The following is a 72,089-nucleotide window of genomic DNA, read 5'->3' as shown; positions in this document are numbered from 1 at the left end:
AAACTTACGGAATTGATTATGTGGAGACATTTGCACTAGTGGCCAAAATTAATACTGTTCGTATTTTGCTATCTCTAGCTGTAAATCTTGACTGGCCGCTGCACCAGTTTGATGTGAAAAATGCCTTTTTGCATGGAAATCTCCAAGAAGAAGTATACATGGAGTTGCCTCCTGGATGTAATCTGCAGATTGAAGGAAGCAAACATGTTTGCGAATTGAAGAAATCCTTGTATGGCTTGAAGCAATCCCCTAGAGCTTGGTTTGGAAGATTCACAAGTTCTATGAAAGCATTTGGATACAAGCAAAGTAACTCTGATCATACACTTTTCTTGAAGCATAATTAAGAGAAGATCACTACTCTCACTGTGTACGTTGATGATATGATAGTGACCGAAAATGATCTAGAAGAGAAGAAGACATTGCAGGATTATCTTGCCCGTGAATTTGAAATGAAGGATCTTGGTTCATTAAAGTACTTCCTAGGAATTGAAGTATTAAGATCCAAGAAAGGTATTTTTCTGTCTCGACGGAAATATGCCTTAGACCTGTTAAATGAAACTGGTATGTCAGCTTGCAGTCCGGTTAGCACTCGTATGGAAGAAAATCGAAAGCTAGGTATGTACACAAATCAAGTTCCTACTGATAGGGAACATTATCAGAGGCTAGTAGGGAGATTAATGTATCTTGCACATACTAGGCCTGATTTGGCTTATGCACTAAGTGTTGTCAGTCAATTCATGCACTCCCCGAGCGAGGAACATATGAATGCCGTCACTTGTATCCTGCACTAGTTGAAGTCGTCTCTTGGAAAAGGAATTATGTTTACAAAAGGCGACAACTTGGATATTGAAGGTTATACAGATGTCGATTGGGCTGGGTCAATCGATGATAGATGTTTGTGGGTGAAAATCTAGTCACTTGGCAAAGTAAGAAACAAGAGGTTGTAGCTCGATCCAGTGCTGAGGCTGAATACAAGGGAATGGCTAAGGGAGTATGCGAATTACTGTGGATCAGAAATCTTATGCAAGAGCTACATATTGAATAGACTAGTCCTATGAGATTACATTGTGATAACAAGGCAGCATGTGATATTGCCCATAATCTAGTTCAACACGATCGAACTAAACATGTTGAGGTGGATAGGCACTTTATCAAGGAAAAACTTGAAGCAAAGCTGATTGGAATATCACATGTTCGTTCTCAAGACCAACTTGCTGATATACTCACCAAGGCAGTATCAATTCACGCGTTCAATAGCTGTCTCGACAAGTTGGGCATGAGTAACATCTATGCACCAACTTGAGGGGGAGTGTTACAAAATCACATAGATTTGTGGCTATCAAGGCACCTGATTTCTCTCCCAATTTCTTTCCTTATTTCTCTCAATTGTATCAATTAGTGAATGTATAGAATCTAGTAAATATGCTTTCCTATATTAGCTCTTTTGTACATTGGCTATTTATGCCCATTGATCGAATGAGAAAAATAACCAGTACGTTAGAATCCTAAAACACATTCTCTGTAATTTCCTTTTGTTTGATACCTAGGACAAGGATTCTATATGAACCAATAGATTGAATCGCGCAGTTTCAAAACTAATGTGAAAATAAAAGAATAAGGGAAGGAGTGGCCACAAAAAATAGAAAGGAAACCAACAATAAAACTTGCCAACGTCAAACATTTTCAATAATGAAAATGACCATACAAAATAACATCCACTTCATAATAAATTTTCAACGTCAAAATTTAATTAGTGGAAAGTTAAGATAAAGATAGTATGGAGAATTAATTTCACATTCTCAAATTTATATATGAAATAACATCCACTTCATTTCTTTTTCATTTTCTTGACCATTTTGTTCGGTATTTCCAACATATTATTCTTTCAGACAAGTAAAGAAGCGATATAATAATTTGACAATAAAAATAGGATACTGATTCTCATAGTCTACTTCCTTATAAATGCTAAAAAAATATGTAATCTTTTAAAAATTAAATGCGATACAATTCTTAAAGCACAAAGTTTAAAAGCAGTTTCTGTTATCATAAAAGGAGTGAAAATTTTATTTTTGTACAAATGACAAATGTCTTGTTATTTACAACAATGGGATGCCAAAGTCAATCTCTCGAGAACACAACGCGATAGACTTTGCATCGCAAACTTGACAAGGAATCTAGCGAGGATAAAAAGCTTGTCAATCTCAAATTTTCTTTTCTTAGAAGTTTATAATTTCTTTCAATACATAATTAAACACATTCAATATGATAACAATACAAGATCGATTTGTCAAAATTAACATCACATTCCTTGGCATTTCTGTGCGTTTTATTGGTGATAGGACCACTCCCTCACGTATGGTGCACGTAATTCTACGTACGTCGTACCTAGGTACATAAACAGAAAAAGGTTCGTGTATATACATTCATATATATAGACGAATTTTGGCTTTACCGGTATTAATTTAATGCCGTTAAAAGACACTGTTTGTGGCATTAATAAGACCGCTGAGAATAATTACCCAAGAACGGTGGTTTTCTAAGACTGCCGTTTTTAGTGACTTTTACCGGCAGTTTTTTAAATTATCACCAGAAAAAGTAGAATGTGCGGTTGTTTTTAATACCGGCGGTTTATTACCGCCGTTTATAATAAAACTGACCCGTATAATATAAATAATATTACTTATCCTAGTTGAACCAAAATGAGGGTTAGCCCAGTTGGTCGCACGCGCGCGCAAAGATGCGGAGGTTCCGGGTTCGACTCACAGGGAAAGTAAAAAAATTAACTGCCCATTTCATTCCCGGCGGTTTTGTAATGCCGTTTTTAGTATTACCGCCGGTTTGTTACTGCCGTTTTTGTTTTCCAGATAATTGCTTTACCGACGGTCTATTACCGGCGGTTTTCTAATGCCGTTAAAGGTAAAATTTAGCGTAGTCCGTATGTATACATACATGTATTCACATATTGAAAGAAAAATTCATTTTAAAAAATGGGGGATTCCTAGGAACAAAACACAAGTTCTTAAGGCTTCAGGGAACAATTTGGCTTAAATTAATTAAATCGAGACAAAAAGGGTATTTCTGAGAATAAAATACAATTTCTTAATGCTTCAAGGGAATATAACACCACAAGGGTACAACCACCAGGATTTCAAAGCCTGGTAGTTTCGATAAATTTATCCTATATATAATATATAATATATATATATATATATATATATATATATATAAAATAAAACAGAGCTGTGTTTGAATCCAATAGACAACTAACGCTCTAGTTTTATCCCCTCCTTTTGCATAAATCTCTGCCCTCCATTCTATATTCCTTTTTTAGTCTCAAATGTTTCCCTGATATAGAATTAGATGAATCAGTAATGAGGTATGATTTTGATTTAATTTTATTTCCTTTTCCAAAACCTACTTTTGTTCCCTTCTCCTTTTGGTTCAAAATTTGGAACCCTCTCTCTCTCTCAACCGTGGTTCAAAAATTGAGAGGTCCTTTACCTCTTCAGTTTGGGTTTTTTGTTCACATTTTTGCAACATGAATTTGAGTTCATCCAACAACGTCGATGGCAACAAAGTTCTATTCTTCCGGTGCTCCTGTTTGGGTCTTTCTGTTCAGGTCTTTTTTTTTAATCGCATCAAAACTCGATTACGTAGGGATTATTTCTAAATGAATTTATGATGTTTAAGTTTGTTTTGCAGCAGGTTTACCTAACAAGTTTATCGGAAAATTGAGATACACTTAAAGTTTTTGTTTACATTTATCCATTCGCATGCGTATGAATTTTTACTATATTGAAGGTAGACGGTTAGTTTTGTGAGATTTTTTATTTCTTTTGAATCTGCTTTTTCATTTTTTGAATGTAGACAAAAAAAAAAAAACACATCTTTGATAAAAAGGCGTGATCGCTATGTGTGATAAAAAGCCTTGGTGAAGAACTCATATTGGCTGTCTAAACATTTAAGTTCTTGATTAGGTAGTATTAGCTCTATTTCCTTTCTAATTTTATCTTTCGCAATTTTAATTGGAGTGTAGCCGGTGGTCTTCTTCCGTAATTTTATATTTGTTAATATTAACCTTAACAAAGGGTTAGTTTGTTTGGTTATTTTATTAGAGACTTGATAAGTGTACTCGCACGTGATTTTTAATATAAAAGGCATCTTTGATGAATTTCTCATAATAAGAGTGTTTTGCAAAACGTAGTGATGTTGTTTAAAAAAGGAAGGGGAGGCTGATCTAATGAATATGGTTTTTTCCCTCTGTGGTAATTCCAATCAGCTACTTTCTTCCTTCTTTTTTTTCAAAATAGAAATGAGAGAGAGTAAAGGGTTTAAAGGGTCCGGCGAGGTCACAGGAGGCGGAATGGATGTGTATCCCAATTTTAACCAACCAAACAGGTAATTCAAGTAGACTAATAATTAATTTCGGGGTTTGGGCTAAAAGTATATGGAATTTGCTGTGATATCTGTGCTAAAAATGAAACCTTTTTTTTTTTGTGGGCATAAAAAAGTGTTTGTTAAAATCATGGAAAAAAGTAGCCGGACTGGATACTGAAAAGGGCAAGTCAAACGTCTAAAATCGAACTATGATTGGAACGAAGCCTCTCAAATCCAATTAGAAATCGGATGATTCATCGTCAAAGTAGGATATTTAGAGCAACAAGATCCATTTGTGCCTTAAAAATGTGTGAAATTATGTTGAATATTCAATGAAAGCATTAAACAACTATGAGTAAGCAATTAGGTGAGAATCAATTTGAAATTTCTGAAGTCAAACAAACAACGTGTTTTTGTTCTAAATACATATTACCTCTCTAGGTGCAATCCCACTTTATTTTTTGATTTATGTGTGTGAACTCTCACTGTGATGAATCACTAAATTTATGTTTGTTTTGGTATACAAGGTTCTAAAAAGAACGGAGTTGAAGTAAAGCTACAACTGAATGCTTTGTGTCTCTTGGAACCTCTCATTGGGAATGAAAGATGAAAAGAATTTTCATATGCCAATATTTCTTTATCATTTTATTCTGCTTCCTCTAATATTTCTTTCGTTTGGTAAGTTGTGGGGCGGACATTGTTAAATATAAGTTAGGTACTAAATGAACTTAGAAATAAGACATCTTTGGTTTCATTGGTTTTGTAAAATGTACTCCTTAATATTTTTAAAAAACTGCTGGTACCCCACCCCCGAAACCAACCCCCCCTTTTTGAAAATGAAGAGTTGGCCTTCGGAAAAGCATCCACAAATCCTCCGTAGGGTTTTATCCCCTTCAAGCCACGTTTAGGAACACTGCCTATTGCAACTCCAAGAGATCTCCAATTGTAACTCCAATTTTTTCATTAGCATTTGTCTTCAACAACCATTACCAGTGAAACCCAATCCAGATGTATATACCGAAAACTTATCTTTGAACAAGGTATGTGAGATATTTTTATGTTTATGTTATGTAATCACTATTATAGTGCACTGCATTTTATTGATATAGTTTCGCTTTGTCGCCAACTAATTAAACATTATGTTTTTTCATAGCAAGGCCCTGTATAATGGATGCCATATGTAAGACCATGAATTAATTAGTGTGCTGCAGTAGGAGGGTTATTTTATTGATCATGGCTTTGGTGAAATAAACAGATTTGGCAATCTAGCTCTAGAGGATTTGCCAGAGAAATGCTTCCTAATGTAGGTATTGAGACGACTCAGTTTGAAGTCATAGTTCGTATTAATTCGAAATTTAATTTTGTTTTGTGCCCACATCTTGCTAAGGATTTTGGAACTCTTTTAAATACAAAGTAATTGGAGTGTATATTAAGACTGAATTGTTTTGGTCTTGCGATTCTATATTTCCTTACATGGCTTTCAGCATTAATTTTATAGTTTGACCGAAGACTCCATTGTATTACGGTAAGTTAATTAGGTAGAGATGTTCCTTATTATATTACATTTACATTCAGTCATGACTTCAAAGTTTTAATATCATACATGAATTATTTACAAATGGTTTTTTTTGGTGTCAGAGAAATCATCTGACTGAGGTTTTGGTGGTCTAATAAGGATTAGCTTTTGGTGGTATGATACCGTTTAGAACCTTTTTGTTTTGAATTTCCTTGCCTTCATATTTTATACATTTAGTTGGAATATAATGACCAAAATGCTTTGCCAGCTGTGTTTTCCATTGCCACGCCATAGTACGCCAAAAGTGCCAAAACACCTTTTCATAGGCATCTATGTACATACTGGCTCAAATTTGCTTGGCCTAGCTTAGTCGATTGTATGTGAGACAAGTATATGAAGTGACGAGTTGTGGATGGAGTGAAACTCATTGCTTAAAACTAATACTATGGTAAACATAATTTTTTTCTCTCATTAGATTCATTACTGTCACGCCCTCAATTTTCAACATAAATAACAATACCATTTTGATTACAAATCCTCACAATAGTACATAAGATACCCCAAATTACAATACAGTTCCCGAATACCACAAATCTGTCAAATTGATGCAGTAATCCAAAAATAGAGAAAAATAGTACAATACAGTTTGATTTACGAAGGCAGACATGTACTTCAGAAAATAGCTTTATCCTTTGATGTCTACATGCATTTCCCATCCTTCAAGACGGTGTCCTTGTAGTGTACCTGAAAATGATAGGTTGAGCTACACTAGCCCAGTAGAGAAATCTATACTCAAGTTATATGAAAATGCGATGAACCATGCGTCCAAAATCAATGGGTACAACAAAGTGTCAGAAAGAAAGGTGAGTCTTTCGTCACTAACGAGCATACCACTACCTAGGGAATCAAGATTTCATAAGGATATTCCTAACAGTTCACACGTCTAACTAGGACCAAGTCCAACTCAAATCGTTCTAATTAAACCACAACTGGTCCTCAACCGTCACTTGTCCATCGCTACGCCAATTCAAAGTTTAGATTCTCATATGAACACTGCATTCTGCCTCGATTTAAATACATATGTGAAGATCACACACCAGCAATACCATGGATCATCAACAGATATGAACAACGAACTCCAAGATGCTAATGACAGTGAATATATCTCACAGCAAAACAATATAAACATATCACAGAATATTCCTTTGGAACGTAATCAATTTGCCTTGTATTTCTCATGTGTTAGTCAATTTCCTTTTTAATAATATTCCGGGCATTTGGGACCCCGTGCGTCCACTAGAGACCTTTCATTTTTGTCCGGGCATTTGGGACCCCGTGCATCCACTAGGAATCTTTCATTCAAGTCCGGGCATTTGGGACCCCGTGCATCCACTAGAAACCTTTCGTTTTTGTCCGGGCATTTGGGACCCCGTGCATCCACTAGGAATCTTTCATTCAAGTCCGGGCATTTGGGACCCCGTGCATCCACTAGAAACCTTTCGTTTTTGTCCGGGCATTTGGGACCCCGTGCATCCACTAGGAATCTTTCATTCAAGTCCGGGCATTTGGGACCCCGTGCATCCACTAGAAACCTTTCGTTTTTGTCCCGGCATTTGGGACCCCATGCGTCCCATGTTCATTCCGGCATCGTACCATTCGATGGATCCGTGGCTTTCTTCATGTTTATGGTATCGTTCTACTTCTTGTTTCCCATTTCACAATCCTTAATGACCTCATGCTCAATATATATCTAATCTATACCATTCATACAACATGTCATACGACCTCATTATATCCACATACCGATTGAGCAATAACGTTCCAAAGCATTCCGAAACAATCAATCATGGCATAACATCAACAAGTAGATAAGTATACACCATTTCCTCATGTACATCACACTACCCTACGTATTGTACCAACCTATCACAACTCAACGGCATGCTGCCCACTAGTGTCAGTACTTACATCTCATGGAACGAGTGCCAAAGGAGTTTGAAAGATACGTGAGTCATGCGGACACGCATTACTATGCTACCACTCGGATTACTAGAAAAGCCCACATCTACCAATTATACTTTCCTCAACGTCTCACATAGCCTACGTTACACCCAAACAACCTTACGGTACATTTTCCATTTACAACGATACTAAGATTACATTTAATGAGTATCGAAGGGATTGGAACGATCAACGAATCATTGGAACCCGAGTAATGAAGTTTAGGGATGATTGGAATGTGATTGGAGAGTGTTGGAAATGATCGGGGGTTAATACAATCGACGAATGATCAATAAAGTTCAAAACAGTTTTCTTGGTCATTGGTACCAATACCTCAAAAAGTAGGTATTGGTACCAAACCAATCCAGAGAGCAATCCAAGATCAAGGTATTGATACCTAAAAAAGTAGGTATTGATACCTAAAAAAAATGGTATTGGTACCAAACCAATCCAGAGAGCAATCCGAGATCAAGGTATTGATACCTCAAAAAGTAGGTATTGGTACCACTGCTTGACAGTGGACGATTTGCAGAAAACGAAGAATATGTATAACTTCGATTTCAACCAACTAAAGCACAAATTTGGCACACAAACAACTCATAAACATATAAAGAGAGTAAGAAATTCCTACCTCATGTCAAGGATCGAAACCTATGTGATTTGAGCAAGCCCTAGCTCTCCAAACTCGACTTCGAGAGCAATACACCTCCGCCGAGCGCTAGCCAACGATGTACGAGCTCCAGTTACGTGCGTAGATGATGGATTTGGAGGTTGATTGTCTTGGGTTTTGAGTTTTGGGTGGAGTTTTTGAGTTATGGAGTGAGAGAGGGAGAGGAGCCGAGAGAGGGAGGGAGATCGGGAGATGAGAGAGAGAATGGGTTTGGGATTTTAATCCCCTACACCCCCCCCACACACATATATATACTAAGACACACACACAAATCACACTTGCACTCCCTCCATTTTCAATCCTTATCACTTAAGCCCCAATTCAAATAAATCCAATAAATTTCACATTTAGTCAAGATTTTTAACATTATAAATTCTTTAAAAGATTTTCAAAAATACGGGCCTCTACAATTACCAACATGATCTCTATTCCAGTTAATTTCTTATGGGAATTCCAATTCTAATTGAAGATTGTGTTTTTGTTGCTTTTTTGATGTTGCGTCAAATTAATATGCGGTAGGACAAATAAAATATTTATTTTGATAATATTCTTAGTTTTGTTAATTTCTTTTTATTAGGTTATGAAGCAGGGGTTGGTGTTGCAAATGGGAGAAACTGCATGAGAAAGCTATGGAGGTTGGCAGGTGCATAAGGATCACATGCAATGGGTTTTAGTTTTCATGCAGAAATATTGCAAGATGTGAGGTCCTCCTGCTATTACTAGAGGAAGATGAGAATAGAGGATTTGATTATGGTAAGAAGTGGAAAGAGATACGAATGGGTTGAAGTGGCGTAGAACGGGTGAGAATCTAAAGGAGGATTCGAATGTAAGTCATGATAAATTGGGGTTTGAAATTTATTACGGTTGATTGTGTTTTAATAGGTCAAAGGACGAAGATGGGTCTCTCACTGGTGTTGGGTTTGGTTTTGTAATTGCTATTGTATACGATTTGTTGAACATGCAATCACATTACGTTTAGGCTAAGATGACATTGTTTGTAGTTAATTTCACTTCAAGCATGAGCGTGACTGATTCTCGATGGAGCTGTTGAATTTTAGATTAGTCGAAGCGGTCCCTAATAATTAAAAATCGATTTGTGTTGGGGTCAAGTTATGTGGGTGTGTGTCCATAGGCACGATCTTGCTGAAGAGTAACGACACTAAAAGCCAATTCCCATGCCGCATTCTTTGAGTCGTGCCTTCAGGCATGGGTATGCGCTAGTCTCTCTCTCTCTCTCTCTCTCTCTCTCTCTCTCTCTCTCTCTCTCTCTCTCTCTCTCTCTCTCTCTCTCTCTATATATATATATATATATATATATATATATATATATACGGGGCGGTTCCGGGGACACCTAAAAAAACACCTCATAGTTTCCGATCAAATTTTGATGATCCGAGCCGCTCAATGTGATCACAACGTGATTTTAAAGGTATCCGCGAGAAATCAGCAAAAAAAAATGACCGGGAATGGCTTGATCTGAACAGTTTTGAACAATTTTTTACTAAACGGTTTAAATAAAAACTGCTCAAATCAAGCCTTTTCCGGTCATTTTTTTTGTTAATTTCCTGAGGGCACCTTTAAAATCACATTCTGCACACATTGAGCGGTTCAGATCATAAAAATTTGATTGGGAACTATGAGATTGATATATATATATATATATATATATATATATATATATATATATATACAGTTATTTTCAAATAAGGAGGTCCTTATTTTAGTTAAAATAAGGACCTCCCCATTTCTCCCATTTTCTGATTGAATTTCGATGATCCGAGCCGCTCAATGTGTTCAGAACGTGATTTTAAGGGTACCCGCGAGAAATCGGCAAAAAAAATGACCGGGAAGGGCTTGATTTGAGCAGTTTTTATTTGAACCGTTTGATAAAAACATAAACAAAAACTGCTTGGATGAAGCCCTTCCCGGTTTTTTTTTTTTGCTGATTTCTCGCGGGTACCCTTAAAATCACGTTCTGAATACATTGAGCGGCTCGGATCATCAAAATTTGATCGGAAAAGGGAGGTCCTTATTTTATTAAAATAAGGTGGTCCTTAGGAGAAGGGGACTCTATATATATATATACATACACAAATTATCAAGTGAGGGATCCCTCACTTTGTTAAAATGCGGGACTTTCATTTTCCGATCAAATTTTGAAAATCCGAACCGTTCAATGTGTGCAGAACGTGATTTTAAGGGTCCCCGCGAGAAATCAGCAAAAAAAATGACCGGGAAGGGCTTCATCCGAGCAGTTTTTTTTGAACCGTTCAATGAAAACTGCTCGGATGAAGCCCTTCCCGGTCATTTTTTTTGCTGATTTCTCGCAAGGACCCTTAAAATTACGTTCTGATCACTTTGAGCGGCTCGGATCATCGAAATTCAATCGGGAAGGGGAGTCCCGCATTTTTTTTAAAATGCGGGATCCCTCATTGGAACCCGACTGACATACACAAATATATATTCAATAATCAGCAAATTCTCCATTAGGTGCTTCTACTTCTTCCTGTCTATGAGGTGTGATCTATCCGAATAGCTAGAAGCATACCGATAAGACGAACGAGGGAAAAGGCTCGAAAACGTGTTTGCCAGAATGCCTCCTAGGTTTGGATCTCCATACATTTGGTGCCAAATCATTGCATGTTTCCTGATTTCTTTGGGCATAATGGAACTGTGCTCGAGTCGATCCATTGGTTCATATAGAATTCTTGTCTTAAGTTTCGTTCGGGGGACCTTCGACGCTTTAAACTCTCTCATATGAATTTCATTTCACAACAATGTTATTTCCTAAGTCCCAAATATTTTCTTTTATTGAGTCGAGCTCATGACTCGCTCCGTTTCATTTTTCTCTCCATAGTAAACTGATGGGCGATGCCAGGAAAGCACAGTGTGCGTGCGCCTAGTGCAAGTGGCTTTTTTTCCTTTCCCTTTTTTTTTTTTTTCATGATATACCAATCTCTGAATCTTAATTAATCACCTTTTAAAAATTGTGGCTTATATTTTCCTTTAATCATCCATAAGGATGTGTTAACTTTTAGGGGTCGATTGGATGTAGCTTTGGGTGGGTGTATTGTGGAATACACCCGGTTTAGGGGGGATGAGACAGTTTTAGCTGGGTTGGCAAGCTTATTTCCACCTGTATTCAACTCTCCCCCTTCTACGTGTATACACCCCAATCTGGTGGAAGAGGTACTAAATTATTGCTACCCCCTGAGCCCTGCAATAGCTTCTCTGACCTAACACATCCGAATTTGGATTGTTTTACCCCTCATTATCCCCCTCCCCTAACCGCTCTCTCTCTCTCTCTCTCTCTCTCTCTCTCTCTCTCTCTCTCTCTCTCTCAACTACAACGAATCAAGAAGAAGAAGAAGAAAAAACAGCGAATCAAGAAGAACAACAACAGATCACCACCATCACCACCACCAAACACACAAAATATGTATGTATATGTAGAGAGAGAGAGAGAGAGAGAGAGAGAGAGAGAGAGAGAGAGAGAGATACCTTTTTTTCTTGTGGGACGAACCAATTTTTTGACTGTTTGTGGGAGAGTTGGGAGGTACAATCGGATTTGTTGGAGAGAGGGATGGACGATCGTCGTCGTGTGACCTGCATCTTCTGGTCTTCGTGTGAAAAATTGAAAGTCGCCTCCGTCGTCCATGGGAGAAGGCGAGAAGGTGGGTGGGCTGGTGGGTTATAAACAGAGAGAAAGAGTGATGAGGCGCAGTAAATATATGCTGGGTGATCGATCGGTGCTAAACAAAGGAAAAATATATAAAAACAAAAAACCAAACCTAATATTTTTATATTTAGAAAAACATAAATGGATAAAAAAACAGAAATGTCTAACGTTTTTTTAATATTTTAAATTAAATAATTAATTATTATATTAGTTAACTACAGTAATTTACTTTTGATTTTTTGTGAAAAAGATTAATAAAAGTTTGATTTTGTAATTAAATATTTCATTTAATCAATAATCTAATTTTACACTACAAAAGGACAAAAGAGTTAATAAACAACTTTTTACATCATACATCCTTCCTTATACCTCCAATTTATCATTCATCCAAACAAAGTATTATTTTATCCCCATTCTCTAATACATCATCTAAACCATCTACTTTTTAATATACCTTTTATAAAATGTCACATCAATGTGGGCTTTCCATTCTTAACTAATACCTCTTACTATCATATCTCCTATCATAAATAATACACCTAAAACACTCATACGTCATCCAATCGGGCCCTAAGGGTTGGCCTAGTGATCTAGGCTTGAAACTTTGGGATTTGATCCCTTTTAAGATTTGAGGTTTGAAACATCTCATATGTTATCAACTCATTTGGGTTTAGTATATACATATCTTTGTTTTGCCATGAATAAGGACCCAGCAAGTGCGTAGTGAGATTGATCTCCCAGGATCAGTACTTGTAGTGTGCACAGATTGGCCTGGACACCTAAATTAAAAAAAAAAACCCGCCACAAAGATGTTTTTAATTAGGTAGAAGGATTTGTGCAATCAAGGTGTGTTCCACAAACTAAAATAAGGCACCGTTCCAGAAATCTTCTTAAAAAATAAGCAGTTTATTTCATATTTTCAAACTCAAAAATAATGTAAATGAAAAATAATTTTTCAATTTTTTTTGGTATCGTATAAAAGATCTTATCGAAATCTTTCAAACAAGATCTATATTGCATATTTTAAGATTTCAATAAGCCAATAATTTTTTTGCTTGAAATTGCCTTCTTAAAAAATAAAGATTTTTTTAGGGTTCTAGAACGGGGCCTAAGTACTTTATTTTGGAGTCTAGAACATATTTTTTCAATAGAAAAAAAAAAATAGGGGCAGGGGTACTCATACATTACCTGCTTGAGCTAATTTTTAAAGGGCTACTCAAATTTTTGTGTGTGTTTAACACACAATTTGGATGTTTGTGGAGACCCTAAAGTGGACCCCATAAGTCTTCGATGTGCAATCTCTGTGTGCTTAGTTTTTCACTAAACAAAGTTCATTAGAAAAAAATTCAAAATGACACCTGAATTTTTATCCAAATGTCCCATAGAAACACCTGAACTTTAATTTATTTTAATTAAACATCAATACTTACAAAAACCCCTAATTTAGACACATGTCGTCATATTTTGTCACAAAATGTGCTAACGTGGCATTTTATCATATTAAGTGCCCCAATTCCGCAGGATAGGAAGTCCAAAAGATACACACAATCAGATCCCTCCCTTTACTCTCCACAATCTCCTATGGCTGCTAAGCTCACACTTACTTCTCGCCATCGCCGTCGAGACCACCACCTGATGCCTCTTCTCCACCGCTATCCCCTCCTCTTGGTGGAGCCTCCATCTCCGTTCGCTAGCTCTCAAGCGACCAAATGTTGTCATGCCATCTGACTTGCGCAAAAGAAGAATCGAAGAATAGAATTTTCATGAGAAGAAGAGCTGGAACGAGAAGAAGTGCGAGGCTCAGCGTGTCGTCAGTTGGGGAATGGATCTCGCTTCCTTCTTCACTACTCAAATGCATTCTCTGGTATTTACACTGAATTCCCCTTTCTCCTGTGAATTTCTAGTTAGGAAAGTATGGAATCATGAGAAGAAGAAGAAGAGAGGTGAACTGTAGATAGAACAAATGGAAATTTTAATGAATACGGTTTATGATTGAACAAATGATGGCAGTAATATGTACCCCATTATTAGGAGTTCACCTCTCTAACTGATCTATGAGCGTCAAAAGTCGGGGAAAGAGAAGTGGTCGGTGTCGTCGGTGATTGATGATGGTGGTAGCGGCGAATATGCAATGGTTGATAAGTTTGAGGGAGAAGAGGGTTTTGATTTGGGGAAGGGCTTTGATTCTCTACAACTTTTAGGGCTACCATTGTGTGCCAAGGGGCACTTAACTGGATAAAGACGCCATGTCAGCATATTGTTTGACAAAATGGACGGAATATAATGGCATGTGTCTAAATTAGGGTTTTTTTTGTAAGTACATGTGTTTAATCAAAATAAACTAAAGTCCAGGTATTTATGAATATTTTAGTGAAAGTTAAGGCACCATTTTGAAAATTTTCCAAATTTGTTGCTTTACTCGCTTATGGGTTGAGCAATTTAACATCAGTATGGGCCAATTTCAGCTCACAGCCCAATTCAACATCTCTCCATCTTCGTCCTCTTCCCTCTAACCTTGATTTCAATTCCAGGGTTTAGACCCAATTCTCTCTCTCTTCGTGGACCTCTTCCCTACCTCTCAACACCTTTACTCTCATGGTGTGGTTGCCACCACCAAAGCTCCCACTGCCACTCCCACCATCAAAACCTCCATCGCTCTAAACAAACAAACAAACGAAACCCAAAAATCCAAATCCCTTCTTTGTACTCACAAATGAAATTGAGGAGGCTCTCAATCACCAATCCCTACCCGAACTTCTCTCTCCTCACTCGTCCCATAACTCGCGTGACTTACACCTCCCACCATAACCAACAACAAGAAGATCATTCACCACCACAATCACATCAACAGAATCAGCCAAAGGCTTCATTAGATAAGAGCTTTCTCAGCTTGGTAACTTCAGTTCTTTCAAACCCATCACTAGATACCTCTAAATGTAAATACATTCTAACCCATTTGTCTCCGCACCAATTCGATCAGCTTTTCATTGACATTGGGTCCTCTTTTCACCCCAAAACCTTGTTGAATTTCTTTCATTTTGCGTCTGAATCACACGGGTATAGGTTCACTTTGAGATCTTATTGTCTTTTGATTCGTTTGCTTATTTTTTTCGAACTTTGTGCACCCACTCGGTTGCTTTTGATCTGGTTGATCGATCTTCAGCTACCCGTTTCATTTGACAACCACGAGAATAGGCATATTGAGATAGCTAATGCAATGGTTAATGTGAAATCAGCGTCAGAGTTGGCTTTTAATAATAGGATATCGGATTGGTTAATTCATGTTTACTGTACCCAATTCAAAAATGTGGGTCTAGACACTGCTTTGGATGTGTTTCGGTTGTTAGCGGGTAAGGCAATGTATCCATCGTTGAAGACTTGTAACTTTTTATTAAGTTCTCTTGTAAAGGCTAATGAGCTTTAGAAGAGCTATGAGGTGTTTGAAATTGTTTGCCGAGGTGTTCAACCGGATGTTTACTTGTTTAGTACTGCAATAATTGCATTATGTGTAGAGACCCGTATTTTTGAAAATTGTTTAAAAGTTTTATTAATGTTAGAATATCGAATAAATGTGAAATTTGTGTAATTTATTTGATTTGGGGTCAATGTGATAGGATTGAAAGTGGAGGGAGTGCAAGTGTGGTTGGTTTGTGCCCTAATATATATATGTGTGTGAGGGCGTAGAGGATCAAAGATTCTCAATCCTCTCTCTCTCATCTCCCGATCTCTCTCTCTCTCTCTCGGCTCCTCTCGCTCTCTCTCTCTCTCAAATCCAACATCCCAAAATACTTTGAACCCACCTCGATCCGTCACAAGGTTGTCACATTCAAGTGTTCTAGAGCTTGGAAATTCGTGGGTTTAGGCTCGAAGAGGAGTATTCGGTTAATTCAAGATTTTTTGGAGCTAGGACTTGCTTGATTGAGTTTGGGTTTCATTCTTCGACTTTGAGGTAGGAATTTCTCACTTTTATTATGTGTTAATGTATTAATTTGGTGTTTGAATCGTGCCTTAAATCGTTGATTTTATAGTTGGACTTGTTCTTGCGAAATTTGAAAATCGTGCACTGAAAACCCAGGTCCTACTAGTAGAAACGCTGTCTAGTAGTGTCTTTTGGTGAAATTCTGGTCTCCTATCGGTAGGAGATTTTGTCCTACCGGTAGGAAATGAAAAATTTGTATTTTTTAAAAAACTTCGGAAGGGCATAATTTTTTCATCCGAACTCCATTTTGGACAAATTTTATATCGAAATTGATGTACCGATGATCTACTTTCTAACGGTGGTGGTCTCATAGCCTAATTCTAAGCCGATAAGATTTGGTAGCCAAAATAAGATAGATGTGGTTATATACTTTGGGTAATCCTTTTCCTTATAATCGTTTGGGTGAGACACATATGTTCTTAGGTTCGCCTGATTACTTAATTGAATGATTTGACGAGACTAGTGGTATACTTAAGGCTTTGTAGTGGTCGTTGGGTTCCGTATGAGTCTTTTGACACCGAAATGGGGGTTTAGAGAACATAAGGAATATTGGTGAGCGAAAGTTGTATGTGTTGACATGCGATGTGAATAACGAACGCTTAGAACACTCCTTTAAGTTAAACAATGCTAGGCGTGAATACATGATACATTTTCCCTATGTTTGATATGTGCTATATCTCTTGCGTAACTTGTACAGTTGCATGAGTTGTTAGGTGGAAATTTATGAATCGTTGTGAGAGAATATCCGTTGATATGTGAGTGCTTGTATAGTGATGAGAAACTAATAACGTAATGATAGCGAGTTGATTGAGGTGAAATTATCCGTACTACTTCTATGTGAATAAGTCTTCATTGTGATTTCATTATATTTGATTGAGATGAATGATTGAGTTGTCAAGTGTATTGGAGGAATTATGGTACGGTGACCTATATACTATGTGGTTTGATTCAGTTCCTTTAGTAAGGGAGGTACTTGTAGGGAGTAGCGGGACTCTATAAACGGCCCGGGAAGAGCACTCGCTTATGATTTGCAATGGTGATTGATATAAGTAAATGTAAGGGTTTGTTTGATACCAAACCAGACCAAACCAAACCGAGCCTTACGTCCCAATCATTTGGGGTCGGTTACATGAATCCGTTTCCTCTATTGGACTCTGTCAAGTGCCACTTGTTCACACAGACCCATTTTACTCATATCTTTGCGCACTACAGCATCTAATGTCAATTTAGGAATTTTCTTTTAAGCTAACCATTTGCTGTGGTCACTGAATGAAGTTCTTATGATTGCTCTGGTGATTCTTGCTATATAGTCATTGTTATGGATGTCTGACAATTTCAATGCTATGGATTTTACAGGTTAGCTTTAGAAGCACCATCCTGCATATGCTTATTTCTCTGGGAACATGTCTCCACATGTGGTGTTACCATTGTAGTCTCTTGGCTTACTATAACTCTCTTTTAACCTCGAATGTTTCTATGCCCAGTCACTTACCTTATAGAGGCGAAAATTGAACCTGCAGCGAAAATTCCCTGTTATTGTTTCCACAACAAAGCATACAAGCTCTCTTTTTCAGAAGATGAAAAAGACTCCCGGTAATTCATTATGGCACGCACTCTTGCTCGAAGTCGTTTGCGCCAGTATAATATATGGTTTACTTGACTAACTTTTCTTTTGTTCTTGTTTGTTTTTTCGTAAAAGGAATGCCAAGAAGAAGAAATTAATTCCGGTCCGCCCATTTGTTTCTTTGTCTATCAAAGAGCAACGTACTTCATCAAAATGACTTGTGTCAAGTGATTGCCTGTGATCATTCTTACCATTGAGTATTATTAGTGTATAGGCTAAGGTATATAACACCTGGTTTTGGTGGGATTAGGTCGTTTATATTGATAAAAGAAGAATAGTAGAGGGCATACACGTAAAAAAGTTTTTACCTATCTGCTGCTTTCAAAGTATGATTTTCGATTGGGGCCGCGTGATTACAGTTTTTCTTTCTTTTTTGGTTCGACGAATCGATGGTCAGCTTACTTGCATATCGACTAATCCCTTTTTTGGTCTAGTCAAAGGTAGGCCATCGTCGATTAAAAAAACCAAAGGCAGCCATACACGCTCGAATTAGGGGATTCTGAAGAAATTACTTTCTTGTGTTGTGATCCCAAGAATCAAACCATCATCAATTGTGTGGGGAGCAAATCCACCGACTAACTGGACTAACCCTTGGGGCTAAGCAACAGCTTTTTCCCACTTCAAGCTTCAGCTATTACTAAGAACTGAAGGGCTTCCAAAGGCACCGTAACATTCGAAAAATTGTTCAGATCATTATTCCTCCTCCCGTAATTAGAGTATAATGGCTCCATTTTCTAGTGTGCAGACGGCAAATACCATTGCTAGAGGCCTTTGGCCCAATGGCATTTGAGGGTGTGCTTAGATTCTAAGAGTGAGGAGATCAAGAGTTCAACTCTTCTAAGATCTAAATTAACAACATTAACTAAAATAACTAAAATGAATAGTTATATATATACATTCCGGTTTCTATCAGGGCACCCTAACCGGAGCTTAGGTCAGAACCACCACTCAACTGTGGATCGTGTTTTAATGAAACTTTTTCGGAGAAAAGTTAATTGTGATCAGTCATAAACCTTCCGCAGATTCGGACAATTAAAAACACAATTCAACAGCTGAGATTAAAAGTTTGGCCCAAACACTAAATCAGGGCGTCCTGATCTGATCCTCAGTGTGTGTGTGTGTATGTGTATATATTGGTATTGTGGACGGTAACGAAAGATATCAACGATCAGTGCCGGCCCCGACATTTGGGCTGTCCAAGCCCAACTTCATGTTGTGTTGCCGACTTAATATTATGTCATACAAAATTAAAAAAATCATACAAGTACCAAAAAAAAAAAACCCATCAAAGTTACACTGTTCATTTAGCTTGAATAACATAAAATAAAAAAATAAAAAAAATTCAACATCAAAATGTAATCCCGGTTATAGTGCTTTATGATTAACACAATCCGATTCAAAGAAAATGACTTCTCCTTGCATTTTTTTGCAATTAAGTCATTGTACTTTACTTATCTAAAAACTCGGGTTCATACTGCTAAGGTGCTAACTTTTGATTATTTGGTTTTTTGGGCTTTTTAGTTGATATATGTGACAATAATGCCTATCTCGAAAAGCATAAAAAGCTTAAAAAGTCCCAAATGCCCAAAAATGCTCTTAGAGGAATGGTGCCTCATTTTCAACTGAGTTCATAGTCAATCTATTTGATCTCTCTTGCGAAATGGTCTTTCGGAAGTAGAAACAATAACCATATAACTAGCTCGCTTGATTTATTTTAACTATGACTTTTCTTTTAATCAAATGTAACAACATATTACTTATACATTGCTCAACTATTTTGTTTGTTAAATCACAAATTTCCAACAAAGTAATTTAGTAATTTAATTTTTGTAATATTGTGGACTAGGAGGAAAAGAAAAAGAGGTAGAAAAAAATGAGTAATATAGAAAAGATGAGGTTGGGATTTGCATGGGAATTGAATTTAGGTAGAACAAAAATTGAGTAACAAATAAAAGATCAGGCAGCTGAGGGGCGTGGGAATTGAACTTGGGTCGCCCAAAACATGGCGTGGGAAATGAACTTGGGTCGCCCAAAACACTAACAGCATGAGCATCCAGTGGCCAGAGCACCAAGCAAATGCTTTGTAACGCCCCGAATTTTGGGAACGTTAAAAGGATAATTTCATTGAAAATTTAATGGAGTCTGGCTTAATATTATAGCATAATTCTCAAAAGAGTACTTTTATTCAACAAAAAGAGGGGTAAACTAGGGTTTCTATCTACTGCTCCGCTTCTTCTTCCATTCTGGCCAGCTCCTCGGCTCCAAAAGCTTCCAAGGTGTAGAGTTTACCCTGTTCGTCTATAAGATTTGACACATTATACCGGTGTCGCCACCAATATATAATATGTCAGGATCACCAAAGCTAACACCGTGAGCTACAAAAGCTCAATAGAATATCCCATACCCTCTAACCCTTAACTTACAAACAATCGATCACAACTTCAATGATTTTCACATAGTACATACTTATCTAACAAAACAGTTAACAATAACACATCCTTGTTTATTATCCAAACTAACGTTTGTGTCTTTGATTTTCCAAGTTTCTCCTACGTGACTTCTCGTAGACCGTGTCACCATTTCCCTCATTTCATAAACCATATTAACATTTCCAAAATTGTTTTAACACACCCAACCTTGGTTCCGCCGTTCCGGTCTCCCGAGTATCCTCACAATGGTTCCGCCGCACCGGGTTTCCATTAATTGGCACACAAAACACATACCACACAATGGGCTACCACGTCCGGCCACATTACGGTTTCCAAAATATTTCACCTTTCCAAAACACACCTTTTCATTAACCACACCCTAGGTGTCATGTTTTTACTTTCTCAATTTTTGTGTCTCGTTTTCATGCAACGACTCCGCGGTAGGACTTTTCACATATGTAATAATAAATCATTCATTGTAATCTTGAAACTAAACTAGCAAGATCATCCAACTCTATATTATTCTATCATGCTCATATCAAAATTTAAAGCATAACACCACATGTACGGACCATAGTTATGGATACCGTTTCGTACCGGCCGGTACGTACCGTTTTGACGAAGAACCGGTACCTTAACCCCCCAATTTCGTTCCGGTCTCAATACCGGCCGGTACCGGACTTTTCGGGAAATACCGGCCGGTATCGGGATACCGGCCTTTCCGGCCGAAATTTTGCAGAGTTTTTTTTTTTTTTTTTTTATACTTTTTCTGGTCCCAAAAAAACCAAAAAAAAAAAAAAAAAACATTTCAGGCCAAAAAAAATAAAGAAACGTTTTTAAAATTAAAAAAAAAACGTTTCAGGCCAAAAAAAAATAAAGAAACGTTTTTAAAAATTTTAGCAAAACACGGGCTTAACCATAGTACGTGCGCGAGGCTTAGATCCCGGATTTGCACCCCCCCTACGCACGAATAACCCGTGACGCGCACCCGGTTAATTGGTTTCCGAATCAGTTTTTCCAAATTGCCTTCGGCCACGGCACATTTTCCCGAGCGCGCGAGACCTTTTATTGGGTTCTCATTCACAAGTTCACTAGTGTGCAAAGTCATTTAAAGTGGAAAATAATTTTGTAACTAAGCAATGTGGGACTAGAGAATCTCTAGTTGAGATATTTCATGATGAATTGTATGATATGGGGGATTTTTTTGAATTATAATTACATATAATTATTATATATATTGTAGTTGCGGTAAATCTGAAACGGTACCCGGTACCTGACCGGTACCGGTACGTACCGTACCAGTAGGAAAATCGGTACCCTGTCCGAAACGGTATTCATAACTATGGTACGGACGCCTTTGAAGTGAAAATCACTTATGCTTTACAACAAGACAAGTAATACAAGCAATTCATGTATACATGCTCATAACCATCTAAAGATCAAAATACGAATACTTCTATCAACGATAAGTCTTATCTTTGAAAAACCGTTTTTTCTTCCTTTGTGGGAAATTCAAAACAACACTTGTTTACTAGAGTAAAAGTTGATTATTTCAACATGTTCATACTTCCATTAGCGAAAGTATGAGCATGTTGGATAACCTTATATACTTAAAGATAGGATATAAGAAGATTCTACGTTATACTTTTCAATATACGGTTCTATGTTATACGTAGAGTTTAGTGGACAAAGAGACTCTGCCTTTCTTCTTAGCGGTAGTGACGACTACGGAAGTAAGTTGGCGATCGGGCGGAGTAACTTTCTACGGTGAACTTTGGGTAGCTTCGAAAGAGAAAGGTTTCTCTTGAAACTAAATCTTGACTAAACTTTCTTAACTTTTGGATCGAGAGGGTGGTTGAACGGTGGTTTAGTGGCGGCTTAGGATGAGTTTCTTGAATAACTCAAGAAGAAACTCAAGAACAAGGAAGAACTAAGCAAGAACAAGTACGAACACAAGCTTCCTTAGAGAGAGAAGTTGGAGGATGAAGGTGTGAGTTGAATGCTTGGACAAGGGTCCTATTTATAGCCAAATTTGGCCCTCTCTCCCTCCCTCATGGTCGGCCTCCCTCCCTCTCTCTCTCTCTCTATCTCCCATGGATTTGCTTCATGGTCATGTCAAATCATGCTTGAAAGCCTTCCATGACTTGTCTTGTCCAATCCTTTTAGGCTTAAGGCTATAAACTAACTAGGATCTTAGGCTTTCTAGGTGAATCTAGGTGATTATAGCCTAGGTCTTACAAGTCTAGGGTAGGGTTTGATTAGGCTAAGGTATAGCCTTCCATGTATGGTCAATCCTAGTCTAGGTTTTGTAGTCAAAATCTAGGTTATTAAGAGCTAGGTCTAGGATGATTAAAGGCTAGAATTCTATGCTAAAATTTGGCTAGAAATTGGTTGTCAAGTCATAAATAGGCTAAAGATAGCTTGTGGAAGTGAACAAAACACATGCACACACCCCACCTCTCCCTCTCTCTCTCTCTCTCTCTCTCTCTCTCTCGTACTATGTACACACACACACACACACACATATATATATATATATATGTAAGTATATATGTATATATAAGTATCTAGGAAAGTAACCCTAGAATAATTAGGCTTAAGGCTATATCTCTAGGTTTGCATGCATGGCATGGCTAAGGTTGCTTCTTTTGGAAGCTAAATGATGATTACCCTCTTGGTATGACTTGTCTTGTCAAGTCAATACATTCATTGGCAATTTCTAATGTCTATTGTCCAATGGATAAAAATTTCCCTAATATTTGTTATCCAATGGTTAAAAAGGTAAGTAAGGTTGATATGACTAGGTTTACTTCTTTTAGAAGCCAAGTAATGGCTTCCTATGGTCCAAGATTTTTATATGACTTGTCTTGTCAAATCTAGGCTTTCATTGGCAAGACTAACTTCTATTACCCAGGGGATAAAAATTTCTCTAACAATTATTATATAATGGGTAAAAGAATAATGACGAGAAATAAGGTCTTGATGTGACCAGACATGATTAGGTCTAAGCAGGCTTATAAGGCTAAGGTAGGTCATGATTAAATGTTAAGCTTCCAAAAGTAATCATATGGACCAATGGTTAATAGTTTCCTAGAAAGTAAGTCTAAGGTCAAGTAGTCATGATTAAAGTAAGTTATGAGTGCTACTTTGGTAGTATCATGATTACTGTCTTTGTCCAATGGTTCTTAAATGCTAGGGAAAGGTAACTAAGTTAATTGATACTTAGGTTTGCTTAACTAAATGATTGGAAACAAAACCTATTACCAAAGGGTAAGAGTTTTCCTAACAACTATCGTTCAATGGGTAAAGAGAAAAGATACACTAGGAAAATGTAATGATGAGGAATAAAGTCAAGAATTGACTAGTCATGAAAGTGCAATGATTACATCCTTTGGTCCAAAAGGTTCAATTAGGGTTTGGATGGGTTCACAAGGCTTAAAGATGGTCAAAAAGGTCCATCTAGGGTTAGGAGATTGCAACTAGGTAATTTGGTAGTTCGGTTCCTCTAACTAATCGGTTGGAAACTAACTCTACTTGCCATATAGGACTTCTAGTCAATCAATAAAATTTAAAGGGCTTAAATCTAATTATGATGGATTATAGGGATTAAAAAAGAATTTTTAAAAGCAAATCCAAGTAATTAAAATAAAATTTAAATATTAAACGAAATTTTTATTTACCGAAAAATCAAGGTCGTTGCATGCTTTGTGCTAGAAATGGAAAACTTTTTTATATTTATACCTAACTTACAATTTTTTTGTTGGTTGCCCCAACCTGGGGGTTGCCGAAGCTTGAAGACTTGCGGGGCTTACCTCGGGATCTATCCTGTCAACGATACCTTTAAAAAGCGACTATAGTTCAACATATTTAATAAATACACAAAATGATTTTAATTAAGACATTGGAGGGAAAGTTGTTTTGAACAAGGAATGAAGGTGTATTTGAAAAATGACGATAGAATATATACAATACTGACATTCTCTAAATACACAAAATTATTGTAGTAATAATTTTTGGAGAGTGAACGCCACACTTAGTGTGGTTGGTTTGTTACTCTCTCTTCTTAGGGAGGGGTCCTGAATTCAAATCCTCATCCTCATGGAGGAGAGCTCGATTCCTGTTATAACTACTGAGAACTAACTCCTAACATCGTATTGTGTAAAAAAAAAAAGAAGATAGTAGAGTGTGCATGAATAACATGCTCTAAATACACTTTTTGGATAAGATATAAAACTTTTTATAAAATTTTGGGTCTCCAATATAGAGAAATGGAGAGAGTTGGGTTGGAGATGCTAATATGTGCTAAAAATGATGGAGTACATCAAAGTTTGAGAGTGGCTCCACCCGACACTTTTGTTCTGCTTCTGAATAAAGTCTGAGCAGTGTTGTCAATCCTCTAACGTATCGGACTGAGAGATTTTACAGTGCTGCTTGCCTGTAAAGCGGCGATCGGATTGTCCATTTCGATAATAGATAGCTCAGATAGATCAATCGGAGCTCGAAATAAATTCAAGCTGTCAGTATCAAAATGGATGGCCGAATCGGCTGCCCTACAACCCCTACAGTGCGGGCTACATAGCTGGATTTCCCATTACCAGTGGTAAAACAGAGCACATAGCTTGGTGATTCGTTTTGGCCAAAATATTGGCATTCGCAGTTAATATCAAGGTGTACAACCTGTACTAGGCCTATTCTCGAATCTCGGCCAATATAAAAATATTAGGAGTAGTATATTTATTTCGCTTGAACAAAAAAAAATGGATGATAATGCTAATTTGACGTTGGAACTAATTTTATGGAATGTCGAAGTGTTGGAATTTGTTTTAGTTTCTCTACTTCAAGTTCTGCAATTATACATAAATATATGATAGATATATAAAATGTTCATTGCTGTAATTCAAACGGGAACGAGATAAACATCGATACCAATTATACATACCGTCTAAGTAAAGAAAATGGTTCACTCTTCAGTTAGGAGATTTACATATTGATTCCTAAGCCCCTTATCGATGGCCAAACTTCTGAGTAATATTTTTCATTTGATCACTTCGAAATCTTGATTTTTACTTTGGTCCCCTTAAATTTGAATATATTTCCCCATCATCCGTCCAATGTCAAAATAATTTTATATTTGTCCCTCTCTTTGATAAATTCTTGCTTGTCCCACTGCTTGAATGGTCCTAACCTTTGATTGCCACATATTTTTTTGCTTGTAACAACCTTCATTTAATTCTTTACACACGATAACAACACACCAATTCATTTGGCTTTGGCAAAAAGTCAACTTGGTTTTTTAGTTTGTCATTATTTAATTTTTTTCACAAGTACCAATTTTGCATCAAATTTTTGTGGATTATTGGTTCATCTTAAAAAAGTAAAAAATTATGATTTTTATCCTAATATTTTTTGAAATATCCAAAGAAACCCAAAAGCCCAACTTTTAGGGCTTCTTCTTAGATATTTACAAAAATAAATTGGGTAAAAGTCAAAATTTTTAACTTTTCCGATTTTCCTTGTCGAGACGAACCATAACGAAAAAATAAAAAATAAAAATGCAAGTTGGTTTTTTAAGAGAAAGTACCCACAGCGGTTAATAGGAGTAAAAATCACATGTTTTTTTTATCATCAAAAAATTAAAAACTCATGTTTGATACGCGAAAAATAGATGGCTATATTTGACCTCACTAAATTACTGTACAGTCTCATTTTATGATTGAGAGTGAGAACATTTCTGGAATTGACATAGACGTGTTGCCTGTTGCTGGTAGCTAGAATCGAATGATTGTTCAAGTAAACATCTGAAAACTATGCGAATATGGTAAATTTCGGTAGTGTGATTACCATCTACCTTGGTAGAAAAAAGAGAAAAAAAAGAAAGTGATGGACTACCAAAACCATGTCATTTTCATCTTTTTAATGGTGAACTGGTGAGCAATAATTGGATTTGAGAGCAACATCTATGGCCTTCAGTCTTCAATGCATCAATCAAAGCCAACATCATGGAGCAAAAAAGAAAGACTAGTTTTGTGCTTTGTTTGGTTTGCTTTTTGAAAAAAGAGAGAGAGAGATTAGTTTTGGCTATTTGAGTGGTAATGATCAACACATTATCCACCCTATTGGATGGACTGGGAGTGGACAGAACATCCTTGAGCATAGGACACTAATCTTAGTGGTTTTTTTTAATTTATTTATCCAAATGCACTCTTTTTTGTTTTTGTTTTGTAGTAATGTGAAATTACATGACTACCCTTTTCATGTGTGAAGGAAAAAATGTAAGAAGGGTAGTTTTGTAATTCTACATGAATGACGACAAAAAATGAAGTGCACTTGAACAAAAGAGGAGTGTGAAAATAAATTTCCTTTTTTTTTTTTACCTAAGTAAAATGGTGGGTTACTCACAGATGCAAAACCCAATGAAATCGATTACGTGGGCCAAGGCCCCTTTGGATTATAGTTTTCTCTCAATTGTATTAGATTTGGGTCAAATCTCTTGATTAATCATTCGTATCGACTAGAAGAATTAAAAAAGTATGAAAATATATACAAAAGTTGAAAAAAATCACTAAAGGCAAAAGAAAGTTCAGAAAAGACGAAAAAAATAGTATTTTAGAGTTGTCTACGCCGTTTTATGCGATTTTTTTCAACTTTAGTCTACATTTTTATATTCTTCTAATTAATTCTCTCGTTGAGACGAACGATGTGATATGAAATTTATCCCAAAAACTAAACGGAACAAAATGCAACTGAAAATTAAATAATACAGTCTGTATTTCACAAGAGTCTGATATCTTCGTAACGCTCTAGACACGGTCCTAAAGTGTTGTAGTAGGAACTTGAACCTTCCCTCGATCATGTGGACAAATGACCTAAGAGCGGCCTTCATTTTGGTACTGTGTTTTTTGAAGGTCGAATTTAATTGTTAATATTTGTATCGATGACAATTTCGCCATTTTAGCCTACTTTCGTTTTATTAATTAATTTGTATCATATAATATTAAGAATAGAAGTCTTAATAAGTATTTGTTAGCAAATGCAATGTGTCAATTGTTGTTGTGATGTTGATGATAAATATTATTCACAAGAAGTAAATTTTAACTAATGTGTGTATACCTTGTTTTTTTCTTCCTAATAATACTGTTTTATTGAAAATTTATAAAAAGTAAATGAATAATTACCAATTTTCTATAACAATAAGAAAAATATTTTATGAAAGTTATCACTTTTTTACGTAATTATTGTCATAAGAGGTCATCTGAAAATTAGAAATCATACTCTAAATTTTAGGTTCTCTACTACACAATGTCTCACGAAAAGAAAAAAAATGCATAGTAAACATAGTTTAAAATGGTGTAATTCACGATTTTTTACTTGTCCATTTGTGTGTAAAGGATGATTTTAATAAATGTAAATGGTTCTTTTAGCTGTAAATTGTCATAAGTTTTGTCAAATGGTATATAAAGTTAATTTTAATGGTACGTAAAATGATGAATTTAGAGAAGAAAAAACCCACCTGTTCATGCAACACAACCTCCCTATAGAGACCCGTAAATTATTATAATTTTGGTAATCTTTAATATGTGAAAGAAACGTATTATTAATAAAGCTGTACGTTTGTTTGTAGGGGTGTACGGGTATACGTCTACTATTATGTGTCGAACACTTGGAGAATAGTAAAATGTGAGTTTTGATGTTGAAATAATGTTTGAAAGTGTTGGTAACAATTGGGGTTTGATTTGTTGACCGTTGAAAAATTTTCATTTTTCTGCCCAGCCAGTATAGGTATTGCATTTTTTCAGTATAGGTACCCAGTGTCCAGAGCTGGAGAAATTTGACTTTTGAAGGTTACAGTACAGGTACTGAATTTTTAAGTACCGGTACCCGCTGTCGTTTTTCAGAAAATTTAGGACGCTTTTTGGACCACTATAAATACACCCATTTACCATTTTTCACACCCAAACCCACGAATTAATCCTAGAAACACCCCTTCTCACCCACCCCACTCCAATCTCACTCAAAACTCTTGATTTCAACTTTAAATCTTCAAGATCCAAGAGATTCCTATCTCAAACTAGCTTGAATCTTACATTTGGTGGTCAATGGGTAAGTTTTGTGTTCTTGTTCTCACTCCTTGACCCTCTATCATGTTTTTCCCTCTCTCCTCTTAATTACTTGTTGATCATTGCTTGTTTATCTTGTTTTTGGGTTGTATCGTCTCTAGATCTTGTAGAAAAGCTTGGGTGAAGTTTATTTTTGGTGGATTCAAGCTCATAGCATTTGGTGTACTTAGTGTTTTGCTCAAAATCCGTTGTGGTAGGGATTTCTTACTCTTGTTATATGTTTATGTGATGTTTATGTACCTAGATCATGCTTTATTTCGTACTTGAGGTTGAGTTTTATATTTTGGTCGAATCTAGAAATTCTGCCCGTTTTTGAGTTTCAGCCCAACTTTAAACAGTCATAACTTCTTCGTCCGATGTCCGTTTCAAGCAAATTTTATATCGATTCGAAGGTCTTGAAGTCAGCTTTCATTTGCTGCTAAAATCACCTAAAAACTCTTAGTATACAGAAAGTTATGACCATCTGAGTAGAGGTGTGTCGGTCAGTCAATGTCGGTTGGTTATTCCTAAGATTGTTTCATTCCGTGTTATGACTCCCTATATGATTAGAACATGTTTAAGTCACTATCGAGTATGATTTCTTGTGTCCTAATGGCTCGTTATTCGATCTTGTCTCTTGGCACTCGTTAAAGTATAATATTAGTGTCGTTGGGTAGGGAATGTACCATAAGGTTGATAGGAGTACCGTGGATGATAAGGGGTAATGTGGTGAGTGTTATGGGTGGACATGAGCTTGTCTAGTGATCCAATGAGTAGTATTGTGACTCGTATCCTCGTGCCTCGTCTTGTTGAGCTCCCTAGATTCCTTTGGCACTCATTCTATAAGATTTTCATTTAGAACCTAGTTATGTGTCGTGCAGTCGTTGTGGGTTCGGTACGTGACGTAGGGCGTCGTGATAGACTTAGAGGAATGACGCGGACTTAAAGTATTTATCAATGTATAATGGAGTATGCTTATGAGTTTGTAATACATTGTGGATGATGTATGATCGAATGTGAACTTGGAAAATGATGTTTGCTTATATACGGATTGATAATGCTTTTATGTTTACGTGAGTTGTAAATTCTGAATTAAGGGGCCTGCAACGCAAGGTGTGGTAATGCGGAAACCTAGGTGGATAGAATTCAATGTGACGCAAGGGGTGGTAATACAGTTGAATGTCTCGCATGATGAAGAGAATTTTGATTGACTTCAGAAGTCTATGTTGATGTTTGGATTGTTTGTTGCTTGGGATTGAGGTTGTCGAAAAAGTGAATGAAAGATTGGTTTTATCAAGGTTTTATTAAAGAAAGAAATTTGGATTTTGAAAAGAGGATTTTTATCAAAAATCCTCTAGTATTCTTGAGCGAATCAACGGATCCGGTATTTGGGCACAAATCAATGGACTCCGGTATTCAAGCTCGAATCAACGGAGTTTGACCTGTAATGGTCTTGAGTTTTCTCTAAATTGTTTTGGAAATCAAAAAGTAAAGTTTTATGAAATGAGGTTCTATGGTAAATGGTATGAGTTTAAATGTTACTTCTAGTTGACATATGAATGGTTAGGGACATCTGTAGGATGTCCAGGATTCTCCAGTCTTAGTCCATTTGTTCGTAGTGGTAGTTCTTGTATTTCACGTTCATTTGTTGGAATTCATTCACTCTGGTTGCATGCTTTATTGCATTTTCATATAACTTGAGTATAGATTTCTCTACTGGGCTAGTGAACTCAACCTATTATCAATTTCAGGTACATCTCAAGAATCTTGACGTAGAGTGCATAGTGTGCATGCTTGGCCTCATATCTTTTCGAAAGCCGTCATTGAGAAGTGCTTCAATTATCTTTTGTTTGATCTCTTGAAAAGATAGAATTGTAAATTTATTTGGACCATTTTTGGGTACTATCTATATTATGCGAAATTCTTTTATTGAAAAGAATTATTTATTTATGTTGAAAATCAAGGGTGTGACACTCCCTTTTCAATAACATGGTCCATATTTCATGGGACATCAATACCCAAAACCACCTTTGAGTGTCATATAAAAATCCTTCATTGGGGTTGAAATAAGTGCATTAGCATCTTGGTTCCTACAAAACAGAAAAACTTCTTTACAGCTGTTACCGTAAATAGGCGTTTAATCGCGCATGTCCAAAAGTATTTTAGACGGTCCGGATTGAAAATACATCTCAACCATTGATTGAGCGAATGAATGGGTGAGATTGCACAGAACTGCGACGAGATTAAGTTTCGCTCCTACAAAAACCTAACTACTTTACTTTTCCATTTCAAAATCCAAATAATCGAATGAGGTACGTACTTGTGTGCCCTAGTTTTTTCCTTAGGGAGGTGCATGCTTGGAACTTTGTCCTTAAAATTGTTGTACGGAAAAGGCGGCAGATCACTAGAATTCGATTACGGAAAGTCTATGGTTACATACATTCATGTGTACACTACATACATACACACTTTAATTAGATCTATCTTGGGTTTTAAAAAAAAAAATGATCCGAACCGCTCATTTTGTTCAAAATGAAGTAGTTGGTTTACAGTCCTTGTAAAAAATTAACTCAACTCGATATCGGTAAAGACGTTTATGAAACATCCAATTTTGCTTTAGAATTCAGGCATGGGTTCTGTAGCAAAAGTGTATGTTTCATAAACGCCTTTACCGATATCGGATTGAGTTAATTTTTTACAAAGATCGTGAACAAACTATTTTGAACAAAATGAGCGGCTCGAATCTTTTTTGTAGAACTCGAGACGGGTTTAAAATGCGTACGTACACGGTGTATGTACATAAGTGTATGTACCTATAGCAGCACTATAGGTACATTCTCCCTGAGAAGGCTAAGTGTCTGTTTGGAAGTTGTGAAAAAAAAGAAGAAAGTTTACTGTTTGTTCTTCCCTATTTTTTCTTTTTTCTTCTCTTTTTCCATTGCCAACAAACAAGATCTTCTTTTCTTTTTTCTTTCCACAACTTCCATACACACCCTAAGAACCTATAAGACAATAGCGACAACTTTGGTCATTGCATCCGGCCAACCCCATAATTTCAGAAATTGGACCCACCAGTCTTCATGGATCGATGTGGTAGAATCGAATGGAAAACAATGGTTTTGCTGTGCTTATATATGTTCCCAATGAATATCTCCACCAATAAAGAAAGGCATTCGATCGATCGAGGGTTTTTTTTTTTGATCGATCGAGGTTGGTCTTTCAAAAATAGAGAAAGAAGGTACTAATTAAATATATATGCGCAGGTTTGAAAAGAACATTTAGATTATAGTATTTTCGTAAAAGCAAATCTCTGTGATTTTGCTTCTACATTGATGATGATCAGTAATTTTGAAACTATACGGCATGTAGTAGGTAACAAATTTTCACAAATAATATATACTATAACTAAGAGTTTCGTATATATATATATATATTTTCTTCTTCTTCTTCTTAAGAATCATTCTTTTTGCAAGAAAAGTTATAAATTACAGAATTCATATGTTGAGGACGGTGTGATCGAAACCCTTGTAGAATCGTTTCTAACTTCTTGTTTTGGTTTACTCTCTCTGTCCCAAATTTTTTGTCTCTCTGATTTCTTTAACCGGATAAAAAATTGATTATATTTTCCAGTTGATGATACTTTTTATATGATATATGGATTTTTTTTTAATACGGAAGGAGGATGATAGATTTTGTTTGATAGATCTCAATTAGTTATTTAAAACATTATTTTTAAAATCACCTAAAAGGTTGTAGATAATTATAAGATATAATTAATTGAAAAATTGTACGAACTCTAAAAAAGAACTAATAAATTAGGACGGAGAGAATATTTGCTGATGTTTTTTTTTTTGGTATATTGGGACCATAATTGTAAATTGTGGCAACATGAAAGTTGATACTTGATACTACTTGATTAGTACATAACAATCTTTAGTTTATAGGTATTCAATATATTAACATTTCTGACCTACATATAAAAACTAAAAAATCATAACTGTCAAAATGCTTCAAAGACTCGTAAAGGAGCATAACAAAATTCGGTCTCGTTTGATTAGCGGATTAACTGCCTGGGATAAGACAAATTGTATCTAATCTAAAGTTATTCCACATTTGGTTTCCGAAATGACTATCAAGATTATTAATCTCAGTATTAATTTTATTCTTATATGAGGGGTACTATATTAATCCCAAGACTGTTAATTCCATTTTTTTCAGTTCGCGAGTGAATTGCTTCGACGAACCACCTAAGGTACCCCTCGTGATACTCTAGCCCGGCCCTTTCACCAAACACTGCGGTAGATACTGGAGCATCAGGCCGCGGCCGTGAATAATTAACTTCCGGTTGATGGGAGGGTGCCATGCAAACGGAAACGGTGAACAGTTACCCCCGCAACACATTCAATGGGATTTCCACTCTCCATTTAAACAAATCACCGACGTACGTCCTTGTTTTCTTCAGATTTGGGACCACCCAAAACGTTGCGTATGACCCTACTACCCCTTCAAGCATTCGCCCTTTCCATTTGAATTTTTTGATTTTTTTAACCGTTCAAAAGATCTCTTTGAAAAACTATCAAATAAGGTTTATATTGTACAAAAAAATTATTTCGATAACTACATTATTTTTAAGCTTAAAAATTATACGTGATTTCGTAGGAGACTAACTTTACAGAACAGAGAAATGCTCTTAAAAAAGATGTTACGTTCCATTTTAGGCCTCCACCACTAAACATTCATGAACGCGGAGCCCAAATAGGACAGCTCGGTGCTCCGATAGCAATCAATAATCACTTGAGCGACGCTCTGCCACCTGTCATTCATTTATTGCAGATTGAAGGAATGAACGCGTAAATGGATAGGGTGCTCTCTCTCTCTCTCTCGCTATTTTGGTGTGGTGCTTTTACTGGGGGAGAATGATACCCCCACTGCGGTTTCCCCACCGAACCGCCAACCGCATGCACGTCAAGCCCACTCCGGCCATCGGACGGCCGATCTGATCCGTCCAAAAATTCTATAAAAAAAAATCGAATAGGTTCATGAGAAAATCAACGGCATCCGACATGTATAAGTGCTCGATCCGAACTTCCACAATCAGAGATCCGAGCTGTTAAAAGATGGAAGATTGGTTCGAGCACTTACACACGTCGGATGCCGTTGATTATGGCGAGGACCCACTCGGTTTTTTTTTTAGAATTTTTGGACGGATCGGATCGACCGTCTGGTGGCCGGAGTGGGCCCGATGTGCGTGCGATCGGCGGTTCAGTGGGGGAACCGCGGCGGGAGTATCATTCTCCTTTACGGGGTTCCAATGTGTCGGTCGGCCTTTAAGTTATTGCCCTGTTTTTTGACAGTTTCAAAATTGATTTTTTTTCACTACCAGAAAACCTACTTCTTTTCGGATATTAGTAAGATAGTGATAGAAAATGAAAGAATTTTTTTTTTATTTTGCATTATTTTTATTGATATGAAAATCTTTCTTTGCTGATAAAAAAAAATGTCTTAAAAAGTGATAGAAAATGAACTTTCACATACAACCCGCTAAAGTATGAAAGTTTGCTTTATTTTTTCTCACAAAATGTGCAGGAAAATTTTATTTTCTCAAAAAAATCAATAATAATTATTCTAACTTCCTTTTTTATCCTCTTCCCTCCACCTTTTCTCTTCTAATTTCGGCAATTTTATTCCCTCCAAACAAAGATAACTTATTTTTTCTATTATTTTCTTGGAAAACTTCTATTCTAATCAAATGGATATGAGAAAAAAAATTTTTTGTTACTTTCACTTCACTTTCTATCATTTTCACTTTTCATTTTATTTTTCTCGTTAATCAAACGGGTCCTTCAACTTCTTTTTTATATAAAAAAAACTGTTCGTTTTCAACTTCTGATCTAGATTTTCTTTAACATTTTTCCATTTTTGTTTCGATGATAAAATCCGAAAATATTATTCACTTTTAGAAAGTCCACTGAAGAAACAAGAGAGCCATAATTTTGCACTTATCTTTTTTGCTTTCTTTGGCTTTAATGAATTCTTTTTTTCTTCATATTTGGTCATATCCGGTTTGACTTTTTTATTCATCTCATCTAGCTAACTCAAATCTGGAAGCAAAGTAAATAAATCTGACCAAAAACAATAAAAAAAATTCCTCTTTCGTTTTCTCTAATTTAAAACTATCCCGAACAGAACCATAAAAAACTAATCATTCATTCCCATCCTCACGTATATAAGCAGAGACATTTCCCTGTCCAAACCACTCCTTCTTGCTCACTGTTAGGACTGGGGACTCCAGGTCCTGATAGTATTGTTCGCCATTACTTGGGATTGATTTCTCAAGCTTTTAAAGAGTTACAAAATCAAAATACTGAACTGGGGTTCGATTCGGATTTTATCAAAAAGGAATAAGATTCCCCCTCTCAGTCTCTCTCTCTCTCTCTCTCTCTCTCTCTCTTCCCGTTTCAGGTACCTTGTGAGCACTTGGGTCGAATCTGCTTATGCTTTACAGCCAAATATCGTGATGAAAACTGCTTGCTTTTCGTATTATACCTTCTCACATAAGCAAAAACATTCTAATTTGCTCGTATTACATCTTGCACACAGGTTTTGAGCGTATTATGTGTATTTTATTATATACTTGTTTGTATATGTTGGTATATGCTCTGAACTTTTGTCTAGCTCTCTGTTTATTGCCGTCTTTTGTTTTTCAGATCAGAAAGCTTACGCACACATCTTTAACATACAACTCCGGAGACAGTGGTGTCTAGAACCGTTCGATGCATGTGGATCCGCGTGCATCGAATGGAGCTGAACAGAGTCATGTCTGGAGTTGGGTTTGAAAGGAATGTGCATAGCATTGCTCTTTTCAGATTGGGTTTGTGATTTTCCTTTTGTTGGTGTCTATTGATAGGGTTGTACGGAATGAGCAATATCAGATTAGGCCAATGGCTATATGCACTAGTTGGTGTACTATTGTTGGTGAAAACACAAGGCATCAACGTTGGAATAACTTATGTTCAGAATGCTGTTGCGAAAGGGGCAGGTGAATTTTTTGTTTGTCTCTCAATAAGAACTTAAATTTACACTTTCTAATTTTCTCTCTTCAATTTTTTGATAATTGGAAGTCCGAACCAGTTTGTGCACATTTTGACTAATTTACAAAGGCCCGTTCAACTGTGTTGTTGTGCAGTTTGTTTGGACGGGAGTCCGCCGGCGTACCATTTTGATAAGGGATTTGGAACAGGGATTAACAATTGGTTGGTTCATATTGAGGTGGGTACAATTTGCTTTTACTTACACGGTCTATTAGTTTTTAACAAGATGATTGGCATGGATATGAGAAATGGTTTTTTTTTTAATCAAGAAGTAAGAAATGTTCGGATCTCTATACTGGCAAAGGACTCAGGTCCTATACAGTGTGCCTCCCATCAAGTCCGGTCTAGTTTTGATTTTTGTGGATCCATCTTGGGCTCACAACAATGATCGGAACGGTTCATTGTGTAGAGCTCATCAAGTTCATTGCGTATGAGAGTAATCATGTTATGTGGATACTACTAAACAATGACCTATCAGTTCACATCAGTTCACATTTAGCTTGAAACAAATTAGTGTGAATCGATTTGCACAATGCATTTGTTTCAAGATAATTGGACCCATTTCTTTCAAGATAAATGTGATCTGATAAGTCATTGATCGGTATCCACTTAACATTATTTTTCTTGAACCGAAAGAGCTTGATAAAATGAACTGTTCCAGTTATTGTTGTGATTTCGGAAGGAGCCCACCACAAGAATCAAAACTGGACCCGACTGGATGGGATGGGAGGTAAAACTGGACAGGACCTCGGTCCACTGGCAAATGGTTGTAACTTGTAAAAAACACGGTTTCTTCGGTTGAAAAATGATAAATTATTTGAGTTTAATGATTGCAATTATGTGATTAGGTGCTCAAATAGCTAGTCTTGACACTTTCCTCTATGTTCGTGTCGTGTGGGACTTGGGGGTTGGGGGGGGGGGGGGGGAGCGTGGTGTGACCACCTGTCATGGGCCGAAATTGGGCCCATTAGTGTAATCCAAACTACTCATTTTGTTCTGACTCATCGATAATCTTGTAGGAAATAAAGTTTATTGGATATCGATACCCATATGAACTGAACAAGTCCTTTTTTTCGAAATTTTTTGATACATGATTTGGACTTTGGGGAATAAACTTTAAGGGAACATCAATCAATCATGTAACTACTGATATCTGGTCAATGTCATTTTTATTCAAGTCTACATACTCAACGAGCCGAATAGAAAGAGATTCAGGTCAAACAATGTGTCCGGGATGAGCTCAGGATGGTGCTCACAATCTCAACAGCTCGTTATGTTTTCGGCCCCATAGTCTGTTGGGGTACCACCGCTCTAGAAACTGACTAAGCTAGCATGATGTCAAATGTCATACAAGACATAAGCGAAGTATTTCCTAAGGCCAATTGGGTTTGGGAGAGATGGTGGAACTCAGTCCGACAAGAGCTCTAAGATCCAAAATGCCACAGACTCGAGTTGCGAGACTGTCATCGTACAAAATCTATGATGGGTCGATGCATATTTCTCTTACAAGTATGAGCTAACAATACTGGCCGGATATGTATTTTCAGGGAGGAGGATGGTGTAATAATGTCACTACTTGCCTTGCTCGAAAGAACACTCGTCTTGGTTCATCTAAGCAAATGGCTACAGAGATTGTTTTCTCTGGGATTCTGAGCAGCTTGCAAAAGTTTAATCCAGGTTCTCCAAGATTTCATGTTTCCCTCCAAAATCAAATAATTACAAGTTTTTTCCTTATAATGGGATAATTCTCTTTTCATTATCCAGACTTCTACAATTGGAATAGGATCAAGGTTAGGTACTGTGATGGTGCATCATTCACAGGCGACGTGGAAGCAGTCAATCCTGTGAGTTAGGAATCAGAATCTGTAGCTTTCATTTGGTTGACGGATTTCAAAAACCCATTGTCATGAGAGTAACAGGAAGCATTTTTTTTCAAGATTTGGTGTAAATACTATTTTTGTGAGTTTCTAACTATATGTGATATGTCTATTGTTGCTAGACTACTAATCTTCACTTCAGAGGTGCAAGGGTTTTTGTTGCCATTATCGAGGATCTATTAGCAAAAGGAATGAAGAATGCTGAAAATGTATGGTCCATACATTTACTATGATCTAATGCAATACACGTTGTCTCCCTTTCCCTCCTCCATTCTTAGTCTGAATAGCATCTGTCTTTCGGAACAGGCTATGCTCTCAGGCTGTTCAGCTGGGGGATTGACTTCCATACTGCATTGTGACAACTTCCGAGCTCTCGTGCCTATGGGCACCAAAGTAAAATGCCTCTCGGATGCTGGTTATTTTATCAACACGTAAGCTCTTAAATTTGACTTGCCGTAATTTTATAGTCAAGAATTGATCATTTTGAAATGGGTTTTATATAACTAGATTCCATTGTGCTGCATAACAGGAAGGATGTTTCTGGGGCGCTACACATTGAAGGATTCTACAACGAAGTAGTTACCACACACGTACCCTCTCTCTCTCTCTCTCTCTCTCTCTCTCTCTCTCTCTCTCTCTCTCTCTCTCTCTCTCTCTCTCTCTCTCTCTCTGTTTGCGCGCACGCGCTCGTGTGTGTCTCTCTCACACACACCCCCCAAATTGTTACCGTCCACAGCATGTATGTGTTTTGCATGCCTTTATCTTGCTTTATTTTTGTTCACGTTTAAGGATCGCACATAGAACAAATCCATATAATAGCTTGTGATCTTTTTCTTCATCTCTGCGAAGGGGACGTTTTCATGATTAAGTTAGAGTTTTCCTCCCTCTATGTATGAGATGTGAGTTCAGGACTTCAGGTTCTAAGTTTTACTTATCTCTGCTGCAGGGATCGGCAAAATATCTACCATTGTCATGCACTTCGAATAAGAGACCTGGTTTGGTAAGAGTTATGTCAATGTTTTTTATCCCCCTTCCCCATTTTCTTCTCAATCATATTAACCATCCACTCCGTGTTGCAGTGTTTTTTCCCCCAAAACATGGCGCAGCAAATTCGAACTCCACTTTTTATTGTGAATGCAGCCTATGATTCATGGCAGGTTAGCACACTCCTATGAATCAAGAAAAAGCTCAAATTTATGCTGTTGGTTTCTGTTATTTGTGTAACTTCCATCTCCAATACTGCTGTTACTGCAAATATTGTGGAGAACCGGACTGTCATTATTCAAATTAAACGTATGGCCCAACAAAAGAGAAGAACCAAAAACGAAAAAAAGTCCAAGACTTAAACTTCATTTATTTCAACTTTTCAAAACTGTGAAGGTCACGCCGTAGCCTCTGAGAATTTCAAGATACCTTTAAGTAGTTGCAAAATGCATAAGGAACAGACTTGTGAATCTGGTATATTTTCCTTATTACGGCTTGCTTTTTTCATACTATATCATTGATTTTCTATATTTGTTCAGATAAAGAACATCTTGGCACCAGGTGTTGCTGATCCCCATGGCACCTGGCATAACTGCAAGCTCGATATAACCAAGTGTTCATCTACTCAAATCCAAACCATGCAAGGTTACTACCATAAGCTCTTTAGTGCACCTTGCTCTGGCTATTGTTCCATAAGTTAGAAATTTCGTACATTTCTTTCTCCTAACATTTCTATGACTCAAGCGTATAGTTTCCCGTGATACATTTCCTGAGGCCTTCGGGAAAAAAATGAGGGGAGCTTGACATCCTATATAACCTTTCGGTTTTGAATCTTGGATTTGTAGAGGCTTTTGTGAATGAAAAAGATATGGCAATGGATTCAAATTCATTAATTTTCTTTCCCTATCTAATCATCAAGAATCTCTAACCTTGATCTTTCCCTACACGTGCCCAAGATCCATTCTCCACATTTTTGCCGTGCCTTGATTTTGTTCAGGGGTACTTGCCTGATCTGAAAGAGCCCATTTGGTAATTTTATTGCCTTTGACAAAAGTTCATGAATTTCACTTACATTTTTTTTTGTCCTGAATTTCCAGAATTCAGGTTGGCATTTTTAAGTGCATTGACAGGACTGGGAAGTTCTTCATCTAGAGGCATGTTTATCAACTCTTGCTATGCCCACTGCCAAACTGAAATGCAGGAGACATGGCTGAGGGCTGACTCTCCAGTACTCGGAGGAGTTGTAAGAAACTGCTTTTAACCATCATGCTTATCATCTTTTGTTTCATTCTTACCAGTTTTTCATACATAAATGGAATTTCTGACTTCTTTGAAATATAACATATTTTGCAGACAATTGCAAAGGCAGTTGGCGACTGGTACTATGACCGGAGCCCGTTCCAGAAGATCGATTGCCCTTATCCTTGTGACAAAAGTTGCCACAATAGGATTTTTGATCCAAATGAGCTACCCATTAATCTAGATATTTATACTATCAAGTAGCCATTCTTTGGCCAATTCTTATTGATAGAATAAGCAACCACAATCATTTATCAAGTCATCAAAATAAGAGAAAGATCGCCAGTGCACCAAACCTTGTGCTTGGTGTTCAGATTATTCTTATTTATAGTGAACGCTATTTCATCAAGCACTAAACCTTTGTGCTTGGGTATTCATACACATATTTATGTGGACAATTCCTCACTAAATAAAGTATTCAGTCTTATTGCTGTTGGAGAATCATTGAACTGTAGAATCATATCTTTCCTGGATTTCCCTTTGATGTACTTGTATTTTTTGAGACACTAGTGAAGACTATTGGAAACTACTCCATTGTTGACATGTGTTTCTCAGTTGATTTTACCATATTCGTTCGACCTTCAGTATTGGGAATCAAGATGTAACCAAGCTCTATTGTGTGGAGGGTTGGGGATGGGATCTGATTCTGTTCTCTCATTCTCTATCTATGTTTTCATGGGTTGTATGTAAACCTAAATATTTTTCGGTGAACTGATGAGAGATATGCTTTGACTTACAAAGAGTATCTCCAATAGTATTCCATACTTGTAGTAGAAAAGTGCTTGATATCAGGTTTTTAAGAGCCTTCATGTTATCATTACTAAACGTAGTGCGAGACTAAAAATTCACATTAACACCGGAAGTATAGATATTGACAAAGTAAATTCATTTCTTCAATGCTCCTTTGCCAAAGAGTGTGGAGAGCATCTCCTCTCGGTTTAGATTTTGACGTGGGAGATGCAATTCCAGTGGGCCAATGGTTTGCAATATGGATCAAGGAGGCCCCAAGTGAAGAAGTAATATGGGATTCTGTTTGCTTAATGTGGACCATTTGGTGTATGAGGAGTGATGTGTTGTTTCAGACGGGGGGCAAAATGATGTAGATGAAGCATTAATCCGTCCACTTTGATGGGTTGAGAAGCAAAATGATCAAGGACAAGCTGGAGGCACCGAAGGTCGATAGGCGGGCCTGAGGTGGATAAGATTGACAAGCAAGGGTGGTGGTAGTTGTGGGGCTGGGTCAAGAAAGAGTGTTTCACAGTAGGAGGTCTCAATGCAGGAGATGTGAGATTGAAGCCAGGTGTTTTGGTCACAGATGGAGCATAAGTAATGGGATTGAAGCAGTGAACATTTGCACAGATTGCATGGTTTTTGTTCAGGGTCTGAGTGACCGCGTCGTTCCGCGTCAAAAATATATTTATAAAGCCTTGAAATTAACTACTACTCCGTAGAATAATGGTCAAAACCGAGTATCGTTCCGACGGAGACAGTATGGCTGAGTTACGACAAATTCGATTAATTTTAGATTAATTCGGGCAAAAGAAGTTTGGTTGTTTGAATTTGGAGAATTTATTAAACTAAGAGAAATAATTAAATGAAAAGTTTGTAACGATTGGAGAGAAAAATCTAGGGTTCGAATCCACCTCGACCTCGTAACTCCAACATGCATAGGCGAGATTAATTATTCGAATTAGAAGGGATTATTATTAGGGCTTGCAAACCATAGCAATAATCATCTAGAAAATATATTGGGTTGTTAAAAGGCATAAATTATCTCATAGCACGGACTGTCTCAAAAGTACGGTCTAGCCGCCTAATGGCATGGCCCGTCTTACGAGTATAATCTATCTCAGAACTCCAACCACAATCAATGAAAACCATTGTATAACTTGTATTTGAAAGCATGCATACAAATACTCAATAGATTAAAACCATAGTTGTCAGAATCGTACGATTCACAATTCGTATTGTACGATTCGGTGGGTAATCAATACGAATAGGCTGCCGAATCGGAAATAGCTGAGAATCGTAAGTGAATCGGTGATTTACAATTCGTATCGTACGATTCGATACGATTCGGTGGGTAATCGATACGAATAGGCTGCCGAATCGGAAATAGCTGAGAATCGTAAGTGAATCAGTGAATCGTTTGATTCACTTAAAATTTCCGAAATTCATTTTTTACTCTTGTTTTGCTTCTTTTGTTGTTTGAAAAGGGTTCAAATATTTTTTTAAGGTCTAGTATTGTTATATGTCATCTTTTGTCTATGTTATATGGATAGATAATAAGAAAAAGAAATTTATTACGAGAGTGAATCGAAAATGAGGAAGATAAATGGAATATAACAACCCTATAGACCTTCTAAGGGTTTGTTTTGTACTTATAACTCTTTCGTACAAAAAGAACCATAAGTATAACACTTTCGTACAAAAAGAACCATAAGTAGGCTTTACGAATCATCATCTCTTGGTAGTTGCAATAGAAGCAACTTACCTAATATTTCACGTTATTATCAAATCATCATTTAGAAGAAAGTATTTATTGATTTAGGCCTAAATCTTTCATTTGTAGTATATATGGTTGTTACCCTAATCAATAAGCATAGGTTTCTATGCATTATAGAAGTCATGACCGAATCAGAGCGATTCACGATTCGATTCGATTCGATTCACAATTCGAAAAATGACCATTTCGATTCTCGATTTGATTCATGATTTGACAACTATGATTAAAACCATCAAAATCATTCCATTCAATTGAAACGGAAAGGGTTCTTAGTTATACAATCGATCCGAATAATAAACCTAAAACCCATACATAAAATAGAGTTACTTGGTGCGAAGTTTCATCTTCCCCCTAGACAAAGGGTTTAGCCGGCCATCGAAGCCGGAGTTCTCGTCCGTGAAGTCAGTGATCTGCGCTCGGCTTCTGTCCTCTGTTCTTCCCCAAGTCCCCAATAACGAAACGCTCTTTTTTCCTTTTATAATGTTGCTGCCCATCACTTCTTGTAAAGGGAAATTCTTATCCTAGTCAAACTCTCCTTCTTTGGTTAATTAGTTGCAGAGAAAACAAAGCCTTATTTTTCCTCTGACCCCCGCTCACGAGTCACAATTCTTGCCAATAATAATGGAGTTAATGCACTCCAGGTCCTCAGAGCTTAGCACATGCCACAAGCAGGCTCCTAAACTTATTAAAGCTTGCACTTTAACTCATTAAAATGTTAAGCCTCCAAATATCTACAAACACAAGAAATGCATCACTAATCTCCAAATAACAATATAAATGGACTTAACAAGACATAAATTAGAAGGATTAAATTGGTGCTTTTCAGCACTTATCACATCCCCCAACTTACACTTTGCTAATTCTTGAGCAAAGCAAAGAATAAAAGCAACTAATGAAATAGAATTAAAATGGATAGTTCTTTTAAACCCCCGGGCGGCTCCGGCAGGACGAGTGAAGTCTCGTAAAAGTGTGAGGGTTATCAGCAGTGAACACCCACAAACACGAGGAACCTTTCAACACAAAAAACACAACCTGTCATGCAACTCATCGACATATCAAGCAGAGGACACAAAGCTACCACAAAGATATAGCAAGGCAAACATAGTTCCGAGTGCTAACAATTCAAGAAATAAACTGTGGCACTTAAGCTTAGCGTGTGTGAATACGGGCCTCGATCACATATGAACAATAACCAACTGCTCTCTCCGGACTGAGCCTCGACTTCAATTCTCACCGTGTCATGCACTCACAAATGAAATCACTCGAAACAAGGTGCATTATGAATGTTACGCTCTCGATTTTCAACATAAATAATAATCATTTTTCGATAAATAGAATGATAACTAAAGTATCGATAATACCCAAAATGACATATCTTTTTCTGTTCTCAAAGTTAAATTTAAAAGTTACAATCCTGGTTCGAGGCCCCAAGTTACCAAAATACCAAAATAGAATTACAATTTACAATAATCATTTTTTTCAAAAATTTCTTTTAAGTCAAATGCAGAATGTTGCCGCTTTGATACCTTCAAAACATATGATCAACAAGCACGAGGTGCACGCCATGCCAATTTCCTTGCTTTGTACCTAAAAATAAAAGGTTGAGCTACACTAGCCCAGTAGGAAAATCTATACTCAAGTTATATGAAAATGCGATGAAGCATGCAACTAGAGTGAATGAATTTCAACAAACGAACGTGAGATACAAGAGTTACCACTACGAACAAACGGACTAAGACTAGAGAATCCTGGACATTGTACAGATGTCCCTAACCATTCATACATCAACTAAAAGCAACTTTTAACCTCGTATCAATCTAACAAATTACAACAATAGTTCAACCATCTGATAACTTTTCGAACGAACGCCACAACTACTTCCGCAACTCATACCATCCATCATGGAACCTCATTTCATAAAATTTTCCTTTTCGATTTCCAAAACAATTTAGGGAAAACTTAAGACCACTTCGGGTCAAACTCTATTGATTCGAGCTTGAATGCTGGAGTCCGTTGATTTGTGCCCAAATACCAGATCCGTTGATTCGCTCAAAAATACTGGGGGATTTTTGATAAAAATCCTCTTTTCAAAATCCAAATTCCTTTCTTTAGTAAAACCTTGATAAAACCAACCTTTTATTCACTTTTTCGACAACCACAATCCCAATCAACAAACAATCCAAACATCCACATAGACTTATGAAGTCAAACAAAATTCTCGTCATCATGTGAGACATTCAACTGTGTTACCACCCCTTGCGTCACATTGAATTCTATCCACTTGGGTTTCCGCAATACCACCCCTTGCGTTGCGGGCCCTCTAGAGTCTCCGCATTACCACACCTTGCGTTGCAGGACCCTCAATTCAGAATTCACAACTCACGTAAACATAAAAGCATTATCAATCCGTATATAAGCAAATATCATTTTTTTCAGGTTCACATTCGATCATACATTATCCACAATGTATTGCAAACTCATAAGCATACCCCATTGAACATTGGTAAATACTTTAAGTCCACGCTATTCCTCTAAATCTATCACAACGCTCTACGTCACATACTGAATCCACAACGACTCCACGACACATCACTGGCTAGGTTCTAATTAAGAATCTTATAGAACGAGTTTCAAAGGAACCTAGGGAGCTCAACAAGTCAAGGCACGAGGATACAAGTCTTTAAGACACTAGCAATCACATTCGAGAGTGACTTAAATACACTCTGATTATATAAGGAGTCATAACACGGAACGAAACATTCTTAGGAATAGCCAACCGACCTTGACAGACCGACACACCTCTACTCAGAGGATTATAACTTTCTGTGTACTAAGAGTTTTCAGGTGATTCTAGTGGCAAAAGAAAACTGACTTCAAGACCTTCGAATCAATAAACAATATGTATGAAACGGACATCGGACGAAGAAGTTATGGCCATTCGAAGTTGGGCGCAAACCTTGAAAACGAGACAGATTCGTGACCTGAATTCTAAAATCCACCTTTAATTCAATTCTCAACGGTTTTGGGTGAGTCCAGCGGCATTAGAACGGGCTTTAAGTCTACTCTATTTCATACAGAGGAACCAAAATTCAATTCTAAGCTTAAGAAGGTGTAAAACCCCAAAAACAAAGACCCTGTTCTGCAAATTCTCGGAAATGGAAGAAACAATCTCAAACAACGAAACAATGCACGATCTAGGTACATAAACACCGTATAAACGCATAACAAGAGTAAGAAATCCCTACCACAATGGGTTTTGAGCAAAACCCTAAGTATACCAAGAACAATAAGCTTGAATCCTTCAAAGACAAGCTTCACCCAAACTTGGATACAAGATCTAGAGCAAACAAAGCCCAAAAACATGAATAACAAGCAAAGATCAACCAATAATCGAGAGGAGAGAGAGAAAAACGTGATAGAGCTTCAAGGAGTGAGAACAAGAACACAAAATTCACCATTGGTTCACCATTGGTTCACCAAATGCAAGAATCTTGTGATTTTGAGGAAGAAAACTCTTGGATCTTGGAGATTTGAGGTGTTTGATGTGCAAATCCAAGAATTTGGGTGAGAGATTGAAGAGAGAAGGTAGAGGGGCGATTTTAGGGCTGAGTTCGTGGTCTTAGAGTGAGAAAATAACATAAGGGATCTATTTATAGTGTCTGAAATGCGTGCTGAAATTTCAGAATTTTTACACGATGTACTGGTACCGAGGAATACCAATACTGGTACAGGTACCCAGAAATTTTAGCATTTCACAGTTTCTGGTCGAGATGTACCTGTACCAAAAAAAGCTGTACTTGTACATCGCGGACAGATTTTGAAATTTTGCCAATGTTCATCGAATCAAACTCCGATTGCTACCAACACTTCCACACTACTTCCACACGTCATTTCAACCCGAAACTCAAAGTTTAGCTATTTACCGAACGTCTCATACATAACGACATGTCAATCCGTGCGACCACATCAACTAAATGACCAAAGTAAATCAAAATACAATTTTACTAAAACAAATGAGATTATTGGAAGAGTATTCACAATGAACTCTCGAGTGCGCGGTTTGGAGGTTACGTAAATGGAAAAGCAAAGTACTCCGCACACTATGACACGAAAAGAACGCTTTATATAATGGACACACAATCTCATGAACAAAATGCCAAGCATTTGAACTCTCCACCAATCAAACCTCAGCCCAACACCGCTAAGATCAAACAGGACTTTATTCAAGGTTATAGCATTAGGGATATGAGATAATGTATCAAGGCAATGGTAAAAATAGATTCAAGTGTGAGAGAATAGATGAGTATTTCAACTAAACGAGGCAAATATGTAATGTGTACCCCGCTAACATTAATTCAACTCCACATTATCTCTCCTTCTAACCATTCAACATCTTTCAAATACAAAGAAACCATTCCTCTCTTTTTTTCAACTTATCAGTGCCCTTTTTTCTCTCTTTTTTTTTTCTTTTTATATTTTGTTGTGTTTTTTTTTTTTTAAGGGACACCACCAATACTCCACAAAATTCAACAATCTACCCAAAAATTAACCTTTACATTCTCGCTTTTCTCCAAACACAATATGGAAGGTGGAGCTAACCAAGAAAAAGCTAAATCTGTAAGGCACAATGTGGCTCGCAAGGGATAAATGTGAACACAAAGAAACGAGCTAGCCCAAATATCACGAAAGTGCCTATAATCCTCTCCTAGGGGTGTAACATTCATGTGACAAACCAAAACTAAGAGATATTGTTATGCATTCAAGTTCCAACACTCGGCGACCAAAGATGATGAGATTGACAACAAATGTATTTCTTTCCATGACAAACAAAGAGTTTATTCGACACCACTCCAACAAAAAGCTTAAGGCACAAAAGCTCAATCGAGCATAAGTCTCCACTAATCATAGCCTTTAAGAACAGTCAAATCACAGCTCACAAGCCATCAATGCCCGATGTGCAATGTGTAAAAATGCTAAAACAAAAGTGTCAGTAGTATAGCAAATGAAACTACTCTGCCAAAGAGATATCGAAATGATAGCAGGATGCTTATACTCAAGTAATCAACAAGAACAAACAACAATCTCACGCAGAAAGGCTCCCATTTTTTTAATTTTTTGTTTTCTCATTTTTTTTCTTTTTTCTTTTTTTCAAGACTCTAAACAAACTACTAAAGAAAGCACCCGAAGTATTCTCCGCCCAAACCCTAGCAATAATCATCTAGAAAATATATTGGGTTGTTAAAAGGCATAAATTATCTCATAGCACGGACTGTCTCAGAAGTACGGTCTAGCCGCCTAACGGCACGGCCCATCTTATGAGTATAATCTATCTCAGAACTCCAACCACAATCAATGAAAACCAATACACCCTTGTATAACTCGTATTTGAAAGCATGCATACAAATACTCAATAGATTAAAACCATCAAAATCATTCCATTCAATTGAAACGAAAAGGGTTCTTAGTTATACAATCGATTCGAATAATAAACCTAAAACCCATACATAAAATAGAGTTACTTGGTGCGAAGTTTCATCTTTCCCCTAGACAAGGGGTTTAGCCGGCCATCGAAGCCAGAGTTCTCGTCCGTGAAGTCAGTGATATGCGCTCGGCTTCTGTCCTCTGTTCTTCCCCAAGTCCCCAATAATAAAACCCTCTTTTTTCCTTTTATAATTCTGCGGCCCACCGCTTCTTGTAAAGGGAAATTCTTATCCTAGTCAAACTCTCCCTCTTTGGTTAATTAGTTGCCAGAGAAAAAAAAGCCTTATTTTTCCTCTGGCCCCCGCTCACGAGTCACGATTCTTGCCAATAATAATGGAGTTAATGCACTCCAGGTCCTCAGAGCTTAGCACATGCCACAAGCAGGCCCCTAAACTTATTAAAGCATGCACTTTAACTCATTAAAATGTCAAGCCTCCAAATATCTACAAACACAAGAAATGCATCCCTAATCTCCAAATAACAATATAAATGGACTTAACAAGGCATAAATTAGAAGGATTAAATGAGTGTTTTTCAGCACTTATCATTGAGCAACCCCACTAGTGCTAACCTAGCTTTGCAGCATGCTCTTTTGGATTTTCGTTACCTATGTAATTTTCTTAAATTTGTAAGAGTTAGAAATGTGACTAGACTGGAAGTCAAGGCTGCTCATGATGTTGCTAGAGCAGCTTTGTAATCCTTATTTCTTCTATTGGATGATATTGTTTGTCAAAAAGGAAAAAAAACATTCAAGAAGATTGAGCATCATGAGATTCGCATTCCAAATCATTGTTTCTAGAATCAGACACGCGTGAAGATATTATGAGTCCTTAAACGAAGACATTAAAGTGGAAAGACAAGCTTGCTGACATAAGTGCAATCAAGTTCACATTGTGACAATGATGCTACCTCATCTGAAGATAGAAGGCCTACACACGGCAAACAAAGCTTGGTGAAATTCGCGAGGCACTAAGATCTTCGTCTAGTAGTAGTTTTTTCTTTTTTTCTTTTTTAATGTTCTTTCATTTCCTTTGCACCAAAACAAAAGATATGCTTTGACGAGGTTTAGCACAAAACCCACTACTAGTTTAAAGTGATTGACTAACATGATTCTTGTTCTAAATTACATGTGGATTTTTACTATTTCAAGTAACCTTAGGTACCATGTGGGGGGCTTTCAATAAGACTGCCTTGAGGCTTGAGGGTTTGTTTGGAACATAGGGCAAAGAAGAAAAGGAAAAGAAAATTAAAACATTTCCTCTTGTCTTGTTTGGTTGGAGAGGAAACAAGGAAGAAAATAACAAAACAAAAATCAAGCACAGTAAATTTTCCTCCACACTTTTCTCGAAGTTTCCTTCTCAATTATTTTCTCTTCATTTTCTTTCTTTTCCCTAAGTTCCAAACAAGTTGCAAATATTTTTGGGGTCCCAAAATGATTCTTCATAATGCCCTTACTTGCATTCCGATCGTCATATAATTATTACTCCCTAAATAGAATTTTTCTACTTGATATCTCCAAAATTGGGTCACATTCCTTTATGAAACCGTCCACCTCCTCAATGGTTGGTTAAGATTATTTTGATCCTAAGATGAAAATAAACTCTCCAGTACCATCCTAAAAGATATTCCTATCTAGCAAAATATTTTTGGATTTTCCTTTTTGCCTTCTAATTATTATTATTATTTTTTAGTATTTCTCCACTCCAGAAATAAGTTCATAACAGTAATTCGAATTTAGACTTTGACCACTTTAATAGTATTTAACAATTTTTTTAGGAAGCCTCTAATGCCACGAGCATTTAATGCTCTCCTGTGTAAAATGACCCACTTGTATTCATGTGGTCAAAAGCTGTCAGCCTATAAAATTTGTTTCCCAAATTATCAATTCGTGAATGGACAATAGTAAATTACCCTATTCCGCTTCTCATATATCAGTGTTTTTTGACTGCAACTTTTCATCACCATTTTTGCTTTAGGTTTTGTCTCTTCCTTATTTGACTTCTCAACCATATCAGCTTTCACATGTTTGGAGTTGCAATTCCAAGACAGATTATCCTTTCATGAATGGACAATATTAAATTATCCTATTCGGCTTCTCATATACCGGTGCTTTTCAACTGTAACTTTTCATCACCATTTTTACTTTAGATTTTGTATCCTCCTTATTTGACTTCTAAACCATGTTAGCTTTCACATGTTTGGAGTTTCAATTCCAAGACAAATTATCCTTTCGTGAATGGACAATATTGAATTACCCTATTCGGCTTCTCATATACCGGTGCTTTTTAACTGCAACTTTTCATCACCATTTTTTATTTAGATTTTGTCTCTTTCTTATTTGACTTCTCAATCATGTCAGCTTTTGTAACGCCCCGAAAATTCGGAGACATTAAGAAAATATTGAAAAGAGATTTCCAATAAAAAAATTTTTCTTTTTTTTTTTTCTTTTTTTTTTTTGCTTTAAGATTTCCAAAGACAATTTTCCCAAGGGAAATCCATAGATTTACTACGTTATCATTTCAAAAGCATATGTCATTATATTACAACCGTTTCGAATAAATCAAAATATTACAATTTTCAAAGCTTCCAAAATTAAAATAGACTTAAATTAATCAGAGCGACTATGCACACGGAAACCAAGGTTTTTAGCTTCTTCCTCAATAAGATTGAACTCGATTGAATCGTACGACACTTCTGTTCCGTCTGCGATACTTGGCGTTCGAGTTACCAGGGCAACATAGTACCGTGAGCGATGACCCTCAGTAGCCAAAACCCACCCGAACCCATAACTTACAAGCAATAGCAATATAATTGACATGCATTTAAAAATAACATAAAAAGAGAACAATCAACTTTTCTTTCATTACTATCCTTCAACCTATGTGAGATCTCGGATCTTATCCACAGATCCGTTCCTACCCATAACCTTTGGCACGAACACTGGTGTGGTCCGACTCCCCTTTTCCAGATCCGGATGAAAGATACCTAAGTTATATACCTGGGTATCCCATCCACAACCATAAGTTCGGATAAAACTTCACCGGCAACGCTCAAGCGCGTCTAGCCCGGGTTGAACTTCACCGGCAACGCTCAAGCGCCGTCTAGCCCGGGTTGTGACTCAAGCACAATGCCACCCTTATGTCCCGTCCCAACATCCGAGAGCCGACCACCACCATGCCGTACCAAGGGTTTCGTAAATCAACACTTTCAACAAATCATCACCAATCATTCACCAACCATTCAATCCTTGGATTCCTTATCCGGAATCACAATCACAGCCTCTCATATTATCCATTTTCCATTAAACCTACTTTCAACGTCTAAGATGATAAGTGCGCACATCGCAACCAACCCAGGAGCCTATTTGTCCAATCTATCAGTACAACAGCATTTCACACAGTCCAACACTTTTCGAAACATGTCATGGGCTATAACAACAATTAAATTCGCGATAAAAACAAATCATGCGATGAGGCTAAACACGCGAATAATAAATCTAATCATGCGATTCAATAATCCAACTAAACATACCAACATGCTAAAACTATTTAATCGTGCGATAACAATAATTATGCGACTACAACAAATTAAGTTATTCCTTTTATTTTCTCTTTTCTTTTTCGAAACTAAAGTCTACGATTTACTCTTAATCACCCCGGGACTTGTAATCTTAGCCTTTAAAACTCAAGGGTTAGATTTATGAGCTAATCTATTTGAGGGACTAGACAGCAAATATTCTAAGAAATTTTCAAATCCAGTGGCTACCATTTTCTGGAAAAACAGTGGGTTTCGGCCGGTTCGACCGGCGGCATCGGAATGAAAACTAATTAACTTCGGGGCATAATATTAACTTTTACCATTCAAGAGTTAGATTTATAAGCTCTTAAATTACGAGGGGTTAAACTGTAATTATTCTATTTTCCATTTCAAATTCCAGTACTGTTTTCAACGGAAATCAGTGGGCTTCCGCCGGGCTTCGACCGGCAACGTCGGATTCGATTAATATCATACCGTAACGCTAAAAATCATAGTAGAAACACGACATATACTTAGGGAGATGAGTTCCGAACTACCTCTCGTCTGGCGGAACGGGTTTTGGAGAGATTTTGGCGATGGTGGCAGAGCTCGGTCGGATGGTGATGCTGAGCACGGCAGGAGGTGATGGTGTCCGGCGGAAATGCAAGAGGTTCGGGGAACGGAGCTACAGCGGTGAGGTGAGCTTCGGTGGTGATGGTGACCCGGTTGGTGGTGGTGGTTCGGGTGCTCCGAAGGTGGTGGTGTTGTCCGATTGGGAGGAGAATGGAAGAGGTGGTGATGGCTGGTTCTTCTTCTTCTTCTTCTTCTTCTTCTTCTTCTCTCTCTCTCTCTCTCTCTCTCTCTCTGCCGAAGGTTGCTGGAAATACAGAAAAGAAAGAATGGGAAAGGGCGGTATAATAGTGGGTTGCATGGGGTAATGACCCATGGGCAAAAATGAGCTGTCGCAATGAGAGTAAATGGAGGAGAAATTTGTGGGATTTATTGTACTCCCTCAATCTGCCGAATTAAAAGAAATGGGGGAAAGGTTGGGTTGCAAGAAAATGATCCGGTGCAACGCGTACATGCACCAAGAAAATTACTCGCCGGAAACATACGCACACAACCGATTACAGAATAAAATTTGGTGTGACAACATAAATAATATTTTGTATAACTAACAAACAAAATTTATATTTGCAAATAAAAATTATTACTTAAAAATTCGGACCATTACAGCTTTCACATGTTTGGAGATGTAATTCCAAGACAAATTATCCTTCCGTGAATGGACAATATTGAATTACTCTATTCGGCTTCTCATATACCGGTGTTTTTCGACTGTAACTTTTCGTCACCATTTTTGCTTTAGGTTTCTCTCTTCCTTATTTGACTTCTCAACCATGTCAGCTTTCACATGTTTGGAGTTGCAATACCTTCTTGGAGTTTTTCCATTTGTACTTCACAAGATTCATTCGAGTATATATACATTCACAGTTTTTGTGTCTATAGCTGCAACAACCTTAATTTTAATTATGCATAATACGTGAATACTTGGCATGCTTTAAGTTAATCTTGTGGTTAAATAACATAGTTATTCTAGTTGTACGGAACAGATCACATATATATGCTTAGGATATCACCAATTGACCAAAACTTAATAAGTGGGACACAATGACATGGATACATAGGATAATTTTTCTTAGAAGACTAAAATAAAAGGTACCTGTAGTCTTTCTGTTAACCAGCTTCACCATTTTTACCACAGAGAGAGAGAGAAGCCGTTGGAAGAAGGAAGAGAAGAAGAAGAGAAAAGGAAAAAAACTTAGGGTTTGATCTTGATACACTTGAATTGAAGTATAGACTTGGTAATTCATACTCCTTATTCTCGAATTCATGTTCTTTATGTTGAATTCTATGTTTAATTGATAGATTTTGGATGTGTTAGTTTTATAGAAGTAGAATTTGGATTTTGGGTTGAACTTTTAAAGAAGCTCAAGAACCCTACTTGAATTTCATGTTTAGAACTTATTTTGATGCATGAATTTGATGTTTTTAAAGTAGCTCCTTTATATCTATGAGTTCAAGCATGATTAGTAAGGTTTTGATGATGAATTTTATTGGATTTGAGTAGCAAAATTGCATGTATGTAGCATGTGTACATAGCAGTTTTCTGACAGCAAACTGGGTCTCAGTTTTTAGGTGACTTCTCATTCATAAACTATGAATTAGGAATTGGTTCCTTCACAAGTTACAAAGTAGACTTAAAGCTTGTTCTTTTGCCGCTAGAATCACCCGAAACCGTAGAAAATTCAATTTATAGTGATTTTTTGAAGTCTGGATTGCAACCAGGAAATTTGTTTCTTGACAGATTCGCGAACCAACTGTATTTACTTATTTTTCCATCCTTAAGGTTTGAATTTGACTTGGGTTCCTCCACAACTTTTGTAGTACATCCTGTTACGCAACTTTCGACACTAGAATCACTAAAAAACGTTAAAAGAACAATTTATGGTGATTTTTCAAAGTTGGGCTGTCCTGTGAAGCTTCTTGCTGAAAAATAATAATTGGTTTGCTTTCATGAGATGAATCTAGTTGGAGAGTTGATCTCTGATGTTTTTATAGGAATACAATTGTGAGCTAGCTATCTTTGTGTCTTGATCTTGCTCTTTTTGAGTTACAATTGAATTAGTTATGATTTATTTGGATTGAATTGAACTTAAACATTTTTAGGGTATTGTATTGAGCATAAATAGAATCATTGAGTATTGTCTAAACATGTTTCCATTTATTTGAATGTTCTAGGAAATTCGAGTCATCATGTGGATCGAGGTGAGTGACCTAATACCTAAGTTACATGGCTTTGTACAAGTTTTCTATTGCAAAGCTTTATCGTAGATGTTTTGTTCTGTGATATGAACTCCATGGAATATCAATGAAAGGTGGATACGTTTTCCTATCTAGTAAAGACACATCTATAATGTGATAGAATCAAAATAGAAGAGGGTGTTTGTCACGACCCTAGCCCACCCCTAAAGGCTCTAGTCACAACAAGGCGCCAGTGATCACATCACTAAGGCCATATTAAAGTTAAACACCTCATTAGCAAATGACTAAAGGGACTTAATTAACGACAAGCGGAAACAAATTCTATTTTATTACATATGTCAAACCAAAAGTCTTTACAAGGATCTCTACATTGCAACCACCCAGAGCTGTGCATTTTTACATGTCAAAAAAAATGTTTACCAAGAGCAACTCCCTATCTACAAGTCCATATCTACATAGCACGTCCAAAAGAAAGCTATATGCCACCACTCTACGTCCCGTTGCCTAAAAGGTGGGAAAATTCATAAGCCAAAGCTCGTATGGATGATTAATACACAATTCACATGCTTTCCATGGACAATGATAAAACCATTTAAAAAACGAATCAATTCTCATAGCAACATAGCATAGTAATGCACATCCTCTATTCATTTCATGTCTACCAGGCGTCCCCGGTAGTGGATAAGTTAAGACGTCTTTCGTTATCCGAAATAATAGCCATGCCTTGCTAGCCTTTTAGCACGTGTCCCCTAGCAAGCTGGGACGTGGGAGGATGCCATTAATAGATGTAAAACATGTCCACCTTCCATTGATATTCCATGGAGTTCATATCAAAGTATAAAACATCATTGAAGCGTAAAGCTTATAACAAACCATGTGTTTTGGGTATTAATCACTCACCTCGTAGCCACGTGTCACCCGAACCTCCTAAGACAATTAGGCAACAAAACATGATTAGAGAATGTCAAACAAGCCTATTTTAAATGAACATAAGGTCCTAGCCTAAGAATATGAAATTAGATAGCTAGCCTTAAAAAATTAGTCATAGAATCTGCAGGTTCATAACCTTTAACCTAAAATCTGACTTTGCACAAGAATAAATAAGACACAATCTTCATGCATTTTTTTAGGTCTATGAGTCTAGTTTCATAATCAGAAATCAGATCGCAATTTCATCGCCTGAGCTCAAAATTACAGCCGTTCCCGTAAAGTGCGACGATGCTGTCAGCACTGCAGATACCACAACAGCAGGTCGGTTAACGAATTTTAACTTCTTCCACATTGTGAATTAGGTTCTGAAAATTTTACACAGTAAAGTAGACACATACAGGCATCTTCAGTAAAAATATCAAAAAATATTAAGGTCGGGAAGATGGTGAGAAAAATTCTTCAAGAACAAGGCAGATTTAATTCTGTTGGAGCTCTAAATAGCCTACCCACAAGCTATACGAATTTCTGAGGTAAAACCCTAAAATCCACATCAAAACCAACTCTAGAACTTCACAAAACATACTTAAACATGTAGATACAGTAGAGCTATTCTAGAAACATCAAATTCATGGATCAAAGTAAGATGTAAACATGAAATTCAAGGAATTCAATTAGGGTTCTTGAATTTCTTCAGGAGTTCTACCTAATTCAACTTGTGATTAAACTAAGACCCATAAAATTCATCACTTAGACATGGAATTCAAATACCCTAACATGTGATCAAGGAGGAGAAGCATAAATTACCAAGTCAAGTCTTCAATTCAAAGCCAACAGGTTTTTCCCTAATTTTCCCCTTCTTCTTCTCTTCACCGCTTCTCTTTCTCTCTCTGTCTCTTTACGTTTTTGATAAGAATAAGGGAAGACCGTAGTTTTGTTTTGCTAGGCTTAGAAAAATTATTAAGTGTGTGTGTGCCATATGCCAACTTATGCTCCAATTTCTTTTAGCTAGCAAATTAAACCCAATAACTCACATATTAAACCTAAAACACGTCACATAATTAACTTAAAACATAATTAAAAATTAGGGGTATTACAGTAATCTATCAGACCTTATTTTATTATCAGAAGAAGATGATACTTTGATAGTTTGTATTCGGTTTTGTTATGTACCCAATGCCACTATTCTAAATGGGAGTTCTTGAAGGAACATATCGTTCGGTGTATGTTATACAACGAGCAATATTAAGTTGTATCGTATTTATGTGAATAGCACGGCAAGTTGAATGAAACAAAATAGAAAGAGGATACATAGTGCTATAGACGAATCAATCTTACTTTACCTGGGATGATTTTATTTGAGTGATCGAGGATGGTCTACTAAATCTATTCATTCTTTACGTATCGAGATGGAGTTTTGAGATTTATTTTTAAATTCTGACCTAGTTGTGGTGTATTGTGGGAACTCCTTTGAAATTCAGAACTATTCTTTATCCACAATCCGATAAGCAATCGAAATATACTACTTAGATTCTGGAAGTTGTCAGGGTATCGTTCAAGCGGTGCTACTTAAAGTTCTATGTGAAGAAAAATATTAAATTACTGTATATTGGAAGGAAGTATTGGAAGTGAATGCAACTGACTACACTTGGAAGTTGTTCAAGTACAATCAATGGGCTTTAAGGGATACAAGCCAAATTGGAGTACAGTTCAAAATAAATAGAAGAGTTGTGCCAATTATACAAGAAGTCAAGAAAACCTCTGGAATTCTAAGTTTAAAAAAAAAGAAAAGAATCAGTTATTGGTAGGTGTTATCACCAGAGTTATCTTATGTTTATTATATTTTTTTTGTGTAAATGCCAGGGTGCTACCTGCAAAATTTGTTAAATGGAAACTTTACGAGTCCTCTCACCAACCTTCAAGAGAATCTGGGTTTTGAGATTAAACGGGATGAAGTTTTTGGCTGAAAACATGAAGTTCTTAGAAATGGGACAATTCTATTATTTAAGGTGTAGTGAACTGAGTATCAGAAAGAAAGAACAGGAATGACATGAGAAACATAAAAGACAAATGAAAGAGGTATTTGAATTTCTTTTCGGTCCAAGATAAGTAAAGTTTGGGGACCAAACTTTTATAAGTTGGGGACGGTGTAACAACCTTGATTTTAATTATGCATAATACATGAATACTCAACATGCTTTAAGTTAATCGTGTAGTTAAATAGCATAGTTATTCTAGTTGTAGGAACAGATCACTTATATATGCTTAGGATATCACCAATTGACCAAAACTTAATAGGTGGGACACAATGACATGGATGCATAGGATAATTTTCTTAAGAAGACAAAAATAAAAAGGTACGTGTAGTCTTTATGTTAACCTCACCGCTTCACCATTTTTACGAGAGAAAGAGAAGCCGTTGGAAGAAGGAAGAGAAGAAGAAGAGAAAAGGGGAAAAACTTAGGGTTTCATCTTGATACACTTGAATTGAAGTTTAGACTTGGTAATTCATACTCCTTATTCTTGAATTCATGTTCTTTATGTTGAATTCCATGTTTAATTGATAGATTTTGCATGTGTTAGTTTTATAGAAGTAGAATTTGGGTTTTGGGTTGAACTTTTAGAGAAGCCCAAGAACCCTACTTGAATTTCATGTTTAGAATTTGTTTTGATGCATGAATTTGATATTCTTAAAGAAGCTCTTTTATATCTTTGAGTTCAAGCATGATTAGTGAGGTTTTGGTAATGAATTTTATTGGATTTGAGTAGTAGAATTTTGTGTATTTAGCATGTGTAGAGGCCCGTATTTTTGGAAGATTTTATTAATATTAGAATATTGAATAAATGTGTAATTTTTTTTCAATTTATTTGATTTGGGGCTTAAATGATAAGGATTGAAAGTAGAGGGAGTGCTAGTGTGATTAGTGTAAATGTGTTAGTATGTATATGAGTGTGTGGGGATTAAAATACCCAATCCACTCTCTCTCTACTCTCCCGATCTCTCTCCCTCTCTCGAGTCTTCTTCCTCTCTCGGCTCTTCTTCCTCTCTCTCACTCCATCGCTCAAAACTCCACCTCAAACTCAACACCCATGATAATCAACCTCCTCTCTACCTTGTAATCGCGTGTCAAGCTTGGGTTTCATTGGTATGGGTTTGGAACGGAGTATCTCGGGGGATTTCAAGGTTTTGGAGCTAAAGCTCGTTCGAATCACGTGGATTTCAATCTTTGATTCAAGGTAGGGACTTCTACCTCTCTTTATATATTTTATGAGTGATTTGATGCTTTAAATCATGCTTGTAATGATGTTATTGAGCTTGGATCAAAATCTGTCATTCTGTGCAAATCGCCTGAAAATCCAGTCCCCTACCGGTAGGACCATTTTACCTACCTGTAGGTCTTGTGAAAGTTTCTTTCGTGAAAAATGGTGGCCTCTCTGTTTCTGTTTTGTACCAGTAGTCCCTTTTTCTACCGGTAGGTCCTCTGAGAATTTCTCTTTTCTACCGGTAGACATTGTTCTCCTACCGGTAGGTCTTCGGTCCAGGAGCCATTTTTCCTAAGCCATTGTAAATCGATTGTTGGAGCCTTTTTCCACTCTAATGGGTTTATTTATTACACATTCTTTCAAGTGTTTGGAGAAGAGTACCTATTTCATACATAGAATCGTATCCGATAGACTTGAATGAGCTTGTTGAGTTAATTATTATGAAAACTAGAATCAACGGAAAGATGTGAACAGACTACGATACAATGTGATACATTACTGCCTAAAATGAATTGAAAACCTTAGTGAGCAGTTGATGCTTGGGGTGTGGGTTTAACATGAAATGAAAGGTTAGTAGATTGCCTAAAGGAGAATTAATGACAATTTAAGAATAAGATGACGTAAATGGTGGCTATTCGATGAAACGAGAAACATGTAGTGTAAAAGTCGATATCTTCTGAACTTGAAGTTGGAAACCAAATGTGTGAATTGGATATACGGGGTCCCGAGTACCTGGAATGTGAATTGGATATACGGGGTCCCGAGTACCCGAAACGTGAATCGGATATACGGGGTCCCAAGAACCTGGAATGAGAATTGGATGTACGGGTTCATGATCACCCGGAATGTAGACTAGGTATACAGGGTCCTAATGCCCAAAATGTCTCTAGATCTATCTCATGGTGTGACGTTGGTGAAGAGTTTCTTGTGCGGTTATCTAAGACCTACGAGGAATATATGAGATACTATGCTGCGAGAATGTAAATCACGTGTACTGGATATGGGCAGATTGTGACTTGTGTGAGAAGGGATTCGAAAGACAATAATAGGTCGATTGACAAGAGTAAAGTGTTTATTGAGTTCATCATTTTTGATATAGTGCTTGTGTCTTAACTATGCTCCATTGTTATTCGAAAGTTTGTGTGTCATCGGCATCTCTCATCTCATTTGCATATAAGGTTTGCGTAAATTTTTCTACTGGGCTAGTGTAGTTCAACCCTTCATTTTCAGGTACTAACCAAGGATGATAGCATGGAGGGCTTGGCGTGCATGTATGGATTTTTGAAAGAAAACATTGTAGAGTCACATCCTCACCTCTTGTAAATTTTATTTTTTTTGAAGATGTTATTGTAACCTTAAGTACTTTTCGCTTCTGAAGAATTGTTGTAAATTCCGAACTTTATATTAGTGAATACTGATACTATTTTGGGCCGGTGTACCAACGATGTAATATTTTGGAATGTTTGGAACTTCGAAAAGCTAATGGGGAAATGAAAATCTCTTTGGGGAATATTGTATGTATCTGTGTGAGAGTTTTATTATTGGGAATCATTTATCATTATGTTGAAAATCGAGGGCGTGACAGCATATGTACATAGCAATTTTCGGATAGCAAATTGGTTCTCAGTTTTTAGGTGATTTCTCATTCGTAAACTCTAAATTAGGTATTGGTTCCTTCGCAGGTTAGAAAGTAGACTTAAAGCTTGTTCTTTTGCTGCTGGAATTGCCCGAAATTGTTGAGAATTCAATTTATAGTGATTTTCCGAAGTCTAGTTTGAAACCAGGAAATCTGTTTCCTGACAGATTTGCAAACCAACAGTATTTACTCATTTTTTCATCCTTAAGGTTCGAATCTGACTCGAGTTCCTGCACAACTTTTATAGTACATCCTGTTACGCAACTTTCGACACCAGAATCACTAAAAACTTTAAAAGAACAATTTATGGTGATTTTTCAAAGTTGGGCTGTCCTGTGAAGCTTCTTGCTGAAAAATAATCATTGGTTTGCTTTCTTGAGATGAATCTAGTTGAAGAGTTGATCTCTAATGCTTTTCTAGGAAAGCAATTGTGAGCTAGCTATCTTTGTGTCTTGATCTTGCTCTTTTTGAGTTTCAACTGAATTAGTTATGATTTATTTGGATTGAATTGAACTTAAACACTCTTAGGACATTATATTGAGCATAAATAGAATCATTGAGTATTGTCTAAACATGTTTCTATTTGATTGAATGTTCTAGGAAGTTCGAGTCGTCACGTGGATCGAGGTGAGTGACCTAATACCTAAATTACATGGTTTTGTACATGTTTTGTACTGTGATATGAACTCCATGGAATATCAATGAAAGGTGGATACATTTTCCTATATGATAATTGTCTGTGATTTTGATTCGTTAATTCCCATTCACTAATGTTTATTTATTGTTTTTGAGTATAGGTCACTCGAAATCATATTACTAGACTCTTAAGTATTTTGATTTCGAATATATAATATCAAGGTTTTAATTTTGAACATAATATGGCACATAGAATGAGATTCGATGTAAAGATGACTAGTTAAGGATGTTTTGGCAAAAAATATATAAACCAAATTATTATTTTTGTCCTTATTCAGAATAATAAGAGAAATTATTGATTCGTCTCGTTGAGAGGAATTTATTATTGTTGTCTTTATTCATAAATTTTTAAATTTAGTTGATAGTTTCTTACTCCTACTTTTTAAATAAGGAAAAAAAATCTAGATTAACTATTTACCCAAAACACCCCTACTGTGTAATTTTACTTTGAAAAATTCTAAAATCAGCCCAATGGGCTAACAATAATAAGTGTGTGAATATAGATTAAATAATGTAAAAAGTACACAAAAATATGTATTTTTCTTGTATTCTAGTATACTTATCGTCACCCCAGTGGGCTGACAATAGCTAGATCGTTTTACTTTTACCATAAATTAGAACCTCTCCTAATATTGAAATTGAAAATGATAAACGATAATTTGCAAGTATACCAAGTGTATACAAATTACGAAAAATGCTGAGAATAACTTAACCTAAAAAAAATTAAATAGATTATATTTTGTTGAACTGAAATAGATAGTTGGTACATATAAAATTAAATTGATTAGTAAAAGACATACAATAATCGGTGGAATCAACATCACATTTTTTTATTTTGGTACTTTATTTTCCACAATTCAATTGGGAGAAGAAGTTAACATAGATAATTATGACCTCCCAACTACCATCAAAATATATTCATTTTGTTTTTGTCCTCTCTCTCTCTCTCTCTCTCTCTCTCTCTCTCTCTCTCTCTCTCTCTCTCTCTCTCTCTCTCTCTCTCTCTCTCTCTCTCTCTCTTATTCATTTTAAGAAAATGGAACTCTCTCTCTCTCTCTCTCTCTCTCTCTCTCTCTCTCTCTCTCTCTCTCTCATTTTAAGAAAATGGAAAAATATTCTCAAAACCACCCAAAGAAATAAAAAACACAATTGGGCTCATTTTCCAACATTGAGGCCTCGTTCCACAACACCTTCTTAAAAAATAAGTATTTATTTTACATTTTCAAACTCAAAAAATTTCTATTGCCGAAATGATTTTCGATATTTTTTTGCACCGTATTAAAAATTTAAATGGGATCTATCAAGATCCATATTACTATAAAAAAATTATTTGTTTAAACACATTATTTGTGAGTTTAATTTTTTTTTAAATAAGTATTTATTTTGAAAGTTGAAATAGCCATTAAGTGCTACACATATCCATACATTGGGGGAAGAGAAACACTCTCATTTTAATTTCTTCAGTTGAGAAAATGAAAAGCCTTACTCTTTATATTTTAGGGAAATTTTTAGAAATCGTCCCCCAAGTTTCAACCGAGTCTCATTTTCGTCCTCCAAGTATCAATTGCTATTATTTTGACCTTTAAGTTTGTTTTTTGCTCCAATTTGGTCCAATCGTAAACGTCTGTCAACAAAGATGACGGAAATTGGCAGATTGAGGGTAGTGTGGACATTTCCCTCTCTTTTCCTTGGACAAAATGGACATTTTGCCCAGTTTCCCGCCCAAATCAGGGCAAGGTATGATAAAACCCTAAAACTGGTACCCAAATCCATTATCTTTCAATGGGGCTAGGGTACAACTATACAAGTCAGTGAGGGGATTGTAAAAGACAGGGGAAGGACCACAAAGCTCTTTGCAAAAGGTGGTGTTAAGGGCAGGAAGATTCACTTCGACAAAGACTTTTTCAAACCAATGGGCATTTTAAGGGTTGGAAAAGATGGACCACTTTATGGTAAGTTTAGGTATTTAATTTTTCGGACAACCATTTAAAGTTTGGTGTGCATTTAATATTGTTTGGAAAGGCTCGATTTTGGTGATTCTGAATTCTTTACTCTTCTTTTGGATTTATATGCTTTGTTTTATATGCCTTGTTTTGATCGGCATTTTTTATGCATGTATGAATTCTTTACTCTTTGGAAAGGCTTTATTTCGGTCCCCACCTCGTCTGTATGTTATTTCCATGTGCATGACCATTTTTTACTTTGTTTGCACCTGTTTGCACAGAAAAAGGTGATGTACACTTCTCCATAAAGCTGCATTATGATGGAAAGCTTGTGGTTGGTGTAAATAGTAAGAGATATGTTGGGGGTAAAGTATGTTTCTTTGACTGGGTTGATAGTGACTACATGGGAATGATAGAATTGAAAGACATGGTTAGGGAGTTGAATTTATTTGGCTCTATGACTTATCACTATAAAGTTCCTGCGAGGGATCTATACCATGGGTTTAGGAACTTAGAAGATGATAGTGACTGTGTAGAAATGGTTAGGTGGATCAAATTAAGCAAAACCATTGAGGTGTACGTAGAACACCATGAAATCTTTTCTAATGAAAACCACCACCTAACTACCGGAGTAGCTGTTGAGGAGCACTTAACTACTGGAGTAGCTGATGAGGAGCAGGACAGGAATGGAGATAGAGATGTGTATGAGGGTGATGAAGATCAAGATTACACAAACTCAAGTGATGATAAAACAGACTTGGAGGATTTAGTAGATAGTGAAGCTGATGATGATGAAGATGATAGATTGTTTGATATCCATGTGGACAGAAATGTTGAGTGGGGAGGGTTGTCCATGGGAAAGGGAAAAGAGCCAATGACTATTAGTAGTACCCAAGCAAATGACAATGAAGAATCAGATATAGAGGCTCAATCTGATGAGCTTATCAGCCTCAATGGCTCTGATGGTGAGGAAGGTAGAGAAGAACCTATTGTTTTTAATCCTACCTCAGACATGGCAAACCCAAAGTTCAAGGTTGGGATGATTTTTTCTACAAGAAAGTTGTTCAAAGCTGCAGTGAAAGAGCATGCCATAAAGACTGCAAAAGCCATAAAGTTTGTCAAGAATGATTCCAAAAGGGTTAGGGCTGCCTGCAAAAAACCATGTCCATGGTCTTTGCTTGCATCTAAGATGCAAGGTCTGGACAGTTTTCAAGTAAGGACCTACATTTATACACACAACTGTAAAAGGATTTTTCACAATAGACAAGTGACTTCTACATGGTTGTCAAACAAGTATGTGGAGACCCTTAGATCTAATCCTAGCTGGCAAGTTAAATGCATGAAAGACCAAGTTCAGAAAGATCACAAGGTGGGGGTATCAAGGTCTCAACTGTATAGAGCAAAGTCAAAGGCCAAGGAAATGATTGAGGGTAGCCATGTGGAGCAATATGCCAAGCTTCCAGACTATTGTGAAGAGCTTAGAAGGACAAACCCTGGCAGTACTGTTATAATGAAAACCATTGAAGATGAAGAAGGTGGAGAGAAATCAAGGTTTGAAAGATTGTACATTGCTTTAGGGGCTTGCAAGGAGGGTTTCATGGCTGGTTGCAGGCCATTCATTGGCTTAGATGGGTGCCATCTTAAAGGCCCTTACAAAGGGCAGTTGTTAGTTGCTGTTGGGATTGATGGTAACAACCAGACATATGCAGTTGCATATGCAGTAGTTGAAGCTGAGAACAAGGCATCCTGGAAATGGTTTCTTGAGATCCTATCTGAAGATCTTAATATATACAACAACCCCAATTTCACTTTCATTTCAGACAAACAAAAGGTAAATTTTAGTTGTTTCCCTTTCAGCCATTGTTTTAGTTTTTAGTTTAATTCTCTTTCATGTATGTTTTAGTTTTCCATTATTGGGTTTAATTGTACAGGGTTTAATTGCTGCTTGTGGAGAGGTAACCCCATATGCGGAACACAGATTCTGTATAAGGCACTTCTACAATAACTTCAAGGAATTTCACAAGGGCTTACACTTGAAGGAGCTACTATTCAGTGCAGCTAAGGCTAGTTATGTGGCTCAGTTCAATTTTCATATGGAAGAACTGAATGCAGCTGATGAGGGAGCCGTCAATTGGTTAGCTGATCACCCACCTATGCATTGGTCAAGATCCCATTTTAAGACCATGAGCAAATGTGATGTTTTGGACAATAATAGATGTGAAAGCTTTAACGATACCATTTTAGATGCAAGGTCAAAAACAATCATACCAATGTTAGAGGAGATAAGATTGATTTTGATGGAGAGAATGCAAAAAAGAAGAGAGAAAATGAGGGAGTACACTGGTGTTCTATGTCCCAACATTAGGTGTAGGCTTAATAAGAGGTCAGATTATGCAAGCGCGAATTGTTTGGCTTATTGGTCAGGAGAGAGGATATACCAAGTTCACTGCTTTAGTGGTGAACAAGTCACAGTTGATCTTACTGACCACACCTGTACATGTAGGAAATGGGACCTCACTGGCTTTCCATGTGCTCATGCAATTGCAGCCATTGAGTACAATCATGAGAATGTAGATGAATATGTTGACCATTGGTTCACAAAACAGACTTGCATGGCTAGCTATGAGCCAATAATCTATCCAATGAATGGTGCAGATATGTGGCCCAAAACAGGTGTCATTGGACCATTGCCACCGAATGTTAAGATTCAATCAGGAAGACCAAAGAAACTGAGGAAGAGGGGACCTGATGAACCACAGATTGACACAAAGTTGAAGAGAAGAAACACCACAACAACATGTGCCCAATGTGGTAACCTTGGGCATAACAAGAGAACTTGCAAAGGACAACCAGTCACTGAAAACCAGGGTACAACTAGGGCAAAGCTACTAGTGAGTTTAATTTCTATTGATTTCAGATTTTGTTTTAGCTTATTTACATATATGTGGTGAGTGGTGAAAAGGTGTTTAGTGCATACAGGTTAGAAAGAAGCACACCACTGCCAATGGACAACAACAAAATGCAAGCCAACCAACCATGGGGACCAGTGGCAGCCAACCAACCATGTGGACCAGTTTCAGCCAACCACAAGCAGCAATGGGGACCAATAGGCCATTCAATATGAGGGCACCACAAGCAACCAAGGCTGGCAATATAAGGGCACCACCACAAGCAACCCATGGTGTCAATATAAGGGCACCACCACAACCAAACCATGGTGTCAATACAAGGGCCAATCAAAGGAAGTTCATCAACTATTCTGGATTGCCAAAAGCTTCGACCAAAGGAGCTTGATATGGCTTCTGTGTTTGTTGTGCTCTTTTGTTGGAAACATCTACTTTTGGGGAAGTTATTTTTGTTATTATGGGGTCATGGTTTATGTAATGTTTGGACCAGTTCTTTATGTAATATTTGGACCAGTTCTTCAACCGAGAGAACTTGATATGGTTGATATTATGAACTAGCTTGATATGGCTACTGTGTTTTTTGTGCTCTATTTGATAGTTGTTGTATGGACCACTTGTATCTGAATCTAGTAATGGCTTTTGGTTATGGACATATTGTAATGGTTTATGAATGCCAAAGGTGGCTTCTTTGAATTGTTTTGTGTATTGCTTTTCTTTCTTATGCAGTATTAGGCAAGTTCCAAGCTAGTTTCTAATCCGCCTTCTGCTGTATATAGCAGATTGGTTTCAAAGGCTACTATATTTGGCATCTATATTGCTTTTTGTAATCTATTTCTGCTGTATTTTTTGTGCTCTGCTCATGCAATTGCAGCAAATTGAATGGTGTAAAGATGTGTCAAGGTTTTGTGATGCTAAAGCTAGCAAATCTGTTGTGCTAAAGCTAGCAAATCTAGTTAGTAACAATGGCATGCTGTCAAAGCTGGTTTTTTTTAAATGCTCCTAAATGCACATCTCATTCAAAGTTGTTCCACATACTGGCACCCAATTTCAAAGGCAAAACTTATTTGTCATTCAAAGTTTCATTGGTCCCATTCTTATGCTGCTAAATTTGAAAGTTGCTTGCAATCAATGATAAGAAGAAATGATAAGAACAGGTTAGCAGCCAAATAAACCGACTTCATTTACTTCAATTTCACAAAATGGGTTGTTACATGGGTTACACAACTACTTACAACACCACCTGTAATACATTCCCCAACCAAAAAGCCACCAAAACCTTACCTAGGCTGCCGTAACCAACCATAAAATAACCTAATAACTTAACCTACAACAACCTAGCATAACCTAGATCACTATTTTTTGCAACTCAGTTGCTTAAAACCCTTGATCACATTTGCATTTCTCATCACCAGAGGAGAGGTTCCATAGCCAGAAGACCAAAAACACCACCCCATATGCCATCACCTTCTTCTCTCTTTGTTTGCACAGCCGGACTTCCTCCTCAAGCTGGGTGGTTTTTCTAAGCAAACCAGGGATGTCTTCTATTGACCGAGCACGCATTGGCCAATCCACCCACATAAAAAATGCACAAGCATCCCTACTCTGCAAAATCCATTAAAAAATCAAACTTTAGTAAAAAAAATTTTGAAGGAAAAAATGATTGAGACAGGCACCAAATGTCCAATTTTCCTCTTTTTTTTAGTAAGTTTATTGTTGGCTTTTGATAACTTAGGTTCTATATGGTTATTAATTTTCAGAAACAATTTCTCAGAAAGGAAAAAGTGGTTTGGTTGAAAACTTGAAAACTAAGAAGAATTATTCAGCAAAAAATAATTCCTACGCATGCTTACTTTTTGCTACTCTAGTTCTATGGTTGGATAACCATTTTTCTGCACTCTGTCTTCTTGAAATTTCAGGTGAATGAAAGTGGACAATTTGTCGGTTTATCAGAGATGTTTGGGCCAGTGGTAGGGCTTCAAACTTACCCCATATTGTGCACATCCATGGAATCTTCGCAGAGAGCTTTGTGGTCTTTCCCTTGTCTTTTACGATCCCCTCACTGACTTGTACAATTGTACCCTAGCCCCATTGAAAGATAATGGATTTGGGTACCAGTTTTAGGGTTTTATCATACCTTGCCCTGATTTGGGCGGGAAACTGGGCAAATGTCCATTTTGTCCAAAGAAAAGAGAGAGAAATGTCCACACTACCCTCAATTTGCCAATTTCCGTCATCTTTGTTAACAGACATTTAGGATTGGACCAAATTGGAGCAAAAAACAAACTTGAAGGTCAAAATAGTAGCAATTGATACTCGGAGGACGAAAATGAGACTCGGTTGAAACTTGGGGGACGATTTCTAAAAATTTCCCTATATATATATATATATATATATATATATATATATATATTTTTATTTTTATTTTTATTTATTTTTTTGAACAGAGCAACATGCCTTTACTCAAATTAACTGTGAACTGAACACGTACACTAACGTTGTAGCAGATAAAACCCTTAACAAATCAATACACAGATCGTCCTCGCTCTCTCTCTCTTCGTCGTCGATTTGTCTGCCTTCAATTTTCAAACCCAACCCTAACGGCTTGTTTGGATGGCGAAGAAGAAGGGGGATTTGTGAGCTGACCGGATTTGGAGTCCTGATCCCACTCAAATCCGATATTTGGTTGAGTTTTGGGGAAGCCGGAGTAGAATACTATAGCGGCTTCAAATCCCCTTGGAGGTGGATTTGTGAAGAACGGGTTTCACCCCGTCGTTGGCAAATCTGGGGGGTTTTAAGACGTTTTAACCCCTTCAAATCCCCCTTGTCGATCCACCTGGTCCTCGTATTTGTTTTCTCAGATCATTTGTTTTCATTTCTAAAAATCAGAACAACGAAGAGAGAGAAGAAAAAGAGAGAGAAGAGAGGAGGTCGCCGATCTAGTCTGGTGACTCCAACGCCGTACTCCGAAGGTTTGAACTCTCCCTCGTCTTCCTCCTTACGCACGGACTGAGGTATGGTTCTGGACTCCATTTTCATGTACTGTACAGTAGGGTTTGTGATCGATTTGGGAGTTTTTGATGTTGGGTGTGTTCGTTTCCATCAACGATTCGAACATAATACTATATGATTTTGCGATCTGAGTTGCCTAAAGATCAAAAATTTTGTTTTTGATTTTGCCCTAATATGTTCTACAGTTTGGGTTGCGATCTGAGTTTGTGAGCTCCCCAATCGGCGCGCACCCGAGAGAGTTGCCACCCAAATTTTTGAGATGGATGATCCGAGAAACCGATGACTTGTTTGAAAAAGGCTTTTGGTCTAGCGAAAAACGTCGAGAATTTGGGTCCAGGAGCCACGTTACGAATGGGAAAGGTTTTGTCGAAAAGCACCCCACTCGCCCGGTGAAACCGGTCTCTACTAAACATTTTCAAAAGGAAAAATTTTCATGAATCTTTTGGAAACTAAAGCTCTTTAATAAGCAAGTAAGAGGGGAAGGAACATGGGAAATATATCACGTTGACGTGTATGTGGTGCTATCTGCACAAAGGTGATAAAGATGATGCAGTGCATAAAAGAAAAGGGAAGCTTCTGGACAAACTGTCTGGACCTCCGTGATCTCCTTCACAGCATACTGTAATGCCGCACACGGCTTTGCAATATGCCGTGCAGGATATCTGTTCTGTTATCAGACTGTCATCAGCTCTCAGAATATTACTTTCAACATTTTTGAGAGGCATCCGAAGATGCTCAGTCATTGGATCACCTTAAGATAGTACCATTTCATCAAGCCATGGGCGTAAAACAACTTTTAGTACGTTTAATCGCTTGAGATAGTCAAGAAAACCTTGTTTATAAGCGAAACATGGCTTGTAGATATGATCTTATTCTGAAAATACTAATAACTAATTTCCCAACAACAGAAACAGGTCTTATAAAAGATAGTTTTGGTTCAGACAGTTTAAACAAGAAAACAATAATTGATGAAAGGCTGTCTGAACACACTACGTTGCGCGACGCATTGAAACGCCGCGCGGCGTGGTGCCTTTAGGACCATGGCTGTTTTATTTTTTGAAAATGATTTTTAAGTCAAAACTTTACTAAAGGGGGTCAAGCTTGACAGCAGAAAAAACTCCCTCAGGGTCAAGATCGAGCCTAACCTAAGGAAACTTGATTTTTACCTTCGATCTTGAGCTTGGATGAGGATGGATAGTGGTGGATGAGCGTTAGTAAGGTCGGTTGAAAAGAGAGGCGTGGATGTGTGTAATAGATGGGTATATTGAGTAGTTGGGATCTTAAAGTGAGTAAAATGACTCACTTTTAATGGTGAGGAGAAAAATGGAGGACTTTGAGAAAGGAGAAGCCCAGAGAATGTTTTTGGAGCAAACTTTCTCAAGACTTGGGAGTAAGGAGTGGGTGTGAAAGTATGATGAGAGAGAAAGAGAGTTCAAGGCCCCTTTCCCTTGAGTGGATGGGTGTATTTATAGGCAAGAGTCAAGGATTTTGAATTCAAATGGTGGAGGTATTTTCTGGGCGGGCCAAAAATGCCTTTTCAGCTTAGCCAACTTGTAGCTATGGCTCAAGTGGGCGTGGCCGACAGCTAGCTGAGCCAGTCAGCACTTTACCTGAAATACCGTGCGGTTAACCGCATGACGTCGTGCGGCATATTGAATTCTATTATGCCGTGTGGTGTAAAAGTGTTCCGCGCGGTATTTTAGGTCCAGTCCAATGCTTTTGGGCTTTTGGTTTGGGCTGAAGGGGTCTCTTATCCAAGCTCTCAAAGGTATTGTTTCCTTTATTTCATCATTGGGATGTTCAAAGACCCTCCGAGGTTCGGATTGGGGTGTCTACAGAGTTGCTGTATAATCTCGAAATTGGTTGGGTTTTTTTTCTCATTCTGTACATTTCCAACTGTGATTTGAACTGAATACTCCATAATTTTGTGATTTGAGTTGTCTTGTTAAATCTCCAATTTTCGTAGCAGGATTCGAACAAGTTTTTAAATGAAGAAGAAGCGATCTGAGTTGCCTTGTTTATCGCATTTTCTGATCTGAGTTGCCCTATATATCGCATTTTGTAATCTGAGTTGCTGTAATAGTTTTAACATGCTTGTGGGTTTACGGTGCTTATGTATGTGTCTGCGTATTTGGGGTTTCTTGTGTACTGGTGTTCAGTTTGATGTTTAGAAGGTGGTAAACAAATGGCTCATGTTAGGAAAAAATAGGTAGTCATACCCTCCTCTTTGACAGCTCTTATGAGCTAATCAATTGGATAGGTAATCACAGCAATTTTGGATGGCTAAAGATAGCAGAAAAATGTTATGAACACCTAAATTGGATTGGGGGATTCACACACAGTGTCTCACACTAAACAATCACATAGATTTGGTGATAGGAATGATTTTGTTAAGTTGGTTTCAGCGAATAGCTGAAAATAGATATAGTGTTTGGACTATGTAGTACATAGGGGGAAAAAAGGGAAGAAAATCTTTTTGGTTTATTTGGTGGGTGTGTGAGTTTAGATGAACACAAAAAACAGTTCCAATATCCTAGACTATGTTTAAGTGCATAATTGTGCATACACATAATTTATTGGGTAATTGTGCTAAATTCAGCGCAATGAATGGTTGATGTTTTGTAAATTTAAGATTGAGAATATTGTAATATACAGGTATGCAAATTTTTTAATATCTGGGGATTCTAATACTCTCTCCGTTCCAATTTGAGTTATCCAACTATTTAAGAAAGTTTAGTCATTACCTTGTCAGATTTTTAAGTTTCCTATTTTGCCCATCAATAGTTTTTAATTCTCTTTTGTTGATGTTTAAATTGGCTGGGAAATTCCCCTAAAAAATTTCAAGAAAAAGTAAAGTTTTGGCGGTCATTTCTTATTGATAGCCCCCACCAGGTAAATTGAACGACTTGGAATCTTTTCGTAAAATGTGTACCAAGCAATGGGAAACAAAAATAGGTGGGCATTTTCATAATTTAAAATGAGGGTAAAATGGGAAAGTTTAAGCTTTTTTTTTATTGACTTTTCAAATTGGACACTCATTTTGGAACGTCTAAAAATGAAAAGATGGACCCTCAAATTGGAACGGAGGGAGTATTAAATTGACCTACCAATTGTCAATATGATGTTATGACATAAAGACAGCATGCTAGAAACAAAACCAAGACTTATGAACATCTTACTAGTTGTAAACATGTTATAATGTACTAGAAGAACATAAGTAGACTACCATGAGTCTAATACTCTTTAATTTTGTTTTAATTTCATTAAAAAACAGATGGCAAGACTAACGAAATGTGAACGAAGAAAGAAGGCAAACCGTAAGACATTGTTAGTAGTGTTATGTATGATGAGAGTAGTGAATACCGTTCTTCAACTTTACTTGTTAATTACGGACTTGATTGCCCAAAGATAAAGACAAAGGCTTTGACAAAAGCCTCATCTTCGTGTCAATCCTAATTATTACCAACACCAAATAGACTTTCTTAATCGGTTGGTACGCCAGAGTGACACTACTTGCCACAACCAATTGAGGGTAAATAGGCATACATTCATGATGTTGTGCCATTTACTTACTCAAAATGGGCTAGAGTCGTCTAGGAATGTCACTGTTGTAGAGAAGGTTGCAATATTTTTGTGGATCCTCGCGCACCATAAGAAGAATAGGCGTACCATTTTACAATTTTGGAGATCGAGGGAAACAATTAGTAGGCATTTCAACTCAATTTTGATCGCGGTATTGTGCTTTCACAATGTTTTG

The 72,089-nt window shown here is 37.0% G+C and overlaps 2 protein-coding genes and 1 long non-coding RNA gene across 6 annotated transcripts; 2 read left to right on the top strand and 1 right to left on the bottom strand.

Moving 5' to 3' along the window:
* Window positions 1–34,628: 34,628 nt before the first annotated feature.
* On the top strand, window positions 34,629–40,163 carry LOC131334020 (pectin acetylesterase 8-like). Of its 3 annotated transcripts, none has more exons than XM_058368884.1 (13): window positions 34,629–34,833; window positions 35,279–35,410; window positions 35,558–35,640; window positions 37,010–37,139; window positions 37,227–37,306; window positions 37,462–37,548; window positions 37,646–37,770; window positions 37,869–37,929; window positions 38,286–38,339; window positions 38,419–38,496; window positions 38,863–38,968; window positions 39,421–39,566; window positions 39,677–40,163. In XM_058368884.1, exons 2-13 carry the CDS (start codon window positions 35,290–35,292, stop codon window positions 39,824–39,826), a joined length of 1,221 nt encoding a protein of 406 aa, XP_058224867.1. In that variant the 5' UTR covers window positions 34,629–34,833; window positions 35,279–35,289; the 3' UTR covers window positions 39,827–40,163. The 3 variants fall into 3 exon arrangements, with proteins under 3 accessions (XP_058224867.1, XP_058224869.1, XP_058224868.1); XM_058368886.1 differs by having other exon boundaries at window positions 35,558–35,644; window positions 37,014–37,139; XM_058368885.1 differs by lacking the exon at window positions 34,629–34,833 and adding an exon at window positions 34,933–34,971.
* LOC131334022 (uncharacterized) lies at window positions 39,749–42,351 on the bottom strand. The gene is made up of 2 exons (XR_009202004.1): window positions 42,044–42,351; window positions 39,749–42,011 (listed from the first exon to the last, which is right to left on the bottom strand). It is a non-coding gene; the product is annotated as an uncharacterized LOC131334022 (long non-coding RNA).
* A 20,408-nt stretch (window positions 42,352–62,759) lies between these two features.
* LOC131334019 (uncharacterized) lies at window positions 62,760–66,016 on the top strand. Of its 2 annotated transcripts, none has more exons than XM_058368882.1 (3): window positions 62,760–64,248; window positions 64,349–65,308; window positions 65,397–66,016. In XM_058368882.1, the coding sequence occupies exons 1-3, from the start codon at window positions 62,821–62,823 to the stop codon at window positions 65,709–65,711; spliced, it is 2,703 nt and encodes a 900-aa protein (XP_058224865.1). In that variant the 5' UTR covers window positions 62,760–62,820; the 3' UTR covers window positions 65,712–66,016. The 2 variants fall into 2 exon arrangements, with proteins under 2 accessions (XP_058224865.1, XP_058224864.1); XM_058368881.1 differs by having other exon boundaries at window positions 65,388–66,016.
* The last annotated feature ends 6,073 nt before the right edge of the window (window positions 66,017–72,089 follow it).

Source organism: Rhododendron vialii, chromosome 7a (assembly GCF_030253575.1).
Source record: "Rhododendron vialii isolate Sample 1 chromosome 7a, ASM3025357v1".
NCBI classification, from domain to species: domain Eukaryota; kingdom Viridiplantae; phylum Streptophyta; class Magnoliopsida; order Ericales; family Ericaceae; genus Rhododendron; species Rhododendron vialii.
This window is presented reverse-complemented; position numbering and strand designations above follow the sequence as displayed.

Excerpts from the sequence above, each read along its gene's own strand:
- LOC131334020 (XM_058368884.1), top strand. The coding sequence starts at position 35,290 with ATGAGCAATATCAGATTAGGCCAATGGCTATATGCACTAGTTGGTGTA. Across the intron at positions 35,641-37,009 it reads ATTGGTTGGTTCATATTGAG|GGAGGAGGATGGTGTAATAA; the intron begins GTGGGTACAATT and ends ATGTATTTTCAG. Across the intron at positions 37,307-37,461 it reads ACGTGGAAGCAGTCAATCCT|ACTACTAATCTTCACTTCAG; the intron begins GTGAGTTAGGAA and ends TATTGTTGCTAG.
- LOC131334019 (XM_058368881.1), top strand. The coding sequence starts at position 62,821 with ATGGGAATGATAGAATTGAAAGACATGGTTAGGGAGTTGAATTTATTT. Across the intron at positions 64,249-64,348 it reads TCATTTCAGACAAACAAAAG|GGTTTAATTGCTGCTTGTGG; the intron begins GTAAATTTTAGT and ends TTAATTGTACAG. Across the intron at positions 65,309-65,387 it reads CAACTAGGGCAAAGCTACTA|TGCATACAGGTTAGAAAGAA; the intron begins GTGAGTTTAATT and ends AAAGGTGTTTAG.